This window comes from Trichosurus vulpecula, chromosome 2 (genome assembly GCF_011100635.1).
Source record: "Trichosurus vulpecula isolate mTriVul1 chromosome 2, mTriVul1.pri, whole genome shotgun sequence".
Lineage (NCBI taxonomy): Eukaryota > Metazoa > Chordata > Mammalia > Diprotodontia > Phalangeridae > Trichosurus > Trichosurus vulpecula.
This window is the reverse complement of record NC_050574.1, coordinates 83,868,226-83,940,314: the sequence shown is the minus strand read 5'-3', so window position 1 is coordinate 83,940,314 and position 72,089 is coordinate 83,868,226. Positions and strand designations below refer to the sequence as shown.

The 72,089-nt window shown below is 39.1% G+C and overlaps 4 protein-coding genes and 2 pseudogenes across 4 annotated transcripts; 4 read left to right on the top strand and 2 right to left on the bottom strand.

The window, feature by feature from the left end:
• Nucleotides 1-4,769: 4,769 nt before the first annotated feature.
• Nucleotides 4,770-5,702, bottom strand: LOC118836532 (olfactory receptor 52B2-like). The gene has a single exon (XM_036743790.1). The coding sequence runs from the start codon at nucleotides 5,700-5,702 to the stop codon at nucleotides 4,770-4,772; it is 933 nt and encodes a 310-aa protein (XP_036599685.1).
• Nucleotides 5,703-17,493: 11,791 nt separating this feature from the next.
• Nucleotides 17,494-18,447, bottom strand: LOC118836531 (olfactory receptor 52B2-like). The gene has a single exon (XM_036743789.1). It carries the CDS (start codon nucleotides 18,445-18,447, stop codon nucleotides 17,494-17,496), a length of 954 nt encoding a protein of 317 aa, XP_036599684.1.
• A 16,673-nt stretch (nucleotides 18,448-35,120) lies between these two features.
• Nucleotides 35,121-36,071, top strand: LOC118838533 (annotated as a pseudogene).
• Nucleotides 36,072-47,761: 11,690 nt separating this feature from the next.
• LOC118838412 (olfactory receptor 52H1-like) lies at nucleotides 47,762-48,709 on the top strand. Its single transcript, XM_036745709.1, has one exon. It carries the CDS (start codon nucleotides 47,762-47,764, stop codon nucleotides 48,707-48,709), a length of 948 nt encoding a protein of 315 aa, XP_036601604.1.
• Nucleotides 48,710-56,396: 7,687 nt separating this feature from the next.
• LOC118835302 lies at nucleotides 56,397-57,330 on the top strand (annotated as a pseudogene).
• A 7,534-nt stretch (nucleotides 57,331-64,864) lies between these two features.
• Nucleotides 64,865-65,821, top strand: LOC118838498 (olfactory receptor 52H1-like). The gene has a single exon (XM_036745808.1). The coding sequence runs from the start codon at nucleotides 64,874-64,876 to the stop codon at nucleotides 65,819-65,821; it is 948 nt and encodes a 315-aa protein (XP_036601703.1). The 5' UTR covers nucleotides 64,865-64,873.
• The last annotated feature ends 6,268 nt before the right edge of the window (nucleotides 65,822-72,089 follow it).

The following is a 72,089-nucleotide window of genomic DNA, read 5'->3' as shown; positions in this document are numbered from 1 at the left end:
TACAAATTTTCTCCCCATTTCTACCTGCCCCCCCACTCCAAGATGGCTTATATTCTGGTTGCCCTGTTCCCCAGTCAGCCCTCCCCTCTATCACCCCCCTCCCCTCTCATCCCCTTTCCCCTTCCTTTCTTGTAGGGCAAGATAAATTTCTACGCCCCATTGCCTGTGTATCTTATTTTTTAGTTGCATGCAATAACTTTTTTTTTTGAATATCTGATTTTAAAACTTTGAGTTCCAACTTCTCTCCCCTCTTCCCTTCCCACCCACCCTCCCTAAGAAGTCGAGCAATTCAACCTAGGCCACACATGTATCATTATGTATAACCCTTCCACAATACTCATGTTGTGAAAGGCTAACTACATTTTGCTCCTTTTCAACCCATCCCGCTTTATTGAATTTTCTCCCTTGACCCTGTCCCCTTTCCAAAGTTTTTGTTTTGATTACCTCCACCCCCATCTGCCCTCCCCTCCATCATCCCCCCCCACCTTTTATTTTTTTTTATTTTTTTTATCTTCCTCCCTCTTCTTTCCTGTGGGGTAAGATACCCAACTGCGTATGTATGGTATTCCCCCTCAGACCAAATCTGATGAGAGCAAGGTTCACTCATTCCCCCCTCACCTTCCCTCTCCCCTCCTCCCACAGAACTGCTTCCTCTTGCCTCCTTTATGCGAGATAATCCACCCCATTCTATCTCTCCCTATCTCCCTCTCTCAGTATGTTGCTCTCTAATCCCTTAACTTCATTTTATTTCTTTTAGATATCTTCCCTTCATCTTCAACTCACCCTGTGTCTGTTCTCTCTGTTTTACATATATATATATACATATATATATATCTGTATATCCATATATAAAAGCACACATATATATATACCTACATACACATGCATACATATACACATAGATACATACATACGTACACATTCACCTATATATATATACATAAACATATATATATGTATATATATATATGCATATTCCCTTCAACTACCCTAATACTGAGGTCTCATGAATCATACACATCATCTTTCCATGTAGGAATGTAAACAAAACAGTTCAACTTTAGTAAGTCCCTTGCAATTTCCGTTTCTTGATTACCTTTTCATGCTTCTCTTGATTCTTGTGTTTGAAAGTCAAATTTTCTATTCAGCTCTGGTCTTTTCACTGAGAAAGCTTGAAAGTTCTCTATTTTATTGAAAATCCATATTTTGCCTTGGAACATGATACTCAGTTTTGCTGGGTAGGTGATTCTAGGTTTTAATCCTAGCTCCATTGACCTCCGGAATATCGCATTCCAAGCCCTTCGATCTCTTAATGTAGAAGCTGCCAGATCTTGGGTTATTCTGATTGGGTTTCCACAATACTCAAATTGTTTCTTTCTGGCTGCTTGCAGTATTTTCTGCTTGATCTGGGAGCTCTGGAATTTGGTGACAATATTCCTAGGAGATTTCTTTTTGGGATCTATTTGAGGAGGCGATCGATGGACTCTTTCAATTTCTATTTTGCCCTTTGGCTCTAGAATATCAGGGCAGTTCTCCTTGATAATTTCTTGAAAGATGGTATCTAGGCTCTTTTTTTGATCATGGCTTTCAGGTAGTCCAATAATTTTTAAATTATCTCTCCTGGATCTATTTTCCAGGTCAGTGGTTTTTCCAAGGAGATATTTCACATTGTCTTCCATTTTTTCATTCCTTTGGTTCTGTTTTATAATATCCTGATTTCTCATAAAGTCACTAGCTTCCACTTGCTCCAATTTAATTTTTAAAGTAGTATTTTCTTCAGTGGTCCATTGGACCTCCTTTTCCATTTGGCTAATTCTGCCTTTCAAGGCATTCTTCTCCTCATTGGCTTTTTGGAGCTCTTTTGCCATTTGAGTTAGTCTGTTTTTTAAGGTGTTGTTTCCTTCAGTGTATTTTTCAGTCGTTGACTTGTTTTTCATGGTTTTCTCACATCCTTCTCATTTCTCTTCCCAATTTTTCCTCTACTTCTCTAACTTCCTTTTCCAAATCCTTTTTGAGTTCTTCTATGGCCTGGGGCCAGTTCATGTTTTTCTTGGAGGCTTTTGTTGTAGGCTCTATGACTTTGTTGTCTTCTTTAGGCTGTATGTTTTGATCTTCTTTGTCACCAAAGAAAGAATCCAAAGTCTGAGACTGAATCTGGGTGTGTTTTCGCTGCCTGGCCACATTCCCAACCAACTAACATGACCCTTGAGTTTTTCAGTGGGGTATGACTGCTTGTAGACTAACGAGTTCTGTGTTCCACGTTTGGGGGGGAGGTGCCAGCTCTGTCAGACCTGCAGTGCTCCTTCCCCAAGAACCCCCAACCTGAACTGGGCTTAGATCTTCGGCAGGCTGTGCACCCCTGCTCTGTTCCACCACTTAATTCCTCCCACCAGGTGGGCCTGGAGCCAGAAGTAACAACAGCTGTAGCTGCCCCACCTCCGCTGCCCCCGGGCTGGAAGCCCAACAGCGAACTCCTTCCACTCCCGCAGCTTTTCCCACTAACCTTCTCTGCAGTCTTTGGTATTTGTGGGTTGAGGGGGTCTGGTAACTGCCACAGCTCACATATTCAGGGCGCTAGGGGCCTTTTTCGCCCGACTCCAAGTTTGGTTGTTCCACGCCGCTCAGGCTGGGCTCTGCTCTACTCCATTCCCAGCTCCCAGCTCCCAGTTCCGTGTGGAATAGACCTCACCCAGAGACCATCCAGGCTGTCCTGGGCTGGAGCCCTGCTTCCCTCTGCTGTTCTGTGGGTTCTGCTGTTCTAGAATTGGCTCAGAGCCATTTTTTATAGGTTTTTGGAGGGACTCGGTAACGGAGCTCACTCTAGTCCCTGCTTACCAGCCACCATCTTGGCTCCACCCCCAGGCCCAGGAAATAAAAAGAGAATGAGTGGGATCAGTGATACTGTATCCCAAATGTTCCAAGAGAAGAAGCACTCAAGGGATTTAATAATGTCCATTAAAATAACATGTCCTTTCTCATTTCAATGAATGCCAGAAAGAGTCATGATTATGGACCTTAAAAATTACTTAAAAGCAATACAGACAGTTAATAAAGTGCTATACTTGAAAAATTCAAAGTTCATCTTTGATAGTTCCAACGTGTGTGACCATAGCAACCATTTAATTTCTCTGAACTTCAATGTTGTCAACTTGAAAATGGGAATAATGTGTAATATAACATATGCACACATATACATATATGTATATATAAACAAATATGCATGTGTTTGTATGTGTATATATGTATACGGAGAGAGAACATTTATATAACAATTTTAAGGTTTAAAAAATGCTTCACATGTATCATCTCATTTGAACGTCATAACAAATCTGTGAGGTATATAGTTTATTGTCTTCATTTTACAGATGAAGAAGCAGCCTGAAAGAGATTAAATAACTTTCCTAGGTAACACAATTAGAAATATTTTCATCAGAACTGAAATCTAGGTCTTCCTGACTCCACAGGCAGTGCTTTTTAAACTATACTTCTGTTTTCCCCAAAAGTAACTTCAATACAAACATGATTTCATGACTTAAATGATATGATGTATGTAAAGGATTGTTGCAAGCTGTATACTATATAATGATATGATATTATGATAATATATAATAAACAATGACATCATGTATACATTTTCTATATAATATAGTGATATGTAATACATGATACATTATTATAATAACATATTATATAGTAAAATAATAAGAATATCAGCTTTTAATTTTTCTCATCATTATCTGTTACAGGAACTCCTCAGGAGGGAGGGATAGAAAAAGGAGTCACTTCACAATGTTGACCTCAGACAAATGTCTCTTTCTTTTGTTCTTTCTGAATTCTTGAACTTTGGTCTTTGCTCCTGCATAGCAATTAGGCAATATTCCCTGCTTACCTCTGAAATACAGAGACACACAAGAGTAGTGGAAGATCTCCAGAGATCCCTGATGATCTCCTGGAAGACAGAGACATAACTAAGGACTATGAGTTGATAAAACTCCTCAGAAAACCCTGCCTCCTTCCCCCCTGCCAAGAACTGTCACATATGCTCTTATAGACCGAGATATTGCATATCAACATAATCATGTTATAAATGAAGCTGCCTCCATATCTATCATGGAGAAACTCACTTGGAAGTAGACTCTTCACTCTAAAGCTGCAGATGTTCATTGGACAAGTGTCCAATGAACTTATAATTTTCTTCAAACAACTTTAGTAACTCCTCATTCCACGTACAAGATCACTACTTGGACACTTGGTTAGATACTTCCAATACTTTCTAGACCTTCTATAAGTGAAACATTTTGGAGTGGACAATTGGATTTATAATAAGTAGCACTAATTTCACACAAGGATAATTCTAGAGGTGACTGAGTGTCACAGTAGATAGAATGTTGGACTTGGAGTGAGGAAGATCTGAGTTTAAATCCTGCCTCAAACAATTACTAGTTATGTGACTCTGGGCAAGACATTTAACTTATCTCGGTCTTGGACTGTTCATCTGTAAAATGGGAAGAACAATGGCATTGGATATATTTGAATCATTGAATATAATTGAGTTAGATGCTGTGAGGATCAAATATGTAAGGTAGTTTGTAAATCTTTGAGCTCTATATAAATGTTAGATGTTATTGCTAAGACCATTTATATAAATGAGAGGGAATGCCTTCAATCTACAATCATTACTTCAATTAGAATCAATTAATCAGTATTTTAGCCTACAGTGATTCACACAGAATATTTTAAGCTATACAATGTTCCTGGAAAGCTTTAGCTCAGCAACCCAGACCAAGCCTGGAGAGCCTAGATGTGACAATATCCCGGATTTGTTTGGTCTTGACACCATATATGATGGGGTTCAATGCAGGGGGCACAACCACATAGAGATTGGCCAGCAGGATTCCACATTCTAAGTGGCTGACCAGCACTGTCAAGTAAGCTGGCAGGTAGAACATAAGGATGACACATACATGTGAAGTACAAGTGCCCAGAGCCTTCAACTGGGCATCACGGGATGGGAGTCGGAAGACAGCTCGAAGAATAAATGCATAGGAGATGGAAATGAGTAAGACATCTAAGCCTGTGGACAAGAATGACATCACCAGAGTATAAATATTATTGGCAGTAATATCTCCACAGGACAGCCTAGAGACCTTAGTTTGTTCACAATAAGTATCAGCAACAATATTGTTTCCACAGAATGGCAGCCGATCAACTAGGAAGACAAAAGGAAAGGTGAAAGCCAGACCCCTGACCACAGAAAATCCTCCAATGTTCCTGATCACAGAGGGGGTCAAGATCATGGTGTATCTCAGTGGAAAGCATATGGCCACATAGCGGTCAAATGCCATGGCCAAAAGAACTGTTGACTCTATGATAAAAATGAAAATAACAAAGAATATTTGGGTGAGGCAGGCTTGGAAAGAAATGGACTCAGCCTGGAACCAGAAAAGAGCAAGCATCTTTGGCATAATGGTATTGGAGAGCAAGAAGTCTGTCATAGCCAACATGACCAGAAAGAGATACATGGGCTTGTGAAGACTGTGCTCTAACCAGACAAGAATGGTCATCAAGGAGTTACCCACAAGTGCCACCACATACATAGAACAGAAAGGAATGGAGATCCAGAACTGTAGTTTTTCAAAGCCTGGGATGCCCATCAAAATGAGGAGAGCTGGGTGGAAGGTGGTTTGATTGGATATATCCATGGATATGAGGCTATGGTTTACTCTCTCCTCTTCTTTCTTTTGCTTGATCAACCTAGAAAAAAAACCATTCTTATTGCCTTAGATACTGCTTGACGTCACTTACTAATCTGAGGATCATTATAGATTTAGAGCTAAGAGACCCCTTGAAGGCTATTTAATCCATCTCTTTATTTTTCAGATAAGGAGCCTGATACCCAGAGGTGTTCAATGACTTGTACCCAGGTCACACAGACGGCAGAGCTGGGAGAGGAACCCATGCCCTCTGACTACAAATTCATTCCCTTTCCCATTTCCTTATTCTGTTATGAAACAATCCAACTTGTGTTGTTAGTATTACTCTCTGTATGAAGTCATAATAGCAGTAATGATTCAAAAGTCTTTTTTCCTATTGTATTGAATATCTTATTGAATATTAAAATTGTAAGTGTTTAGACAAGGTTTTGTAAAACAAAAACAAAAACACGTCTCCTTAGGCTATAAGAAATTTTGACAGATTTTCAGAGTTAGGAGGAACTTCAGAAGCCATGTTCAACTTATGCCTGAACAAGAATCCCCCTCTGTTACAATGAACTGATAATCCATTCTTTAGTTGAATATTTCTAGTGTCTTTACTCCTAGGAGCTTAGTGAATTTAATTAAAAAAAACTCAAGTGGTACTTTGTTATTTTCCCTATTAAATATAGTCTAATTAGATGCAGTCCATTTGATCCCAGCTTTGTCACCCAACACAACAGCCCTCTCTCTTTCAGCACTGTGTCACCTCTGAAGTTAATAAGTGTGCCATCTATGTTTTCACAAATTTCTTTGATAAAAATGTTCAATAGCACAAATAAAGGATATTTAATCTCTGAGATGCTAACGTAGAGACCTCTCTCAAGTTGACAGTTATTAATTAATGACTCTTCAAGTCTGGTTAGTATCCATTAGTCCTTTTTTACTTTGTCTGTCTCCTTAAGGACTACCATCTGTAGGTTGTATATAAGAAGAAGGACTATTGTTGCTCTTGGATAATTTCAGTCTTATCTACACTTGGATGTGTGTTTTTCATTGTGCAATGTATTTATCATTGCTCTTTATTTCTTGTATATGAGCTATGAATGAACAGTCCAGCCAATCCCATGTTGAATCAGTTCATTTTACGTATATCATGTTCAATAGCAACTTGAAAATAAAGAATGTATACTATGATGCGTAATCTGGAGCATGTTGTTCATTTTACTTAGAAAATTCAAAGTGCTACAAACAAACTTTATGACCAACAAAACAAAACAACAAAACCCAAAGGTACACAATTATTGAGGCAATGATTTGTCGTAGAATCTGTGAAAGTTGCCGTAGATTACACGCATAACTTATTTACTCCTCCTCAAAATTGAACTAATTTATTGGTCATGATTACCCATTGCTGAAGCCATGCTGACATCCGGCAATGTTGCTGGTGAGACAGCTGCCTTACAAACACAGCTATGAGGAATTGGTAGAGAATAAATATCCAAGGCTGAAGCAGGCCTCCAGTCTGTGAATGCTAGCCATGTGCTAAGGTGGGGAGCACACATCAAATTTTTATGCATGATCACCTACCTCAAGCCTACGTAATATGGAGGCAATCTGAAGTGAAAATAATTCAATGAAAAATTGAAACCATCTTCTAAACTAAGTGCCCTATGCTTGGACTATTAAATAGCCTACTAGTTGGTTGGTCTGCCTTCCTCAAGTCTCTTCCCTGATCCAGTCTGTTCTCCACTCAGCTGTTCAGCTGATCTTTCCAAAGCACAGGTCTGACCTTATGTTTTTCTCATTCAATAAACTCTAATGATTGCTGATTACCTCCAGGATCACATAATAAGTCCCATGTTTGGATTTAAAGCCCTTCATAGCCTAGCCCCTTCCTACTTTCCCAGTCTTCTTATAGTTTATTCCCCTTCACAAACTCTACAATCCAGTAACATGATGCTACTTACCGTTGCTTGAATGAAGCACTTAACATCTGTGCATTTTCATTGGCTGTCCCCCATATCTGCAATATTGTCCCTCCTCATCTCCATTTTCTACCTTCCATGTTTTCCTTAAAATTTCAGCTCAGTTAATACTTCTGCAAACTGTCTTTCCAGTCCCCTTCAGTGCTAGTGATGTTCCTTGGTGATCATCTGTGATTTACCCTGTGTACATAGTTGTTCACATGTTGCCTGTGCCATTAGAATGTGAACTTCTTGAAGGCATGGGATGCTTTTGATTTTCTTTTATCCTCAGCACTTAGAACGGTGCCAGGCACATAGCAAGCACTTAATAAATGCTTGCTGACTTGACTTACCTCAGTACTTGGTGATTACAATGTAAAGGAAAAAAATGAGTGAAGACAGTGAAAACTTTTGGGGAATGGTTCAGGATCAAGAAATGAGAGGTCAGTGATTTATATACTATTCAGAAGACTTATACTTCAAAATTATATATATATATATACACATATACATATATATGTACATATATATGTGGTAGATAGTCTTTAAGATGGTTAGATATGGGGGGCGGAGCCAAGATGGCGGCTGGAAAGCAGGGACTAGTGGGAGCTCCCTGCCGAGTCCCTCCAAAAACCTATAAAAAATTGGCTCGGAACCAATTCTAGAACTGCAGAACCCACAAAACAGCAGAGGGAAGCAGGGTTCCAGCCGAGGACAGCCTGAATGGTCTCTGGGTGAGGTCTATCCCACATGGAGCTGGGAGCTGGGAGCTGGGAGCAGAGCAGAGCAGAACCCAGCATGAGCGGCACAGACCAACCAGACCAGGAGCTGGGTGGAGTGTGCCCTAGCGCCCTGAATCAATGAGCTGCAGCAGTTACCAGGCTTCTCAACCCACAAACACCAAAGACAGCAGAGAAGGTTAGTGGGAAAAGCTGCGGGAGTGGAAGGAGTTAGCGGTTCAGCCACAGCTGCTGGGGCAGCAGAGGTGGGGCAGCTACAGTTGCAGTTGCTTCCAGCCCCAGGCCCACCTATTGGGAGGAATGAAGTGGCAGATGAGAGCACGAGTGCACAGCCTGCTGAAGATGTAAGCCAAGTCCGGGTTGGGAGTTCTTGGGGAAGGAGGAGTGCTGATGTGGCAGAGCTGGCACCTCCCCCCCAAACGTGGAACATAGAACTCGTTAGTCTACAAGCAATCATATCCTGCTGAAAACCTCAAGGGTCAAGTTAGTTGGTTAGAAATATGGCCAGGCAGCGAAAACACACCCAGATTCAGTCTCAGACTTTGGACTCTTTCTTTGGTGACAAAGAACACCAAAACAAACAGACAGAAGAAGTTAACAAAGTCAAAGAGCCTACAACAAAAGCCTCCAAGAAAAACATGAACTGGTCCCAGGCCATGGAAGAGCTCAAAAAGGATTTGGAAAAGCAAGTTAGAGAAGTAGAGGAAAAATTGGGAAGAGAAATGAGAAGGATGCAAGAAAACCATGAAAAACAAGTCAATGACTTGCTAAAGGAGACCCCCCAAAATACTGAAAAATACACTGAAGAAAACAACACCTTAAAAAATGACTACCTCAAATGGCAAAAGAGCTCCAAAAAGCCAATGAGGAGAAGAATGCCTTGAAAAGCAGAATTAGCCAAATGGAAAAGGAGGTCCAATGGACCACTGAAGAAAATACTACCTTAAAAATTAAATTGGAGCAAGTGGAAGCTAGTGACTTGATGAGAAATCAAGATATTATTAAACAGAACCAAAGGAATGAAAAAATGGAAGACAATGTGAAATATCTCCTTGGAAAAACCACTGACCTGGAAAATAGATCCAGGAGAGATAATTTAAAAATTATTGGACTACCTGAAAGCCATGATCAAAAAAAGAGCCTAGATATCATCTTTCAAGAAATTATCAAGGAGAACTGCCCTGATATTCTAGAGCCACAGGACAAAATAGAAATTGAAAGAATCCATCGATCACCTCCTCAAATCGATTCCAAAAAGAAATCTCCTAGGAATATTGTCTCCAAATTCCAGAGCTCCCAGATCAAACAGAAAATACTGGAAGCAGCCAGAAAGAAACAATTTGAGTATTGTGAAAACACAATCAGAATAATCCAAGATCTGGCAGCTTCTACATTAAGAGATCAAAGGGCTTGGAATACAATATTCCGGAGGTCAATGGAGCTAAGATTAAAAACTAGAATCACCTACCCAGCAAAACTGAGTATCATGCTCCAAGGCAAAATATGGATTTTCAATGAAACAGAGGATGTTCAAGCTTTCACAGTGAAAAGACCAGAGCTGAATAGAAAATTTGACTTTCAAACACAAGAATCAAGAGAACCATGAAATGGTAATCAAGAAAAAAAACAAGAAAAAGAACAAGAAAAAGAAATTGCAAGGGACTTACTAAAGTTGAACTGTTTTGTTTACATTCCTACATGGAAAGATGATGTATATAATTCATGAGACCTCAATATTAGTGTAGCTGAAGGGAATATGCATATATATAAGTTTATGTGTATATATATATATATATATATATAAGTGAATGTGTATGTGTGTGTGTATATATATATATATATACACACACACAGAGAGAGAGAGAGAGAGGGCACAGAGTGAGGTGAAGATGAAGGGAAGATATCTAAAATCAAATTGAGGAATGAGAGATGAATAAATTGAGAGAGGGAGATAGGGAGAGATAGAATGGGGCGGATTATCTGGCATAAAGGTGGCAAGAGGAAGCAGTTCTGTGGGAGGAGGGGAGAGGGCAGGTGAGGGGGAAATGAGTGAATCTTGCTCTCATCATATTGGGCCTGAGGAGGGAATACCATACATACTCAATTGGGTATCTTACCCCACAGGAAAGAAGAGGGAAGAAGAAAAAAAACGGGGGGATGATGGAGGGGAGGGCAGATGGGGGTGGAGGTAATCAAAAACAAACACTTTCGAAAGGGAACAGGGTCAAGGGAGAAAATTCAAAAAAGGGGGATGGGTTAGGAAGGAGCCAAATATAGTTAGTCTTTCACAACATGAGTATTGTGGAAGGGTTATACATCATGATACACACGTGACCTATGTTGAATTGTTTGACTTCTTAGGGAGGGTGGGAGGGAAGGGAAGAGGGGAGAGAATTTGGAACTCAAAGTTTTAAAACAGATGTTCAAAAACAAAAAAAAAAGTTTTTGCATGCAACTAGAAAATAAGATACACAAGCAATGGGGCATATAAATTTATCTTGCCCTACAAGAAAGGAAGGGAAAAGGGAATGGGAGGGGAGTGGGGTGACAGAAGGGAGGGCTGACTGGGGAACGGGGCAACCAGAATATACGCCATCTTGGAGTGGGGGGGAGGGTAGAAACGGGGAGAAAATTTGTAATTCAATCTCCTGTGAAAATCAATGCTGAAAACTAAATATGTTAAATAAATAAATTTTAAAAAAATTTGTAAATAAAAAAGGATAGTTAGATATTCCTTTACCCCCACTGCCAGTGCCTTCCTCTGAAATGCCCTCCCATTTATATGGCATATATCTTGCATGTATTATTTTTGGTACACTGTCTACCCAATTAGAGTATGAGCTTCTTGAGAACAGGGACCATGTTTTTCCCCTTCTTTCTATTCCTCGTTTTTAGCAGAATTCCTGGCATTTAATAAGTGTTTAATAAGTGCTTGTTTTCTGACTAGCTAATGTACTAGAAGGGTAACTGGACTTTGAAAGGATCAAGGCTTAAATGACCTAGCTCAAGTCAGTTCTTCAGTCTCATCATTTTCCTCATCCGAAAAAATGTTATGCATTTCTTTCCTCACAAGGTTGTCGTGATGGTGCCTCCTTTTAAAATGCAAGGTGCTATAGAAATGTTCAAAAAAGGATATCTCAGAGCTATTTCCAAGTTGCTCTTATGTCCTCCTTTATTTCATTGGTTTTGAGCGTCCTTTTCCCTGGCTTTATAGAGGTTCTAGCCTGTGGCTTAGCACAATTATTGCATAACCATAGCCTCTACCTGACCTTGCCATTCTCTCTTCTTTCCCATTGACCTGTTATAAATTCTAATAGAAGCTCAGACAAATAAAGTAGAAAAATCATAGATTAACTACTACTATCTATCACTGAGAAGTACTCAGAGAGGTAGAGATGCACTTTAGGTCACACTAGCCTGCTGTTGTACTGCACTAAAACAGCCCTAACCATTCTTTCTACTCTCTAGCAACCAACCATATGCTGTTTCAGAAAGTCATTTAGAAAACAATTCAGTAAATGTTTGTTTTTTTATCTCTCACATAAATATCTGGAACCTGATGTGGGCCAGATATTGATGACAGAGAAGCAAAGTAGATGGATACTCAAAGACCTAAAGGAAGCACTTGTCTGTGTTAGGTACTTCTTCTAGGGAAGTTTTATGGAAGGACATAAGAAAGAACCAAATAGAATGTGTACTCTGCACAAGTGAAGGAAATATACATTTGGACAGACCACAGATTTATCTATAAAAGCACTTTTTGTTTTTCCACGTGGTTAGGACTTATTTTGCCAACTAAACTAAGTTTTGGAATACCTGCATCTGTGTCTTAAATTACTTCTATTCTTCATTCCTCAAAACTACAGTGCACATGGCCTGATGCTTAGTTGGTATTTGGGATATTGTTATTGATTAATTTAATATTAATTGAATGAGTCTAGTGCTTATGTTATTGTCTTCTTGTTTTCCTGTCTCTCAATATTACTTCTCCTCTAACCCAGGACCATCATTTTATCCTATCTCCCCGTTACTGGATCCACATGCTTCTTTCTCTCTCCTCAGTTACACAATATTCCCTTATCCCCAGTACGTTGGCTTCTTCTCCCCATTACTGCGTTCTCGATATTTTTTGTATCTCCTCAACCTCATCACTATCTCCTAATTTTTTATTTCTTCACCTCTATCACTCTCACTGTTACCATCATTGTCGCCAGAGCCCCCTTATCATCCCTACATTTCATTCACTCCCTCCCTATCCATAGCAGTATACCATATTTTTTTTCTTTTTATCTCTTCCTCTTTATCATTCCCTTCCCATTTATAAAATATGTCTTAATACTCATTTCCTTATTATCTTCTCATCCCATCAGTCTGTCCCCCAATTTTTCGTTACCTCTCCATCCCTTTAGTGTCTCTCTAGTACCATTAATGTCACCACAGACCCATCAGTATTTTCCTAAATTAGGTTCTTCCTCTTCTATAATATTATTTTTCTACCATTTTACTTATATTGTAATTTTTGATAGTGTCTCCTCATTCCCAGTGCCACCACCCTCTCCTCATCAACTCTGACGACTATGCTATTTTTATTTGCCAAAGACTCATCTCTCTCCATCACGAGCTTCAGTCTGTCTCTCCTCTCTTCAGACAATCATTTTACTTACCTTAATGGTAGCCAAGGGAATCTTCTTGATAGTTTTATAGGTGATAATGGGTCTCAGTGCCTCTGGTGTTTATATCTCATGCTTAATATTCCCAAAGGTGATGAAGTTTTGCTAGCCACCTGCTGCCTCAAGCTAAAAGTGAAATCAGAACTTTTAACACTTTCCTTCTTCATGAGGGATCATCCTCAATGTCTTCCATCAACTGAGTAGGTCCCTTGAGAACAGATGGGATTGGACCATAGGGGAGGTGGTCATCGGCTCTAATATGGGGGGCTGGTTCCATCACATCAATGTTAAAAAGGAATCATAGTGAAGTAAATCCAGATTTCCCCTTCAGAAGAGAATCAGGAATGACTCCCTTTAAAAATAAAAAAAAATGACATTCTGGCCACTGCTGAAAGTTTTCCACTGATGAAGTACTTACCGTTTCACATGACAGCCCATTTTACTATTTTACAGCTTGTTTGGGGGAGATCACTACTATCTGTATTCATTCACTTAACAGTTAGTTAACATATTGGCTGGTAGAATGAGGATCCAAATGATCCCAAGAGTAGAATGATGGACTCAATCTAATATGATGCAATGTGAAAGGACAAGTGTAAAGTCTTACATTAATGAATGAATGAATTAATTAAAAGGCATTTATTAAGTGATTTTTATGTGCTGATAATACAAAACTAAAAGAAATACGATCTCTGCCTTCAAGGAACTTACAATAGGCAGTGACAACATATATAAGGGAATGGTATCTAGGGAAGAGTGGTTTCAGAAATTCAATTATACAAGTACAGAATAAGAGATTTAGCTAGATAATTGTTAATTTGAAAAAGACCTTATGGGCTTTTTAATAGACTACAATTCAATATGAATAAACAGTATGTCATAGCATGTAAATAAGCCAATGAAATCCTAAGCTGCATTTGTAAAGAATAGGGTAGAGAAAGAAGAAGTAAAAGGCTGGCTTCCTTCTGCACTGGTCATACTCAATCAAGAGTGCTATGTTCAGTTTTGAGTGCCTCTTCTTAGAAAGTCTAGTGACAAGTCTTAAGACTTTCTGCAGGAAGGGTAACAAAATGCTGAGGAGACTGGGAAATACAGCATATGAGGATTATGAGGATTAAAGAAACGTCGAAGAGGTTGGGTGGGGGAGAAGGTGTTAATTGTCCTAGAACAGGCTAAATGGGTATGTCAATGACAGTTATCTTTATGTATTTGAAAAGTTGTTAACAAATGTTTATAGAATAGGATGAAATTGGATTTAATTGTACTAGATTAAACTGTATCTATGCTTTCATTCCAGCCACTGATAAAGATATGTTTCCCAACTGAGGTATACTCCAGCTACTTGACATTTGCTTGTCTTCCCCTTCATTTTTTTTTTCATATTTCACACCTAACAGAGTACCTGGGCAGTCCTGGAAAGAACACAAAAGTTACTTGTCTTATCTCACTCTATTTCTTTCTCTGTCTCTCAGTCTCTCCCTGTCTCTCTATCTCTTTCTGTCTATCTCTGTGTGTCATTGACTATCTGTGTCTCACTCTTAGTGGATCTCACCTTCTTCTTCCCTTTTTCTCTCTCTCTGATTTTCTGTCTCTCTGTCTCTTTGTCTCCGTCTCTGTCTGTCTGTCTCTCTCTCTGAATCTCTCTCTTACTTTGAGTCTGTCTATGTCTCTTTCTGTCTCTGCCCCATCTCTCCTTCCCTCCTTCCTTCTTTCTCACTTTCCCTTCTAAATTCAGTTCAAATGCTACCTCCCTTTTCCTGATTTCCCCCGACTCTTACTGCCTACCCCTTTTGAAATGGACTTTTATTTACTTTTATTGATGTTTTTACATGTTGATATATGCATGTTAGTTAATTCTCTAAATAAAATGTAAGTTCTTGATTGCAAGACCCGTTTCATTTTTGAATTTTTGTCTTCAGTACATGGTATAGTGCTTGGCATATAGTAGGCACTTAATAAATTTCTGTTATTTGAGTGTTGATGAGGGCTGAGCTGCTTAAGGGCTGAGTTGTTTAAAATTAGTATGTGGGGGGAATTAATGCCTACCCTTAGAATGAATTTTGAATTCGGGAAAGTCAGAAATGCCAAGAGGCCAGTTAGGCATCTACACATGCTGTTTGCTGTGAGGTGGCTCAAGCTTTCTACACTTGATGGTTTGCCAAGATAAAGCAGTAGCTTCTCCAAGCCAAATCTCACTGGGAAAATGCTGTGCATCAGTGTTGCATAGTAGTCAACTGCATACAAATGTTTCAGATACTAAAGATAGGAGCCTGTGATCACCAATGGCGGCCTCACTCCTTCCAGTTCCATAGCTATATATTAATCAAGGCTCAATTAACCAATTACTTCAGCATCTCTGACTCCAACTTCCAGTCTCTATCATACTCAGGATAAAAGGACTCATTCCAAGGTACCAGGATTGCCAGACAATGGAGACACTGAGAGATCTTATGAAAGAAACATCAAAGCATGTTGTCTTGTGTGAAACAAATTGTCAAAAAAATGTTCTGCTGAAGTTTTCTCCAAAATATAAATATATCTCTCTATATACATACATATATGTGCATATGTGTGTAAATATATATGTATATACTATATATAGATCAGGCCTTTGCATCCCTGCTGCCTCACCATTGGCACCACTAGTATTTGTGGTTTCATTTGTTCCACCTGTGATATTTCAGAAAATCATAAACATTAGGCACAGAAAATAAACAAGTGAGCCTGATGGGTAGATAAAGGACATTCTCAGAAGAACCAAGAGAAGAGTCATTGAAGGGCTTTAACTTCCTAGCTATATGACCCTGGGCAAGTCACTTAACTCCAGTCTTCCTCAGTTTCCTTATCTGTAAAATGAAAATAATAACAGCACCTTCATCACAAGGTTGTGAGGATCAAATGATAGCATATTTGTAAAACACTTTGTCAGTCTTAAATATGATATGAATGTTAGTTATATTATCATTAAATAGTGTTATTCATTCATAATGCAATGAAGACCAAGGAGAGTCATCCTTAGAGAATTTTTAAATTGTCAGATATTTCCTATGAGGGGTCGTAGATTCAGAGGTCTAGAGCTGGAAGGGACATCAGAGAGCATCTAGTTCAACCCCCTCATTTTACAGATGAGGAAACAGGCTCACAGAGATTAAGTGACTTCTTCAAGGTCACACAGGTAGGAAGGATCAAAGGAAAAATTTTAACCCAGAGCCTCAACTCCAGAGCCAGTATTCTTTCCACTGTGAAAAGTGTTCAGCTCTCCATCTCCTGAACTTCCCCCACTTTCTGTCCCTGAGTCACTTTTCCCTCCTTAATTCCTCATCATGTATGGCTGCTCCTGGATAGCAACTGGCTAAACCAGAGTTCTAATCTCCTCAGATATCTTAACTAGCTAGTAGGTAATCAATATCTCTTGTCCTTCATTTATTCAAGAGAAGGTTGTAGCTTAAATGAACAATGCAGGGAAAAGTAAAAAAAAATATGAAGATCTAGAAGCACATATTTATAGAAGAGAGATTTCTTCTCCTAAAGTAGCTGAATTCTAGTGATGGTGGAAAGGGAGTGGTATATCTTTGCTGTCTCTACCCATTTTGAGCTTGATGGGAAACTGAGCCACTTATCCAGCATTAGGTACATCCCTGAAAAATTGCTGGGGTTTCTAGTCCTAAGATTCTGCTTATCCATGTATACATTTATTTATTTACTTAATATGTTAATGCCTTTCAGGTACCCAGTTGGGCAAAACAGAGAATGCAAGGAAAATTGAGACATGCTCTGGTCTTAAGGAGTTCATACACCATCTAGAAGCTGACATAAGACCTATACATCAACATATTCAAGTGAGTTGCATATGTGCATGAGGGATGTACAAAGGATTGTGATATTTTTGAGAAGGGAAAGATGACTGTGAAGTGAAAGGATCCTGGGAAGGATCATGGAAGAGGTGACATTTGATCTGGTCTTTGAAGGGTAGGTGGAACAGCAAAGGTCTGAAAAAGAAGGAAGGGCAAAGGAAAAAGATAAAAGTGTGAACAAATAAAAAAGCAGATCATGGTACAAACTTATGGAAAAATAAGTGAGTTCTTTTCACTATATTTGTGCAAATTACTAGAGTAAGAATTTGATGTCAGATTAAAGAGGAATTTGGGGTCCAAATCATGGAAGATTTTGAAAGCTACAGACTTTATTTAGGCAAAACTTGGAGATTTCCGATCATCTTTACCTAGGGTTTCTTCTTTTCTAGCAACACTTCCATCTTTATAATGAATAGCACTAATTGTAAAGTACAGGTATAGGTATAGTCTTTAAGACCAACTGCAGACATGAAAGGAATAACCTTTGCTGCTACAATCATCATAAAAATTTGAGGTAACTTTTTAGCATCTCTAACCCAGAGCAACACACATAGAATATCTTAATTTGCTTAGTCTCCCTGAACTGCTTCCCCATGACACAACAAACCCAACTGGGAAAGCCTCGATGCGACAAAACCTCTGATCTGCTTGCTCCTGACACCATATATAATGGGGTTCAATGCAGGGGGCACAACCACATAAAGATTGGCAAGTAGGACCCCACAATCAAGATGGGTAACTAGCACTGTCAGGTAGGCTGGTAGGTAGAACATGAGGATAACACACACGTGTGAACTACAAGTGCCCAGAGCCTTCAACTGGGCATCACGGGATGGGAATCGGAAGACAGCTCGAAGAATAAACACATAGGAGATAGAAATGAGCAAGACATCTAAGCCTGTGGACAAGAATGACATCACCAGAGTATAAATATTATTGGCAGTTATATCTGCACAGGCCAGCATGGAAATCTTAGTTAGTTCACAATAATTATCAAAAATGATGTTGTTTCCACAGAATGGCAGTCTCTCAACTAAAAAGACAAAAGGTGAAGTGAAGGCCAGGCCCCTGGCCACAGAAAATCCTGCTATCTTCCCAATCACAGAGGGGGTGAGGATCATGGTATATCTCAATGGGAAGCAAATGGCCACATAACGATCGAATGCCATGGCCAAAAGAACTGTTGACTCCATGACAAAGATGAAAATGACAAAAAACATCTGGGTGATGCAGGCCTGGAAAGAAATGGACTCAGCCTGGAACCAGAAGAGAGCCAGCATCTTGGGCATGATGGTGTTGGAGAGCAAGACATCTGTCATAGCTAACATGGCCAGAAAGAGATACATGGGTTCATGGAGACTGTGCTCCATCCAGATAAGTATAAGCAGCAAGGAGTTGCCCCCAAGTGCCACCACATACATGGTGCAGAAGGGGATGGAGATCCAAAATTGTATTTTCTCGAGACCTGGGATGGCCTTCAAAATGATGACAGCTGGGTGAAAGGTGTAATTGGTGTTATCCATGACAGCAGACATGGGACAGATGTGCTTTGCTTATTCTCCTCACTCTTGGGCTTTGTCACCTAAAAAGATAAAGATCCCAGTTTTAGAAACATTGTTATGTAGCACTCATGAAAGCATGGTACTCTTACTGGTGAAAAATTGTCTATTTTTTCTGTAAAGCAATATTGATATTTTAAAACTATAAAAAATAACATGGGAAAACTTTCTTTTAGGCAAAATTAGCACAAACAGAGAATTTAGCCATACTTCGTTGCATCTCAGTTTCAGAGGCTGTATTGAGTACCCAATAATTTGTAAACCAAAGAAATCATTTTCTAAGTCTCCTTCCACTTTATCTTGGCTTGTAGCCTTTTAAAGTTAAATAATTTACTATCAGTGCAGTAGCTGACCTTGATACCACTTTCATCCTTGTTAAGGTGTCTGACAACATTGCTGAAAAGATCATGCTAAAAATCACAGCAGTAAGCACAGAGTTCTGCTTCACTCCACTGGTAAAAGGGAAAGCATGAGAGTATCATCCATTACCCAGACCCTGTGCAGGTACGCCATCATAAAACTGGCAAAGAGTACTTATAAACTTCTCTAAGCACCAAAATTTGGTCATAATTTTCCATAAGTTTTCATGAATGACAGTAGCAAAGCCTGTGGTCAGATAGATGAACATTATGTACAGAGCTCTGTTCAAGTACAGGCTAGATTACTAAATGTTGATTATAGTAGAGTGGGGATGCTTTTTCAGATTAGGGTTAGACTAGATGGCTGCTGAGCTCCCACACAACTCTGAAATTTTCTAATTCTGTGACCTGGAATTGAATGTCTATTGTTACACTCACTACCTATGTGACCTTGGACAATTCACTTAGCTCCTCTAGGCTTTGGTTTCATCATCTGTAAAATGAGCAGAGTGGACCACACTAGAAGGCTACATGGTATGGTAAAAAGAGACCCAGATTTGGAATCTACAAATCGAGGTTTTAATCCCAGCTCTTCCACTTATGACCTGTATAACTTTGGGCCTTAGTTTCTTGATCTGCAAAATAGATGATCTCTAATATAATGCATAATGTAACTTCTAAGATGTCATTCAGCTTTGCATCTGTGATCCTATGGTTTCTATCCTACTTCTGACCTCTTCTGGATATACTCAAATTTGTCAACATTCTTCTTTAAATGTGGCACCTAGTACTTGCCAAAATATGTCTGGGCATTATGTTGGATTGTTTTACTTCAAGACATCAAGGCAATATTCTGGGGTAAAAATTTGCGAGGTCTCTTTAGGTTATGGCAGATAACTGGAGTCTTCATTTCAAGTGTGTAGTTTGAATTACCTATCCCAAAATGCATGGCTTATCCTTTATCATGCTATGAACACATTTAATTGTTCTACCAACTTACATATTTTATTAAAATAAATTCATGTCAAAAGCATTTAATAAATGATATCCAAGTTGAAATGTTGGAAATTGTGTGCTTTTATCCCATTGGTTTAACTGTATCATTCAGAAGAATTTAACTTCACCTACAAATAGGTACATAGACAAAAAATAACATTACAATGGGCACCAATAGTGAGGCAGGGATATTTCAGAAGATATGTGAAACTCAGAGTAGATCACACTTATAGTTTCTCTTTAGTTATATAGCCCTTTTTTCCTTCTAAGAAATGCACTTGCCAATTAAGTATCTGACTTCATGTTGCTCTATGACGATATCACTGGCAAGATACCTCTATATAAGAAGGACTTTGAGAAATGGTCATTCCCAAGGCCAAAGCCATAAAGCCCCAAGCCTAATGGGTATTATGAGCTCAGGCCCAGGGAACAAGCAGCAATGGTCTCTTGTGTGATGGAGCCAGATCAAACCAGTTGGTGAGAGCTAAATCTTAAATTTTCAAGGTGAGGTATGCCTTTATATAGGCATATCTCATTTTATTGCACTTCACTTTATTTCTCATTGAAGATATTGTATTTCTTTTAAATTGAAAGTTTATGGCAATTTCCCATCAAGCAACTCTGTTGGCTCCATTTTTCCAACAGTATGTGCTCACATCATGTCTTTGTGTCACATTTTGGTAATTCCCACAATATTTCAAACTTTTGCATTATCATTATATCTGTTATAGTGATCCCTTGTCAGGGATCTTTGATATTACTACTGTAATTGTTTTGGGACACCACAAACTGTGTCCATGTAAGATGGCAAACTTGATAAATGTGTGTGTTCTGATTGCTCCCTTGACATACAATTCCTGTCTCCCTTCCCTTGGGCCTCAATATTCCCTAAAATACAGTATTGAAATTAAGCCAATTAATAACCTTACAACAGCCTCTAAGTGTTCAAGTGAAAGTAAGAGTCAATCTGTGGGATAAATTTTGTTGTTGTTTTATTTTAAGAAATTGCCACAACCACCCCAACCATTAGCAACCACTACACTGATCAGTCAACAGTCAACAACATCGAAGCAAGACCCTCCACTAGCAAAAATATTATGACTCTCTGAAAGCCCAGATGATGTTTAGCTATTTTAGCAATAAAGTATTTCTAATTAAGGTATGTACATTGGGGTTTTTAGGCATAATATTATTGCATACGCAACAGACCACAGTATAGTGTAAACATAACTTTCATATGCACTGAAAAAACAAAAAAAAATTCATGTTACTTTATTGTGATATTTGCTTAATCATGGTGGTTTGGAACTAAACCTGCAATATCTCTAAGATATGTCTCTACTTTGGAAACTGGTAAATGCTACAATTCAAGGCTTTATTTATTGCTTTGCAGATTGTCTAGACCTAAGAAAGTTATAGATGAAATGTAAGTAATGGTGATCACATTTAAAAGTCCATCCTTTTCTCCATCTACCATGTCACAACTCTGGATTCCTTACCCCAATTCCTTTCCCATTGGCCTGTTCTGACTCCACAGGAGTTAAAGTGTACAGGGAGTCAAACCAAAGCAGGGCATTGCTGTTTGCACCTGATTCAATACAAATAGCCTTCCTAGTTAGCTTGTTATTGAATGGAGCATCACCTTGACCCACACTGACAAGCCCTCAGACCAGTGGGCATAGATCTAGGCTACTGTATTCTGTCTCTACTCTGTCCCTGCTCTGACCTCCATAGCAACTGGCATTCTTCTTGATCATTAGTAGAATCAACCAAGCACTGGCTCAGAAAGTCATTTTGTTGTCTAATAATGATTATAATATAGTGCATAATATAATATAACATAATTCACTGTGATATTGTATAGTAATAATGGTTGTTTACCTCTTATATTGGTGTCCAGATTGGCTACTGGGTGATGTAATATTTAGCTGCAGCAATTCTCAAAGATGAGGTGCGATCTGAATCAAAGGAGAGAGTACCTATAGTGATGAAATTACAGGTCACTAAGGTACTGGAAATATAAGCAATATATATAAGCAATATACATATATGTATATATATATAAGCAATATATATTACACCTAGGCAGGTGTAATAATTGTAGTCAACATTTAAGTTTTCAAAACACTTTCCATATGTTGGAGTAAGAGGTAAAAAAAATGGATGATGTGAGTTACACAAACTTGCCAAAAATGATTCAGAAGAAGGAATTCAGAATATTGGCTAGATCTGGTATGCAAGATATATGGGAAGGTATGGATAAGAATGGCCTAACACAAGAAGGAGCTTATGAAACAATCTATAGGAGAGTGTCCACACTGATGATCTCAGAAAGCCATCCTAATTATGATATTTTATTTGTATTTTCACAGGGCTTGGGCTTATTTACTGGTTGGATTCTAAGTTAGCTTTCACACCAGGAATCATAGTTTAAGGCAGACAATGTAATTAAAAGAGCATAGAACTCGGATTCAAAAACCACAAGTTTAAATATTGCCTCTACCACTTATTAATGGTGTGTCAGTCTCTCTCGGATTCACCTTCATCACTTTTTATGGACCCTGTTACTCTCCCAGGCCCCATCACTATCTTCCCTCTCCCAGTTTTGTCTTCTCATACTTTTCAGTATCTCTTCCTTCAAGTCACTGTCTTCTCATCCTCATTGCTATCTCTCCATCTACCCTCTACCAGTTGTCTGTGCCTGTCAATAATTTACCCATGCCCATCAGGGGCTCCAGTCTCTCTCTTTTAGCTGAAGAAAGATGTATCACTCACCTCACTCCTACCTTGCTTGGATTTTGTCCTAGTTTCCCAAGGAGCTTAGTATCTCTAGCATTTATACCTCAGGCTTAGGAGTCTCAAGGGGACTGGAGTCTCAGCAGTTACTTCCACTCATAAGTCAGAAATTCAGTAAGGACCTTTGTCCCTGCTGTGGCTTATTAGGACACATTGCTGTTTGGTCTGGGTTTCCTCAGTGGCAATGAATATATTGGAAAAATATGGAATAAGGAATAGCACAGGGACAACAAGGGAATTCGGTGCTCCAGTTCTAGTGTTCAGCTAATTCTATGCCATTTAATAATGGAAATAGCTCACATTGATATAGTGTTTTAAGATTTTCAAGAGCAGTATTGTTGTTTTACCCTAAAATCATTAAGGTTTCTCATGGAAAAAGACAATTTCCTCTAGTTCCTCAGGGTGAGCAATATCCAGTATGATCATAGTCTTGTGCAATAATGTCAAGTTCTAGAAATACAACAGAAAAGGACAATCCTAGAATCTTGTTTTCAAACCAACAAAATATTACTAGAATTTTAAAATTCAACAATTCAATTAAAGAAACATTCGATATCCGGGGGCGGAGCCAAGATGGCGGCTGGAAAGCAGTGAGCTCCCCACCGAGTTCCTCCAAAAACCTATAAAAAAATGGCTCTGAACCAATTCTAGAACTGCAGAACCCACCAAACAGCAGAGAGAAGAGGGATCCAGCCCAGGACAGCCTGGATGGTCTCTGGATGAGGTCTATCCCACACAGAGCTGGGAGCTGGGAGCTGGGAGTGGAGTGGAGCAGAGCCCAGCCTGAGCATCGCGGACCAACCAGACCAGGAGCCGGGTGGAATGTGCCCTACCACCCTGAATCAGTCAGCTGCGGCAGTTACCAGACTTCTCAACCGACAAACACAAAAGACAGAGGAGAAGGTTAGTGGGAAAAGCTGCGGGAGTGGAAGGAGTTCAAGGTTCAGCTTCCAGCCCCAGGGGCAGCGGAGGTAGGGCAGCTACAGCTGTTGCTGCTTCTGGCTACAGGCCCACCTGGTGGGAGGAATTAAGTGGCAGATCAGAGCAGGGGTGCACAGCCTGCTGAAGATCTAAGCCCAGTTCGGGTTGGGGTTCTTGGGGAAGGAGCAGTGCTGGTGTGGCAGAGCTGGCACCTCCCCCCCAAAAGTGGAACATAGAACTCTGTAGTCTACAAGCAGTCATACCCCACTGAAAAACTCAAAGGTCAAGTTAGCTGGTTGGGAATGTGGCCAGGCAGTGAAAACACACCCAGATTCAGTCTCAGACTTTGGATTCTTTCTTTGGTGACAAAGAAGACCAAAACATACAGCTTAAAGAAGTCAACAAAGTGCAAGAGCCTACACCAGAAGCCTCCAAGAAAAACATGAACTGGTCCCAGGCCATGGAAGAGCTCAAAAAGGATTTGGAAAAGCAATTTAGAGAATAGAGGAAAAATTGGGAAGAGAAATGAGAAGGATGCGAGAAAACCATGAAAAACAAGTCAACGACTTGCTAAAGGAGACCCAAAAATACTGAAAAATACACTAAAGAAAACAACACCTTAAAAAATAGATTAACTCAAATGGCAAAAGAGCTCCAAAAAGCCAATAAGGAGAAGAATTCCTTGAAAGACAGAATTAGTCAAATGGAAAAGGAGGTCCAACAGACCACTGAAGAAAATACAACTTTAAAAATTAGATTGGAGCAAGTGGAAGCAAGTGACTTTATGAGAAATCAAGATATTATAAAACAGAACCAAAGGAATGAAAAAATGGAAGACAATGTGAAATATCTCCTTGGAAAAACCACTGACCTGGAAAATAGATCCAGGAGAGATAATTTAAAAATTATTCGACTACCTGAAAGCCATGATCAAAAAAAGAGCCTAGATATCATCTTTCAAGAAATTATCAAGGAGAATTGCCCTGATATTCTAGAGCCACAGGGCAAAATTGAAATTGAAAGAATCCACCGATCGCCTTCTCAAATAGATCCCAAAAAGAAATCTCCTAGGAATATTGTTGCCAAATTCCAGAGCTCCCAGATCAAGGAGAAAATACTGAAAGCAGCCAGAAAGAAACAATTTGAGTATCGTGGAAACACAATCAGAATAACCCAAGATCTGGCAGCTTCTACATTAAGAGATTGAAGAGCTTGGAATATGATATTCTGGAGTTCAATGGAGTTAGGATTAAAACCTAGAATCACCTACCCAGCAAAACTGAGTATCATACTCCAAGGCAAAATATGGATTTTCAATAAAATAGAGGACTTTCAAGCTTTCTCAGTGAAAAGACCAGAGCTGAATAGAAAATTTGACTTTTGAACACAAGAATCAAGAGAAGCATGAAAAGGTAAACAAGAAAGAGAAATCATAAGGGACTTACTAAAGTTGAACTGTTTTGTTTACATTCCTACATAGAAAGATGATGTGTATGATTCATGAGACCTCAATATCATAGTAGCTGAAAGGAATATGCATATATATATATATATAAATAATATATATATATGTATATATATATATGTTTATGTATATATATAAGTGAATGAATGAATGTGCATGTATGTATATATGTATGTGTATATATATATATATATATATATATATATATATATAAAGAGAGAGAGAGATTGGACACAGGGTGAGTTGAAGATGAAGGGAAGATATCTAAAAGAAATAAAATCAAATTAAGGGATGATAGAGGAATATATTGAGAGAGGGAGATAGGGAGAGATAGAATGGGATGGATTATCTCGCATAAAGGTGGCAAGAGGAAGCAGTTCTGTGGGAGGAGGGGAGAGGGCAGGTGAGGGGGGGAATGAGTGAACCTTGCTCTCATCAGAGTTGGCCTGAGGAGGGAATACCATGCATACTCAATTGGGTATCTTACCCCACAGGAAAGAAGAGGGAGGAAGATAAAAAACAATAAAAGGGGGTGGATGATGGAGGGGAGGGCAGATAGGTTTGGAGGTAATCAAAAAGAAACACTTTGGAAAAGGGACAGGGTCAAGGGAGAAAATTCAATAAAGCGGGATGGGTTGGGAAGGAGCAAAATATAGGTAGTCTTTCACAACATGAGTATTGTGGAAGGGTTATACATAATGATACACATGTGGCCTATGTTGAATTGTTTGACTTCATAGGGAGGGTGGGTGGGAAGGGAAGAGGGGAGAGAATTTGTAACTCAAAGTTTTAAAAACAGATGTTCAAAAACAAAACAAAATGTTTTTGCATGCAACTAGAAATAAGATACACAGGCAATGGGGCATAGAAATTTATCTTGCCCTACAAGAAAGGAAGGGAAAAGGAGATGGGAGGGGAGTGGGGTGACAGAAGGGAAGGCTGACTGGGGAATAGGGCAACCAGAATATATGTCATCTTGGAGTGGTGGGGAGGGTAGAAATGGGGAGAAAATTTGTAATTCAAACTCATGTGAAAATCAATGCTGAAAACTAAATATGTTAAATAAATAAATTTTAAAAAAATAATAAATAAATAAATAGATAAAAAAGCAGAAAAAAAGAAACATTCAAAAGGCTACTACATGCAAGGCAATGTGCTACACACTAGAGACAAAAAGATAAAAATAAATAGGTACGACCTCAGCAAACGTTCATCCTACTAGGAGAGTGCAATAGGTACATGAATGAGTAAATGTGGAACACGTACAAAGTGATTTCAAAAGGGAGATCACACTAAAATCTGGGGAGAAAGGCTGGGGGGGCGGGAAGGGAAAAATCGGGAAAGGCTGTAGAAGGTTATGTGTGCTTTAAAGGCTACTAGAAATGAAGTTGGGGATGACAAAAGCAGGCAAAGGATTTGAGATAAAACAAGAAGGTATAGTTTTAAAAGAGAAATCTTTATTCTAATAGTGATGTCTGTGATGATAGTGATAAAAATGATGGTGGCAATATTGATAGTAATGATAAAGGTGACAATTATGGTGATGATATGTTGGTCGTCAAGATGGTGATGATGATTTTGAAGATAGAAAGGCGGATTTATTATAAAGTTGGATAATGTGGTGTGTTTTTTCTAACAAAAGCCTAGATTGGGTTTTGATCTCTAAACTGGCCAGACCATTTCATATTCAACTCTCTTTACCATGATTGTGTCTATAAAGTAAAAAAATAAATCTCAAAACTCTAGTTTTCACAAGGATCGTGCCCAGGAGTGCTGTGAGGCTCAAATGAGATAATAGATATAAAGCACTTTGCAAACCTTATAGTGCTACATAAATGCCGATTGTTGTTGCTGTTGCTATTACTGTTATTATTATTAGCCTGTGGTCATCAGGCCTCCAGTCTCCAGCCTCTCCTTGGGCCTTTTACTGTATTCCTGCTGAGCTCAAGCAATGTTTATAAGGCAATACAGAGGTGTGCTGGTTAATGTTTAACCATCAGGCTCTCAAAAATTATATACACACACATTTAAGTTTAATCTGTATTATTAACACTTTCTGAAGTCTAGAAAATTGACAAAATAATAACTCAAGTTCTGAATTGTAGAGATTGCTTATAAAGTTAAATTTTCTAACACTGAAGCCTCCAGCATACCCCTGATTGTGTCCCTTTAAGATTATCCTATTGAAAGACTACCCTTATCCCAAAGTGGTGGATTTGCCACAAAACATTGATAAACCCACTTGGTTTAGAATGAAAAGTAAAATTTCTCTTTGTAGTTACCCCTCAGAGTCTGAAATGTTCATTGCAACCTGCTTAATGTAGTCATATCTTTCTCCTCCTCGGAGGGGTTGTAAGATTGGAAATATATTCAGCTACATGGCACTGGACCCAAATGAGCAATACTCAAATTCAAATCTGGCCTTACACTTACAGGCTGTGTAACCCTGGGCAAGTCACTTACTTCCTTTATGCTTCAGTTTCTTCATCTGTTAGACGAGAACGATAATGCCTACCTCCTACGGTTGTTATGAGAGTACAATGAGATAATATTACAAAAGATTTTGCAAACCTTGAAACATCATATAAATGCCTGAAAATAGTCCAAATAAGAAAAGCAGGAGTTATGTGTAATAATGCTGCTTGTAGAAGAAAAACTAAAGCGTGCTAATAAAAGTGACCACTTTTTTTCTTACGGTCTGGCTGTTAAGGTCATTCTGGTGAGGAAACACAATATAATGTTGACATTGGAAGTTTCATTGGGATAAAGTTGTGGCCCCTTAAGGACAAGAGAAGTTTAATTGAGAAGCATGAGTCCTGGAGCGATCGGTGAAAACATAACCTCCTACCTTTCATGCATAAACAGTTCCAGAGACCATCAGGGGACCCAAAAGGAAGAAATCAAATGAGAGTTAAATGGAAAACTCTCTAATACTGTCCTCCAAAGTTTGTTAAATTGAGTTGAATTGTCCTTGGGGGATTTTTAAGTAGGGAAGACAGTTCCAGACCCTAGATACCCTGATGTCTTCCTTAAGGCTTCTGGAAAGGATAAATAGTCCTTCAGCTACTCCCAACAGGTCTGGAGTCTCTGTTGCTACCTTGTACCTTTGCTTGTGATGTTAGAAAATCCATGGAGGGAGGTGAGTGAGTAACAGGGGCTAGAGGTTGGAGACAGCTCCAAAAATACAAGCAAAAAGGGTGTTTTTAGTTGTTATATTAAAAAGCTGTGGTTACTGATAGAGTCCACTCCTAAGTCCACTATGCTGGGCTGGCATGCAATAGAAATAGATTAAGTTTCTCTTTGGTCAAAGTCTCTGGGTGCATTCCTTTCCAGTCAGACAATCAGTAGGTAGTGAAATATCCAAGACTCCTTCTTATCATGATCAGTTTCTCCAAGGAACCTCTCTGACCCTGTGTTTTGCCAGAATTCTAGAGTCTCAGAGTTGAAAATTCAGGACCTGGAAAGTCATCAGTACATCTTCTACTGCAAAAGGAATCCCTCCTACATCATCCCCATTAAATATGAATCCAAAATCTAAAGGCGTCCATGGACTCCAAATGCAGCTTATGTTATCATATGTATTTACATACATATATACACACACATATATACATTTTGTGTATATATATATATAAATGTATATACAGAGAGAGACAGAGAAAGAGACAGACAGAGAGACAGACAGACAGAGAGACAGAGAGACACACACACACATACACACACACAGAAACAGAGACAGAGACAGAGAGAAAGAGGGAGAGAGCTATTATAGTTAGTGACTTTTTTTTCTTATTCCAAGGAGATATTTCCCATACTAGATGGCATAGTGGATAAAGTGCTAGATCTGGAGTAAAGAAGACTACTTCGAGTCAAGTTTGGCCTTAGTCACTTCCTACTTTTGTGTTCCTGCACAATTTACTTAATCTCTCTCAGTTTCCTCATCAACAAAATTGAGATAAAAATAGCACCCACTTCCCAGAATTGTTGTGAGGATCAAGTAAGATAATATTTGCAAAGCACTTACCATGGTGTTTGGCATACAGTAGGTAGTCTGTAAATGCTTGTTCCCATTCCCCTTTCTGTGATCTCCATCCACTGCCACTGGGGTCAATCAAAACAAATCTAATCTCTCTTTTATAGTATAGTTTTTCAAATGACATAGCAGCTCTCATGTCCCCTCAGAAGTAAGCTCTCTATGCTTCCCAAGATGGTAGCTTTTTTTTTTCATCTGAAGCACTAATTCAGAGCATAAAGAAATGGTGCTGGGAATGTTTAGCATGGCAAAGAGAATACTTAGGAGGAGCGAGGTTGAGAGTAGGGGTATAATGTTATTGAGTCTTTCAGTATCTGACTCTTTGTGTCCCCATTTTGGTGTTTTCTTGGCAAAGATACTGGAGTAGCTTGCCATTTTCTTCTCCAGCTAATTGTACACGCAAGGAAACAGAGGAAACAGGGTTAAGTTACTTGCCCAGGGTCACACAGCTAATAAGTCTCTAAGGTTGTATTTGAACTCAGGTCTTCCTGACTCCAGATTTGCTGCTCTATCCATTGCACTACCTAGCTGCCCAGGGGTATAATATCTGTCCTCAAGTATCTGAAGAGTTGTTCTATTGAATTCTATATTAGATTTATAGTGGATAGAGATATGGCCTAAGAGCCAGGAAGATTTGGTTTAAACTTGTAAATGTTTGACAACTGGGTCTCTGGGGAAAACCATGTACATACAACACAGTTTTAAGCACCATCTGCCTTATTAACATGTTCTTTCTTAAGTTAATAGATCAAGCCCTGATTTGTTGATTTCTCTGGTGTTAATCCTCACCTTGAAAGTTTAGCAGCCAAACCTTGCCTGGGTTCAAGTGCTGCCTCTGTCTGACACACGCTGCCTATGTGACCCTGAGCAAGTCACTTAAATTCTCAGTGTTTTAGTTGATTCCCGAAAACCAAAAATTGTTGAGAAGGTGTTAGCCTGAAAGAGTAGAGGGAGTTTCCTCAACCAGGAGTTCTCTGTACCAAAGAGATTCCAACTCCAGTCTCTATCCTCATTTCTGGCCCTAGAGAGCAAGGAGGCCAAAGAACAAAAACATGCTTCCTACAATTCAGAGATATCCAGAAGTGTTTTGGAATTCCATTAGGAGTGAGACTAGCAGGGGACCATTGAGGTCCCTTCCGCCCCTCAAACTCTATGGTTCTGTGAGGTCAAGGAGAGCCTCTCTCGTCAGAAGGATTCAGGCAAAGGACGGATGAGCGCTTACTGAGTATGTCAGAAAAAGTGGATTTTTATTCAGAAACCCATTGAACTAAATGACCCCTGTGGTCCCCTGAAACACTGAGATTCTTAGATTTCATAATAAACTAATCCACTCAAATGTACAGAAAACCTCTTGCCAAAGGGGTACAGGATTTAAAGTCAGAAAACCTGATATTGATTCTGTGCTTTGGCACTAATTGATTAATTGATCTTTGATAAGTCACTTCTCTTTGGGTCTCAGTTTCCTCATCTATAAAGTTAAGGTTTGGGACTAGACGATCTCTAGGGTCTTTCCATCTCTATAGTGACGTAGCAGAATGTGTTGATGGAGGAATGCTATAGGAAATACCCAGGGGCCGCTCTCTATCCCTCGTTTTCTAGGTGTCACCTATTTTCACAGGGGTCTTCTGGAAAATATATTATTTAATAATTTATTAAGCATCTATTATGTACTAGGCCCTGTGCTAAATACTGGAAATTTAAAAAAAGGCAAAAAACAGTTCCTACTTTTAAGGAGCTCTGATTAACTGAGAAAAAAGCTTCAAAGGACTATGAGGTGGTAGAATTCAGACACATGGTCATGAAGAAGTGTGAGAGAGGGAGAGACTTTCAATACCTCTCACATCATAATCCCTATAAATTCATTGACTGTCCCCAACTCCTTGAGCAGCCACCAATAATAAAGCTCATGTATTCCTTGAATTGGGAAGAAAAATGAAAGGTTCTTTTTATGTAGCTAGTATGGTATAAGGTTAAATTTAAGGGATAATTTCCTATCAGTGAGTACTGTCTGAGAGAACTTTCTGGAACTTAATTTTGGTTTTGTCTTTTTGAGAGAAGTTTTTAGAAAACAGGATTAAACATTTGGCTCAATTCTGACAATTCTCTAGTAACCCCAAGACTCCTAATGCCAGGGAGACCTGAGCTCCATCCTTTTGAAGATCCTGTTAGCTATCAGAGTTAAACTTTACTTATTATTTATGTTATTTATGAGTCTGGCTGTTATTTATACCTGATTGAGATAATTAACAACAGAATAGGTGTTCCAGAAGGCATAATTGAAAGGTAGGATGGGAAGTCAACAAAACTTGCTAGTGGGGTGGATAGGTATGAAAAAAGAAAGACTGGTGATCAAGGAGGGGAGTTTGGACCTAAGTAAGGAAGGAGGAAAGGAATGAGGAAGGAAGGAGGGAAGGAAGGAAAGAAGGAAGGAGAGGAGGAGGGGAAGAGGGGAGCAGGGAAGGAGAGAAGGAAAGAAGGAAGGAGGAAAGGAAGGAAGGAAGGAAGGAGGGAGGGAGGGAAGGAACAAAAAATAGGTTAACCTTAAACCTCAATATTTTATCTTTGATTGCTACTTTGCGTGACTTTTCCTCTGATGATGATTTTTTACAGTGTATTAGATAGTCTTAAGAAGTTGCTATGCCTTTAAAACTTTATCTCCCCTTACCACCAGTCTGATCATATTTCTTACCAAATTTGATTAGATGGCCTCCAGACTGACATATGGCATGTCACCAGGCCCTTGGTCAAAGCCTCTTTGATCTTGTAGAATCTTATGCACTTTGGGCTCAGCCTTTTAGAACCTTTGAGATGATGAGACATCAGAGAGTATTTGTGGAGGAGAAGCCTAAAGGGCAGTATGAATGTGAATATACCATTGCTCCTGGCTCTGTCCTATGGGGTCAAGCAGAACAAATCTAATCTCTTTTCAATACAGCCTTTCAAATACTTCCAGAAAGGGGCAGCTAGGTGGGTAGAGCACCGGCTCTGGAGTCAAGAGGACCTGAGTTCACATACAGCCTCAGACACTTGGTACTTTGTAGCTGTGTGACTCTGGGCAAGTCATTTAACCCTAATTGCCTTGCCTTCCCCCCTCCAAAAAAATACTTCCAGAAAGCAATTATATCCTCCTCATAACCCTCTCTTCTCTAAGCTGAATATCCTCTGGAATGAATACATGATGAAACAATTCACCATTTGTTATTTTTTCAGTTCCTGTGACTCAGTTTTCCTGTACTCTTAAACACTGAATTATGCCTCCTAAGAGACATAATATGATTTGTGCAGATATTATTGCTGGACATGTTTTCCTGATTTAATGTTTTGTTCATTTCTCTTTCATGCTATAAATGAAATAATTTGACCAGCTGAATGTCAATTAAAAATCAGGAATGATAGCTAATTGTTATTTATAAATATTCATTTATACATTTTCCTGAATAATCACCTCTCTAAATTTTGTTGTTTCAAAAATCGCAGCTCACTTTTATATTGTAATTTCCAGTTTGCTCTCAATAGTCAATAAACATTTACTAAATGTACTATGTACCAGGCACCGAGCAAGAGTTGAGGATAAAAAACTAACAAAAAATGTCCTCAAGGAGCTCACAATATAAAAGGGGAAGCAACAACAACAAAAACATTTTAATAAATGCTTCTAAATTATAAATGAAAAACATACTTTATTTATTTCCTTGTTTGCTCTCATTCAATCATCACAACAACGCTATAAAGTAGGTACTATTAATATCTTCATTCCATAGATGATGACATGGAGGTTGAGAGCTAATAAGTGACTTGCATAGAGTCATCTGGCTAACAAGCATCTGAGGAAAGGTTCATTGTCTTCCTCATTCCAAGGCCATCGCTCTACGTAGAGAATCACAAAATGTCTTTCTAAATTAAGATCCAAGGTTTTAGAGCTGGGAAAGACCATCTGACTCACCACTGCCATCTTGGAGATGAGTAAACTAGGCCCTGAAAAAACAAGTCACTTGTTCAATGTCAGACATGTATTAAGTTAGATTTGAACCCAGGTTCTCTGATGTCAAATCTGAGTAACATCCATTAAACCACACTCTTTGTTTTGCTTGATCCCAGAGGGTAGAACTAATAGCAATGGGTAGACATCAACTGTAGGAATGGGGTGGGAAGAAGAGAAAAGATGGTGATTTTTTGTTTTTGCTCAATAAAAAGAAAAAAAAATATTGCACACTTAGAAGTACCCAAAAAGTCAGTGGTCATCCTAAAGAGTTCATGAGTTTCCCTCATCTCTTTCTGCCTTCCTTACTGCAGCTGTCCAGGCAGAGGTGGGAAGACTACCTGGGGGAAGAGTGTAGAGGGGATTCCTGATCAGGTGGGTGTTGGCCTAGATGCCTTCTAAAATCACTTTCAAATTTGACATTCTGTGAATCTGTGATGGGATAGTTTAGCCCAACAATGTATCCTCCCACATGGGATCACTCCATCCAACAGGGCAGATTGCAAATTATCCATGCTTTCTTATTGCATTTTTTTTTGTTTATTTATCTAAAGCAACATTGCAAGAGGTACCTAGTGCCCTGCTCCTTTTAATGTTTCTTAGATCCTGGTGCAACAATAGGGTTAAACAAAGGTTATCTCCCATTTGTGCTATATTACTGACCTTTAGCCTCTTCCGCAGAATCATAGAATCTCAGAATTTACTCCAAGACATGCTTAGAATTTCCTCTAGATCATAGCTGATATGTGGTCAATCAATCTTTTCTTAAACACTTCATGTTTCCACTAAATCTTCGACAGGTTAAATGTTTCCACTTCCTTCAACAGATCACCATAAGGCATTAAGTCATGGTCCTTTACCATCTTGGTTTCCTTCCTTTGGGTACTCTTTGGCTTATCAATGTTTTTCATTAAATGTGGTTCCCAGTATTGAATATAATACTCTCAACAGAGGAGAGCCCAGTTCTGGACCCTTTGCCTGTTTTAACATAACCTAAGATTACATTAACTTTCTTTGCTGCAATTTAAAACTATTTATAGTGATCTTCAGGTCCACTCAAACCCTCAGGTATCTTTTCAAATGAATTACTATCTAGTTACACCTTCCCCATTTTGTTATGGCAAAATACATAAGTATCTAATAAAACAATTTGATATGAAGAAAGTGTAGGATAATTGTGATAAACTTAAAGAGACTCAAGACTATATCCCACAGTTTACAGACTTTACAAGTTATATAGAACAACAGATGAAATTATCAAGATGCACAAAGAATTTAGCTATATTGTATATTCATTAAGTATGAGGATATAGGAAGGAAGCAAGCATGTATTGATCATCTACTATGTGCCAGGAAATTTGCTACATTCTTTACAAATGTTATATTGGTTGATCCTCACAAGAGAATATTGGAAAGTAAGTCTTTTTCTTATCCTTATTTTACAAATGAGGAAACTAAGGCAGACAGTAATTAAATGACTTGTCCAGGATAACACAGCTAGTAAGTGCCTGAGATCAGATTTGAATTTAGATTTTCTAGGCTATAGGCTCAGTATTCTATCCACTATACCACCCGACTGAGTCTTACATTTGCTTTGTAATGTGCTTTTGCACAAATAACAGGTACTCAATAATTTGCATTGTTTTATGTTTGTTTTGTTTGCTTTATATTACACTTCAGTGAAAAGGGCCTTGGATTTGGGATGAGAAGACTTGGCTCTGTTCTATTACCTGTGTGTCCTTGGCCAAATTACTTAACTTTTATGCACCTCAACTTCTTCACATGAAGATGGAAGGAAGGGATTTGACCAGCTTATATCTAAAAACTTCCAATTCTAAGTCCTATGATCCAATTCCTTCTCAATAATGTATTTAGAAGAAAAGCCCATTAATAATGATGGGTCATGGCTACCGGATTCTGATAAACTGTTGTTTTAAAAAGCACAGGGCTAGGCCCATAGAAGGGGCTTGAGAAATGTTGATTAATGGCTTGATTGAATGATTCTCCTTTCTAGCCTTGTGACTACTCATCCTCTTGGCTTCAAGGAAGGCAGTAAGGTGAGTGGATGAGACTGTCAGTTTTCATGATATGTCTGCTCCCAACCTTTCCGCCACCAACTATGACATGTTTGTGCTGATTGGTATCCCTGGCCTAAAGGAGATACATCTGTGGATCTCCATTCCCTTCTGCCTGATGTACCTGGTTGCTGCCTCAGGAAATCTCATCCTGATCTTCATCGTGGCTGCTGAGCGTAGTCTTCATGAGCCCATGTACCTTTTCCTGTGCATGCTGGCATTCTGAGACCTGATCCTATCCACTTCTACTGTGCCCAAGGCCCTGGCTATCTTCTGGATGGATGACACAGCCATCTCCTTTGGAGGCTGTGTCACTCAGCTCTTCTTCATGCACTTTGCCTTTGTGGTGGAGTCAGGGATCCTGCTGGCCATGGCCTTTGACCGCTATGTGGCCATCTGCTACCCACTACAGTATAATACCATCCTCAATCACAGCATCATTCGCAAAATTGGAGGCATTGTAGTGTTCAGGAGCTTCGCTACTGTTTTCCCCATTGTCTTCCTGTTGAAGCTCCTGGCCTTCTGCCGTACCAATATCATTGCCCACACATTCTGCGAACACATGGGCCTGGCCAAGCTGGCCTGTGCAGATATCACCATCAATATCTGGTATGGAATCTCTGTGCCCTTGCTCAGCATCATGCTCGACATGGTAGCCATTGTTATCTCCTATATTCTCATCCTCCGGGCAGTCTTCAGGCTACCTTCCTGGGATGCCCGGCTCAAGACACTGAGCACTTGTGGGTCCCACGTCTGTGTCATCCTCATGTTCTACTTGCCAGGGATTTTCACTGTCATTGCTCAGCGCTTTGGCCGGAAAATCCCTAGACATATTCATATTCTACTGGCTAATCTCTATGTGCTTGTGCCTCCCATGATGAACCCAGTTATTTATGGGGTCAAAACCAAACAGATCAGGGAGCTAGTGGCCCTTTTGTTTTCACCAAAGGGGAAATGTTGTTGAAGGAGGCTGAAATCACAATGGGAGGAGATTTGGTCCTATCTGGAATAATGGTAGGGGGATAAAGAAGATTACTTTTCTTTTTAGTTTGGGACAAATTTCTGATTGGGATATAGAGTGAAACCAAAGTTCAGGCTCTCTTTTCCTCATAATATTATTGTCCTATACAGTTGTATGTAATTGACTTCTTTTGGTAAATATTCAGAGAATTCACTATTTGAATGACTCTTGTCATGTTTCCATTGGTGAAACAATGAATGCTTTGGAAAAATGCGTAACAATCTAGCCAAAAAAGAACTACTCTGTCTTGCTTTTGTTCATATTGCTCCCTATGTCATGGGTCTCTTGGAAAGTCCTCTCCTTGTTAGTTGCATTGCTACCTATCCTTTAAAGCCTAACTCAAATACAGCCTCTTCCAGGAAAGCTAACATTTATCTTGCCTCTTGGTAAAAACCTTGGCTTTCCCACTGCTTTGAAGTCATCTAGCATTTTGAGGGACAGAATTAATGAAGTTCTTCTGTATTATTTTGTGTTATGGTTCTTCATATGTCTGTTTCATATCACTTATTAGAGAATAACCTCCATGAGGGGAAGTATGCTATATTAGCTAAAATTGGACTCTTTGCCAATGCTTAGTACAGTGCTTTCTGACCCATTGTAAACACTTAATAAAGGTTGAATTTGTGAATACTGTACAATGTTGGATAAGATGTTGGACTCTCTGAGACAATTTCCCTTTCAGTAAAAATATCTGTTTTGCCTACTTCATGAGCTTTTTGCGAAAATTAGATGAGGAGGGAATGAATCAAAAAACTATATTAAATTTAAAACTGCACAAAACTCTCTATATGGTATGGTTTATCATCATTGTTGTTGTTAGGGTTATTATGATAATGAGGACCACTAATTTTACATTGTAATTATGCTTACTTTCTCTTCCTGAAGGACTGTTAATATTCCCACAGCAATGGCCAGGAGGGAGAACATTTTCCTTTTCTATTATCCCATAAGAATGTCTCTAATTCAACCTGTACCAAGGTGAGGAAACTACCTGACCAGGAATCTACATTATCCCTGAAAGTGGTCATGCAGCCTGTATGGAAGACTCTTAAAAATATACCAAGTTCTTCTTTTAAAAAAAATCAGTATATATTTTGTCTTTGTAATCATCTTCATTTCCAAATATGTGTATGCCCTCTTTTCATACCAGTGAGACATTTTATGTAAGATGTAAAAAATATTTTTAATAAATATTTTTAAAGAGGAAAAAGGCAGTTCACCACAACTAATACACCAAACATGACTGACAATATATGTAGCATTACACACTCATGGTTCCCAACCTCTGAAGAGATATGAAAAGGGTACATTTTTCTCATCTCTTTTTTTGGAACTAAATTTAGTTGTTATAATTATAGAATGGAATGCACTAACTTTTCAAGTAGGCTCTTTCTCTTTTGAATAGGTTGAATTATTGGAAAGTTTTCCTTACGGCAATCTATAACCTTCTTGGCAATGTTCACCCACTGACCTTCTTCTGCAATCTAGCATAAAGAAGAAAGAATTTAATCTCTTTTATATGACAGCTCTTCAAATACTTGTAGACTGCTACCGTATTTCCACTAAATCTTTCTTTTTTAAAGGTAAAACATCCTTTTATTTTATAAACCTTATTCTCATAGTATGGTGTTAAAATAGTCAATCTGCATTCAATCCCATCCCTGTGCAAATTACTTTTCCCCTGAAAAAGATTGTTCATGTACTTCCTAAGATGTGACTATTCCTCCCAATAACCAATGCCTCCACATGAAATTACCTTGTAAGTAAACCCAGAAGTAAACATAAGCATACACAAAACTCTAGCTTTGACCATGACAGAGTAAAGGGGACCTACCTCCTCCTTCCTTTGTCATTTCATATCTCTTTAATACTTTCTAAAATTACATTAATGACTTTTTGGTTGCTCTATCACTTATTGACTTAAAAAGGAATTTGCAAACAATTAACTACTCCCTTTCGAACCCTCCCCTTGAGGGCTTAGAATATGATATTCCATAAAGGAAAGGAGCTTGGATTAAAACCAAGGATCAACTACCCAGAAAAATTGAGCATAATCTTTTAGGGGAGGAGATGGACATTCAAGGTCCATCATTACTGTCCATTTCTTCTTGTCGGGAATGGTTGTAGATAGAAAGGATTTCTGATCAGAGATAAAATATATTAGATAGCCATTGAAGTCTCTTCCAGTGCTGGGCTGATGTCATTATATGGTATTATGGATCAATGAGTCACTGATATGAGCCCCCTAGGCTGGCACAGACTGAAACCTTTGTGTATTTCCTGCTGGAATCTTTTTTGCAAAGCCAACATAGAGCCAGACTAGACTGTGATGCTGATTCTTTCTGTTACCCTTCATCTCCCCTATGCATTTGAACCAGCTAACTTCCCAGGAATCTATATTATTTTATATGAAAAAGTTGCTAAAATTTTGTTTCTAAACCTGGTCAGACTGAATTAGCCACTCATGGCCCCCCAAAGGTGATGCTCAAGAACTGTACCTGCTTTGCTGCTGTGACCCTGTGACTATTACAATTGCTGCCACTTTATGGCAGTGTATGAGATTTGTATATTGGGGGAATAAATTGAAACCAAAAGAGAAGAGTAATCAGAAAAGGTCTTGATGACAGAGGGAAAGTTTCTTAAAAAGAATGGTACCTCAAGTACTCAGAATTAACAATAAATTAATTAATGACGTGAATTCCTTCAGTGTAGAGACTATGTATTGAATTTCTTTTGTATCCCTTAGAATTTTTCAAATTTTTTTGGGGGGGTACCTCAGAATGGGTGGATTATGTCCAGAAAGAGCACTACGTTGGGAGTTAAGGTGCCAGGCACTGTGCTAAGTCTTGGGGATATAAAAAATTTAGTCATAAAAACTGGGTTCAAATCCCACATTCTGCTGTATACTATTTGTGTGACCTTGGGGAAGTCACTCAATCTCCTTCTTCCTTATAAAATGATGTAGCTGAACTTGATAAGGTCTCAAATCCCTTTGAGCTCTCTGATTCTCTGATGCTCTTCTCATAAAAAGCAGAGTGCAGAAAAACATGAATTAGTAATGGTGGACTTTGAACTGCTGGATTCAGTTCCTTAAGCTTTACCAGAGTAACCAGGATTTTTACAGATCTTCTAGGAAGTGGATGAGATGGACAACCAGGAAAGTCAGGAAAGCTAAGAAATGCATGTGGGTTTATGTTTCTCAGAGCCCTCAGATGTCAGTGTCTTTTTGTTCTTGAAGAAACTTCCTGCTCTAAGTTCCATGGGCTTTGGGAAGAAAAAAAAAAGATTCCCATGGAGAGGTGCCCTGGTTGATCCACTGTAGACAGGTGAACCAGAATGATAAGAAATGAGAATGATCCTGAAATATTATGGGGCCCTGTACAGAGGACCTCTAGAACACTGTACGTATAAAAGAAAAGATGGAGATTTGAAATGGCACAAATCAAAGTACTTCCAGAATGATCTTCCTCCTCTGGGTCCCTCTGAGCACTTTCTAAGAAAATCTTTTCTCATTCTAAAACTTACCATTTTCTTTCTTTTTATCTCCTTTTTACTATCTATGGGATAACATATGTGGAGCCTTTAGAGGGGGTGAAAAGGGAATCAATCCAAATTGCAAATCTTTCTGAAAGCACTTTATAATTTGGGTTTCTGTGCTACCTGATTATGCCCAAAATCACATGCCTATTAAGAATAAATTATTCAGTCCTATAAATGGGAGAGGGGGAAAGGTTACAAATAAAGAGGGAAGAGCAAAAGCATAGGATAGGGGCTCACAGAACAGAGATGAGAAGGATTTTCTGTTTGAGGTATATTTAAGCATATTCCAGATCATCACTCTAGAGCTCTGTGAAACCTAGAAGCCAGTTACACACTAGCTGGGTATAGAGCATGGCACAGTAGACCCTAAGAAATCTCCGTCTTTAACTTTAGAACAAGAACTAAGTCAGTAAATTTGGATAAAATAAGTTTTCTGTGAGTGTGTCTCCTCTTTCTGTTGAGCACAGGGTTTAGCACAGGGTGATAAGCAGAATTTGAAGACCCTGAAAAAATTGGTTCAGCACAGTTGGACTGAAGTCAGAGCAATAACCTGCAATCCTGGGTTACCTATGTGATTGCAAGGGCAAGTCCCTATTCATTCCACTGTATTTCCCAAATTGGCTGGGCTACTAGAAGTCCTAGACTGAAATTTTCCATGTTTGAGTTGTTCCTCTAAGTTAGGCAACTTAGGAAGGATACTTTTTCAAGGATTCTCCTAGAAAAGCCTGTACTAATTAGGATTCTTCTCTATTCTGTATCCATTATCAAATCTCAAGAGATTATAATACCATAGAAAGAGTTTACCATTGAAGGAGCAGATAGTCTGGTCCTGACATGATGAGATATAGAATAAGTGCATTTCACTGGGAGAAACTCTGGGTGTTGGAATAGGTCGTGAGCAAAATGAAGAAGTTAGGCTGAGCAAAGTAGTATAAGAATAATTTGTTTATATTTAGTGTTCTGTTTCTCTTTCAGGGAACACTCCCCTTCTGTGAGGTTTGTACTGAGACAAGTGTCCACTGATGACTTTGTTTCACAGTCCATATTTCTCTGAGCGCTCTCAGAGATTCTGGATTTTTCTCCCTCCTCCTTCCACTCAAAATCACCCTTATTAGATACCTGTGTGTGTGTGTGTGTGTGTGTGTGTGTGTGTGTGTGTGTGTTTGTAGTCATTTACCATTCAAAGACATTTGGCATGTTCAAGACGTCATGCTATTTGCAGGGCCAATGAAGCTGTCTGCCTGTAATAGTAATTAAGGTGGGACACTTTGCTTTTCTTCTCTTAAGTGCCTTTAATGATTCTGGCCTTTGTCTGAATGGGGCAGACAAAGTGGGATCTTTTTGTCTTGGAGTATTTCTCAGCACTGAGACAATTGGGAGTCATGGATTTGTATATGATGTGATTCTGCGGATGGAGAACTTTCCCAGACCCAGCCCGGGTGAGGTCAGAGTCCTCAGGGCTCCAAACTGGATATAATTGAGGAGAGCTTGGCATTTGATTTTGGGGGCAAACTCGTGGAAGGAGTGTTGAGACTCTGGGCAAGCTGCAAACTGCTCCCCCCAGCTTTGCAACCCAGATGTTGGCACTTATGTATTATGATTTGAATCAGACAAGGTCTGTCTGTTGTTGTTTGTAATTTCTGTTTGTATTTGGCTTGAAGTTCAGGGGACTGGTCTTTTCCCCCTGAACTGTGAATGATATTTGTATGTTTGATTAAACTGAGATTGTTAACTCCTTAAAGTTACTTTCCTTGGTAAAGCAGATCAAAGAACCTGTGTTGGTAGCTTTCTGGGTGCTGGTTGTTGGTGGATCTTATACCCCACAGTAGCTGCTAGCAAGATTGTTGAGACACTTCCCTCAAGTAGATTATGATCTATATAAGGATAAAATGTCTCTACAAATAACTAGAATACAAATTAGAGTGAGAAACTGTACCTGTGCTTTCATGGGTATAGGGAACTCCCAGGAACTCCCTCCACCAATACTAGGCCAATGATTTCTCTGTAACTTACAGTCTTAGAGAGTTGTCTAGAGCAGAAATGTCAAACACTCAACTGACTGGCATTGTAGCAGGCAACACTCCAGTTTGCAGCTGAGTCAGATTAGAATGTAATTGGGGAGTATTTTAGAAAATAAACAACAATGCAATAGGACATAGATAATTTTACTATGAAGTTTTCTAAGTTAATATGCAGCCCATATGCACGGTTTTTTCTATTTGAGTTTGATACTATCTGAGGTCTAGGGTATCAAGAGGTTAAATGACTATCTTAGGGTCACATGGCTAGTAAGTGTCAGAAGATAGAACTTGAACCCAGGTCTTTCTTTTCAAGGCTGACTTGCTAACCAATGGGCAATACTGCTTCATAATAAAAGTTAGAAGGGGATAAATACAAAACAGAATGGTCTAGGAAATTAAGAAAGCTAGAGTTTCCTCTACCTGGAGGCATCACAGGAAGCTTCATTGAGAAAATGCCACCTGAGCTAGACATTGAAGGAAAGTTAGGATTTCAGTAAGCCCTACCATAAGGAGCCAAAGTGATAGAAAAGGATTGTGTCTATTCCAGCCATGGAGAGCAGGCCAGGCAAATGCTTAGATGTGAAAGAAGGCACATGAAGATGAGACAGTAATTTGCAGATAAAATCTGCATTTTAATTGGAATATAGAGTGTGTGAAGTGAGAAAGTGTGAAATAAGCCTGAAAAGCTGAACACAGACTCTGGAGGGTCGTGAATGACAAATTAATGAGGCAATTATGTGCTGTAGAAGAGAAGCCACTAACACTTTTGACCTGAGATGATAATCCTTATATACGGAGCCTCAGATTCAAGGTCTGAGACTATTCTCGTGGTCCAGTCCACTGAAGGCAGAGACACTCAGGAACCCAGAAATCCTTGGACTCTATAGCCTCTAGAGCCATTCTCTGCACAGAATATGATATCTGTTCTCAGAAAATCAAAGGGTTAATCTGGTTGATTTCTATCATATCCTGGAGGATGGCGCAGAAGTAAGTACTCAGGGATTTGCAGGCTTGGAGCTTTCCCTCCTGGGATTGCAAGGAGAATAATAAAAAGTCCTATCTCCTTTCTTACAAGGGCATTCATTCAGCCTTCAGTTGATTCCCCATCAAAGACATATTTTTCCTTCCTACCAATAGGATAACTGGAGTCTGAGCTTGGTGAGCTAAACCAAGGTGGGAGCATAGTGATGGTGGTGGCTGCTGAGGACTGGGGTGGGGGTGGGAGGTTGTTCTATGTGTCCAGAAATATCATTAAACTGCCTTGTCTCAGACTGGTGTAGGATACGACCCCACCTGGAGGTAAGGAAGTCCATAAGACCACCTTGGATGAATAGGGACTACTTCTAATTGCAAAAGAATCAGAGATCAGTTATGGAAATGTTATGCGTGTATTGCATGTGTGTATAGACACATGCATACACACACATACATAAACACACACATAAATACATGTATGTGTATGTGTCTGTGTGTATATAGGAGAGAATCAGTCCTGAGGAAAATACTGGAATAGAGTCTTGGTCTAAGGACTGGCACTGGAACCTTTTGCTTTATCATTTCTAACATATGTGCATTTGTGCTTTTTAATATGTCCCTTCATTTTTCTTACTGCGTAATTAAATATTTTCCCCAGAGAGTCCAATTATTAAACATTTTCTGCACACCCTTGGATTGCTCTGTGTAACATGCTTGAGCTCAGCAGTCGTGTATAGTAGAAGGCAAAGGGAATGAAGGTTAATAATGCCTGTAATCATCATCACAATAACTGGCAGTGACAGAGCACTTGAAGGTTTACAATGTGTTTGTATCCGTTATCTCAGTTCAGCCTCACATCACCCCAGGACAAGAGACAGATTCCTGGAGAGGTAATCATTTAGGCCAGTCTTTAAAGGATGAGCCTCAATTTAACAGATGAAGGGGGGCAGGGATAGAGAATGTTCTACTCAGAGTTAAAATCAAAAGCAAAGTGACATAGCTATAAGAACAGCATTCTTAAACAGTGGGATCTGTAGTCAGAATATCTGGGTACAAATCCTCTCTCCAATGCTTATTACCTAACTGATCTTGGCCAAACCTATTAACTCCTGGGGTGTCAGTTTCTCCATCTGTAAAGTGAGGAGAGTTGGAGTAACTTGCTTCCGAGGTCTCTTCCAGCTCTAGGTTTATGATCCTTTGAATATGTGGGGGAAAGAAAGTAAGTAGTCCCCCACAACTAGAGTACATGGTGGCAGAATGGGGCCCTCATAGTGCTATATGGGACTGTGAAATAAGATCAAAAGTCAGCTCCAGGCTGTAGAGGGTTAGCACACTGGTAGGATGAAGTCAGTTTGAAATTTAAAGAAAGATGATCTCTGAATAAATAAATATAATTAACTTAGGTATTTTTTTCTTCTTTTTTGACCATTCAGGGAGAGATTTTACATATATATATATATATATATATATATATATATATATATGTATAAATATATATATTTTACATATATATATATATATGTAAAGAAACAACATGGTGTTGTTTTCTTCAGCATATTTTTCAGTATTTTTTTGGGTCTCCTTTAGCAAGTCATTGACTTGTTTTTTCTGTTTTTTTTGCATCCTTCTCATTTCTCTTCCCAATTTTTCCTCTACTTCTCTAACTTGCTTTTCCAAATCCTTTTTGAGCTCTTCCATGGCCTGAGACCAGTTCATGTTTTTCTTGGAGGCTTTTGTTGTAGGCTCTTTGACTTTGTTAACTTCTTCTGGCTGTATGCTTTGGTCTTCTTTATCACCAAAGATTCCAAAGTCTGAGACTGAATCTGGTTGTGTTTTCACTGCCTGGCCATGTTCCCAGCCAACTTACTTGTCCCTTGAGTTTTTCAGCGGGGTATGACTGCTTGTAGAGTAAAGAGTTCTATGTTCCAAGCTTGGGGGGATGCACCAGCTCTGCCACACCAGCACTCCTCCTTCCCCAAGAACCCCCAACCTGAACTGGACTTAGATCTTCAGCAGGCTCTTCAGTCCTGCTCTGATCCGCCACTTAATTCCTCTGACCAGGTGCGCCTGGGGCCAGAAGCAACTGCAGCTGTAGTTCTGTAGCTGCCCCCCCTCCGCTGCCCCCAGGGTGGTGGCTGAACTGCAAACTCAATCCCCCTGTTCCCCGCAGCTTTTCCCACTAACCTTCTCTGTTGTCTTTGGTGTCTGTGGGTTGAGAAGTCTGGTACCTGCTGCAGCTCACTGATTCAGGGCGCTAGGGCACACTCAACCTGGCTCCTGGTCTGGTTGGTACATGCCGCCCATGCTGGGCTCTGCTCTGCTCTGCTCAGCTCGGCTCCCAGCTCCGTGCGGGATAGACCTCACCCAGAGACCATCCAGGCTGTCCTGGGCTAGAGCCCTGCTTCCCTCAGTCATTTTGTGGGTTCTGCAGTTCTTCTCTGTTGTCTTTGGTATTTGTGGGTTGAGAAGTCTGGCTACTGCCACAGCTCACTGATTCAGGGCACTAGGGCCCGCTCCACTTGGCTCCTGGTCTGGTTTGTCCTCGCGGCCCACACTGGGCTCTGCTCTGCTCCCACCTCCATATGTGAATGACCTCACCCAGCAACCATCCAGGCTGTCCTGGGCTGGAGCCCTGCTTCCCTCTGCTATTTTGTGGGTTCTGCAGTTCTAGAATTGGTTCAGAGCCATTTTTATAGGTTTTTGGAGGGACTTGATGGGGAGCTCACACTAGTCCCTGCTTTCCAGGTGCCATCTTGGCTCCACCCCCCCTTGGATGATTTTTTTGTAGAAACAAATCCCCTCAAACCAATCCATATAAACTACTTGTGTAACCTAGAGGAGCCATTCGGTTTCCCTGGCCCTCAGTTTCCTAATCAGAAAAATGAATTAGTTGGACTGGATGTGACCCACAACACTCCCAAATGTGTAGCTGAAAATATTTAGCAAAATAAATAAAAATACAATAAAGCATTGATAATATTAATGTGCAGTTTTCAAAGTGAATGAGTACTAGCAGGTATTTTTTCCTGTGATTTATAGTCTCCTCCACTTTTTATTTAAGTTTGAAATCACTGACAAAATTTTATAGGAATCGGGGACAACATTTGAATTGGGCTTCAAATACATTAACTTTATAAGTCCAGAGTTGGGCATAGGGGTTAGGCAGATGGGGAGATGGTGTGGTTTAGGTCCAGATAACAAGTCGTGTAGAAATTAACAAATGCAAATGAATTTGTCCTTTTAATGGGCATCAGCTCAAGATCATTCAATATGTGACTTAGAAATTAAAAAGCTGTATGTTTTCTTAGGCTACCTACATAGGTACAAGACTGTCTGGAGCAACAGCATGATCACTTTGCTGTATTCTGCTCTAGGTTTTGGGATTCAGTTCAGGTTGTCATATTTTCAGATCTCCATGAAATGACAACCTGGAAGGTATGGGAAATAGAGACCAGACTAGATCAAAACTGCTGATGAAAGCTGTACATTCCAGCTGAAATGTAATTTAGGGGTGATCTGGTCACTGTCTTCAAAGCTCCACAAACAGAATAAGGATACATTTTATACAACTTGGCCCCACAGAAATGAACTCGCACCAATGGGAGAAAGTTACAAGGAGGCATATTTCGGTCCAACATAAGAAAAACTCCTGAAGAGAATTGTTGAGTTGTACAATGTGCTGCCATTTGGAAGTAACAAGATGTCTCACACACTGTACTATGAAGAAGGCCAGGCTTGGCAAACTCTGTGACCTTGAACAAGCCAACCTCTCTGGGAACCAGTTTTCTCATCTGTAAAATGAGGTGGTTGGATTACATGACTTCTAAGGTCCCTTCTAGCTCAAAATTAACAGTCCTATAATCTTAAGTGTACGCTACGTGCCCACTTTTTAGGGTTGAACTAGATTGAATTCCTATTCAGAGAAAGAGTTGCCTGGATTCCTCAATCAATTCCCCAGTCAAACATGAGATCCCCTCCAAAGTGGTGATGACATCACTGTTAGATGATCGAGTATCATTTCTCCTTGAATATAAATCAGAGCAACATGGTAGAGTAGACAAAGAGCCGACTTCAAAACTAGGAAGACTTGGGTTCAAGCCCACTTCTGGAATATACTGTATGTCCCTGAGTAAGTCAATTTACCATTAAATGACCCCAGTCAACTCTCTAATACCACAGATATCAGAGAAGATGTTAACCTTTATTGATGGAGGAAGTCCTTAAACAGCAGCTCCCAATACCAATTATATATCTATTCTAAATAAATCGTATCTTTCTAGCACAATAGGCTGTTTCTATAATATTCAGTACTCTACACATCGGGATGCATTTGAAGAATTTACAAGGCTCACCCTAGGTAGTATTGCTAAGGATGTAAGTATCTGACCATCAGCCATTTTAGGCAAAGAGTGCTAGGTAGGTCACAAGTCCCAGGTTCTCAAATTTATTATTTTTGCCACGACAGGCTAATTACTTAATCTCTCTGAATCCAAGGCACTCATGAATAAAGTGAGATTATAACATTTTTGTATTACCTATCTCACAGAGTTGCTGGAAGGAAAGCAATTTTGTAAACTATGAAGTATATGAATAGCACATTATATACACATATATACCTACATGTATATAAACTTTTAGGTGAATAGCATTTTTTATTTGTATTTCATATACACATATGCATATTTGTGTTAATAGCACTTTATATACATTATATAAAACATGTATACATATATGTAAATCTGTGAGTATAAATTTTTATATATTACATATACAAATATGTATGTATATGTCTATATATTTGTATGTGTATAGGAATGACTCCTTTTACTCAATTTAGCACACTCTTCCTCTGCTGGGACACAAAATGCCCTCTGTCTATCCTGCTCCTCCTGGAAAGTGCCCAGGTTAGCACTGGGATGTTAGTTTTTCAGTGTACCGCACCCTGCAGAATCCTTTGCATTATGGAAGAGCCCTCCAAGCACACAGAAAATTTGACACTGACACATTCCACAGTGCCACCATAACCCCCGGCATTTAATTCTGATTTTTGGCTTCTCTTCAGGACCCAAGAATTACCTCTTCAAGAGTCATTAGGAAATGGCCACATTCAACTTAAGCAGCTACAACCCCAGCTCCTTTACCCTAGTGGGGATCCCAGGGCTTGAGAAGTTCCACATCTGGATTGCAATTCCTTTCTGTGTTATCTACCTTGTGGCCATTGTAGGTAACTGTGTCCTGCTGTACATCATTGCTGTGGAGCGCAGTCTCCATGAGCCCATGTTCCTTTTCCTCTCCATGCTGGCCCAAACTGACCTAATTCTTTCATCTACCACTCTGCCCAAATTGCTCAGTAACCTCTGGTTTGGTGACAAGAAAATCACCTTCTCAGGCTGCCTCACCCAGATGTTCTTCCTCCATTTCAGCTTTGTTGTGGATTCTGCAATACTACTGGCTATGGCATATGACCGTTATGTGGCCATATGTTCCCCACTGAGATATACTACCATCTTGACCTACCAGGTCATCATCAAGATTATGCTGGGAATCATCATCAGGAGCTTCTGTGTCATCTTGCCAGATGTGTTCTTGCTAAAGAGACTGCCTTTCTGCCGGACACGCATCATCCCCCATACATATTGTGAACACATAGGTGTGGCACGGCTCTCCTGTGCTGACATCTCCATCAACATCTGGTATGGTTTTGCTGTGCCCCTCATGACTGTGCTCTCTGACATTGTCCTTATTGCTGTCTCTTACACTCTCATACTGAGTGCTGTCTTCCACCTTCCTTCTCATGGTGCCCGCCAGAAGGCTCTTGGAACCTGTGGGTCTCACATCTGTGTCATCCTCATGTTCTATACTCCAGCCTTCTTCTCCATTCTTGCCCATCGCTTTGGACACAATGTCCCACGGCATGTCCTCATCCTTTTTGCCAACTTTTATGTTGCCATTCCGCCAGCTCTGAACCCCATTATCTACGGAGTGAAGACCAAGCAAATTCGTGATAAGATTCTCCTGCTATTTTCTCCAAAGGGTACACAGTGACATCTGACTATTGCAAGGGGAACTGGGTAGCAGTGAGGGGAATCCTTAAAAGAAAACTCATTTTGTGATATTTTCCATAAAAAGAAGAAAAAACCCATATTGATTCCTATCTCCATAAAATTTAGGAGTCTAACCCTAGTACAAGAAATGAGCAGAATAGAGATAAGAAAACAATAACAAGGAAATTAGGAAAGCTGATTTATTCTCAAGGAGAAGGTCAAGACTGCTTGTGACCAGGAGAGAGAGACCCTATTTGTGCTTGAGCAGTGTGCATTGTGAACTTGTGGCTTGCTGAAATCAAAATTGATTAAGATAGTCTTTCTTTTTTCCTTACAATTTAGAAATAAATCTTTTCCACATGATTTTGGGATAAATTATTAGCCAGAACAGAAAAATGAGAGATGGCCCAGGCACAATGTTACATATTTGAAGCCAAATTAATTTGAATGAAATGTGAGACAGTAGTCAGTTGCTCTTTCGTTTCAGAGAATAAGAGGCTAGCTTCTGCAATAGGACTCTAGACACTTTCCAGATGGAGGTCTGTTCATCCAAACTTTCAAGAGTCTCTTCCTTGAGTTCCCCTGCTAATTCTGTCACTGTAAATGACAAACAAATCAGGTCCACAAATAAAGCAATAGGTCAAAAATAAAAGAAGCATTTTGTATTTCCACTTATGTATGAAAATTTCGTTTCCCTTCATGGGCTATAGCATATTGGGGTCATAACTCCATCGTGGGTTAGAGCTGGAAGGGACCAAGCCTTCATACATTCCAAGGCAGTCATTTTACAGGTGAGAACACTGAAGTCCAGAGAAGTTAAATGTCTTGACAGGGTTACATATCTGCAAAGTATCTGATTCAAACCTGGGTCTTCTGGCCACAAGTCCACCGAATAGAGAATGGGATTTTGATTTAGGAGAAGGTGATTTCAAATCCTGATTTAGACACTTACTGGTTGTATGAGCTGGGGCAAATCACTTAACCTTCTCTGCCTCTTTCCTTCTTTCCTTCTCTTCTCTTTCCTCGTCTTTCAAGTAGGTATAATAGCAGCCACCTCATGGAATTTTTGTGAGGATCTGATGAGTTAACATATTTAAAGAGCTTTGGAAACCTTAAAGTAACATATATTTATATTACATACATATAGAAGTTATTATTATTATTCTCTATCCATATAATCATATTACCTCTCAATCAAGCTAAGAAATTAGCCACTGTGTCTGTCCAGAAACAACATGAGGGACACTATAAAAACTAGCCCTGAGGAGTTCCAAAAGGTCATGATTATGAATGTATGACACCCCAATTCACCAGGGCATGACTGAAAAGTATTTTCATTAGGTATTGATAGTCAACAAATATCTCTTAGGTGCCTACTATATACTAAGTGCTGTGCTAAGTTCTAGGGATTCAAAGAAAGGCAAAAGATAATCCCTTTGGTCAAGCATCTCACAGTAAATGGGGGTGGTGGTGAGGACAACATGAAAATAACTGTTAACAAACATAAATTGAGATAGTGAATAGAAAAAAAGCACTAACATTAAGTGAGAGCAGGAAAAACTTTGCAATATATGGAGTTTTAATTGATAGTTGAAAGAAACCAATTCTTGTTAGACCCTCTATCCAGTTTTGGCAAGGAAAAAAATGGTTTTAAAGAGACCATTAATGTGGATACACAGGGAACTCACCAGGTAACTTGTATGAAACAAAGACCACCTACTGACGATATGAGTAAGGACATATAATAGAAAATGAGCACAAAAGCATGTATGGTTCTGAAAAAAAATAGTATATAGTAAAATTCAGAATGAGTTTGAACTAATAAGAAAAGTTAAAAACAACAAAAAGGGGCTTTTAATCTTTTAATATGTTTCTTTTTTTAAATGAAGATCTACCGTTTTTCTTTCTCACTCTATTTTCCTACTAAGAAAGCACAAACTGAAAAAAAAACAAAGAAAAAACCAATGCCTAGCCAAGCAAGATAAATTCCCCTACTGGCCATGTCCAAATGAATTCTTTCTGAATCTGTGTATTCTGAATCCATCATCTATCAGTTTTGGGATAGACACCATGAGTCTTTGGTTCACAGATTCACCAATAGTGCAAGTTTTGCCACTGTCTCTCCGGCATTTGTCATTCTATTTTTGCCAACTTTGCCAATCTGAGGAGTGTGAGGTAGAATCTTAGATTTCTTTTAATTCATATCTCCCTAATTATTAGTGATTTAAAACTTTTTTAAACATGAATATTGATAGCTTGAATTTCTTCCTCTGAAATTTACTTGTTCATATACTTTGACTATCAAGTTGGGAGTGACACTTATTCTTTTAAACTTGAATAAATTCACTATATTAGAAATGAAACCTTTCAAAGGTCTCCTTTGAATGGCCAAATCCAAAATGTAGTCATTGGTTAAATAGCAACTAGAAAGGGAATCTCCATGGATCTGAGCTTGACCCTGTCTTGCTTCAACATTTTTTATTAGTAACTTGGAAAAAGGTTTGACACGTTCATCAAGTTTGACAATGATATAAAATTAGGAACACTACCTAAACTACTAAATGCATCGAGAATAAAAAAAATATCTCCTGAGACTACTCCCTTGTGCTGAATTTAACATGATCATGCTTTATTGGAATAAATGCACATTTTTATCTTTCGCTTCAAAATAACCAACTTCTCAAGTTCAAAGTCAGAGAAGCTTGGTTGGACAACTGTGTAAAGGAGAAGGGGTTTTAATGGACTGCAAGATCAATATGAGCAAACTGTTTGACTCAGAGTATGTAAAAAAATGTGAAGTGTAAGAAAGTTACTGTTGTCTTGGACTACGTTAAGAAAGTCAATGTGCACGTGCCCCCAGTCTCAGGTAGTTTGAGGTTTACAATAATTTGACTTCATCCTTAAGTCTGTTCCTGGGCACTGGGGACCCAAAAGCCTTGCTGGCTCTAGGAGCTCTGCTCCAAAAGGGGTTCCATAGGGAGAGATAAATTGACATATCTTTCTTTCTTTCTGGTTACAAGTCTATCTTCTTCTGCCTTACATTCATTTCTCCTAATTATCTGTCCATCCCCACCCTCCAGTGTGCATACAATCTATTTTTTCCCTGTTTTACCTGACTCCATTATTAGGTGCCTCCCCATCTGTGCTTAGCACAAAAAACAGGGGAGTATTGTTCTCTGGGTTATAAGGAGGATAAAGACAGGCTGAATTTGAGGACAACACATGGCAAAGGGCAGGACTCTCTAGGTCCACAGAGGAGCACCATGACACAGAATAAATAATCATTGGAATCACCAAGTATTTGACTTCCCCAAATAGTTTGATGTTTCAGACAGAGGTTAGAACTCCCACAGTATCAACTTCTCAAACTTTTTTGGAATATCTCATGTAGTACTATGAAGATGAACCAGAAGACAAAGTTCTAAAAAGACATTCCTAAGCCCCTAGCTGAGTTTCTGGTTTGTATGTATCTATGAATTTATCTGTGAGTTGCTAGGAGTTTTCTATTACCTGTTACCTGAATATATATGTATGTCTATATGTATCACATTGCTTGTTTGCTATTAATAAACACTATTAGAGGAGAGGCAGATGTGACTGTAGCCCAGAACCAAACTGACATAACATGCACATAAATATGTGCATATATGCGTACATAGATTCATACACATATACAGCCGTGCCTTAAAGATCACCTTTCCAAGTATAGTATAAAGAGTATATGAATGTTTGAATTTAATTATCTCAGAAAAGATAAAGGGATCTTAGCAAATCGCTAGTTCAGTGTAACCAGTGGAGAGGTAAAGAACACAACTAGTGCAGCTTTAGGGAGTATGACAAGAGATAAAAATGTCCAGAAGGAGGGAGGTGATAGTTTCCCCATCCCCAGAGAAGGTGAGGCTCACATGTGGAGTACTGTGGTACCACATCATATCAAAGACACTCTTTTAGAGAATCTGGAGGAATGAGAATGAATAAGAATCTGGATATGAATGACAACCCAATGTCTGCGGGAATGGGGGCAACATTTGGCAATATAGACTATGGAAACTTTCTCTGAGATAGGAGGGAAGGGGCAAAAGTTAGAGATACAGGTGCCTTGAGTCAGAGAAGGGTTATGATGAGAGCTTGTACCAATTAGATTTCTTGAATAAGGGCAACCAAGGATTTTAGCACTAAATGCAAGAGGTCTGAATGAGCCATTGTGGGAAAAATACTATGGGATCACAAGAAATTGAGAACCTGGGGAACCCAAGGGAGATTCCATTTGAAGCCAGACTGGAGCTTATTGCAAAGCAGCTTTTCTCAACTCTATGACTTCAGCTATGCTTCACAATCTGAGAACATCGATGGAATAATTATACTTACCTATTTAAAGATACAGGAAATCAGGGAACATAGGCACATTTTAAAGAAAGAAAGGTAGGAGGGGAAGTGTCCAAGTGCCTGAGTTGGAATCCAGGCTGGGTAGGGTTTCAAGTGTAGCCAAGTGAAACTGCATAAAATTTTATTCAATATTCCTTGTTATCTGTGGGATTCAGAACTTGAAAGTTTTTTTCCCTTTGTCTTCATTCATATGTAAATCCCATCAACCATCAAATCAATACAATTCAATACAACCTAACAGGCATTTATTAAGTGTCAACTATGTCTCAAGCACTAGACAGGCAAAGACAAAAATTAAACAGTCAATCCAATTGTTTTGAAAAACAGGAATTGGAGTTGATGCCAAGATGAAGGAGTAAAGATGGGGATTTACCTCAGCTCTCCTTCAAACCCCACCCCATTTAACCCCTTTTAAATAATGGAGTTTTAACCCCATTTAACCCCATTAAGCCGCATTTAAATAACGACTAAACAAATTCTAGTGTGGCAGAACCAACAAAAGACTGAGTAAAACAATATTCCAGCCCAAGACAACTTAGGACAGCAGAAAAGGTTTGTTGCACCAGGGTAGTGAGGCCCAGAAAATGGTTATTCTAGTGATTGACTGACAAGGACAGTTGGTGAAGGTCTGTGGAATCAAGGAAAAAATAAACTATCAGTTGACTTCCCCTGTGGTTTTTTTTTTAAATTTTGGATTGTTAAAATCATGAAAAATTGAAACATAGACTCTGGGAAGTAGAAGGAATATTTAAGGTAATCAAATTTAACCATCCACGCAATATAGCAATTCTCTCTATATTTCTGTAAGATAGCCATCAAGATAGTACTTAAACACTTCCAATAACGGGAAATACTCACATCGCATCTGTGTTTATGCATGTTATTGTAAACACATGTGATTGCCATGTGAAAGGATGGTAGTATTATATAGATGCAAGTTTAATATACAAGCATGCATATCAGTACACTATTACTTAAATGTGTATGTGTTTCTGAGTATACACGTTACATCATCCCCAACCCCAGCAGAATACAAGCTGCTTGAGGGGATGTTTCATTTGTTTCATTGTATTGTCTGTATAGTACCTTGTATATAGTAAATGCTTAATAAAATGGTGGTGGTGGTTGAGTGTGTCTGTGTTGGTCTCTCTCAACCATATGCCTCATCCTCAAGTAAAACTCAATAATAGGAAGTTCTGCATTTGCCTCCAGACATGATGGGATCATCATCACAGGAGGTCTCCTGGTGAAGGCTGATAAACACCCTGGGAAATATTGTGGAGGACATTTTGTGCAGGTACAATTTGGCCTTAATGGTCTCTGACCATGTAGGAGGTTATAGGATTGTTTTCTATCCTGAATCTTTCTTTCTGCAGCCTCAGCTTATGCCCTTTCTCAAGGGCTGGGGGAGAGGGAAGTATAAGGGAAAGAAAGAAAGGATAAAGATTTATTAAAGAAATGCTAGAGGCAGAATAGTTAAAGAGCTGACCTGGAAGTCTGTGGCAATGTCTCACTTCTGACACACACTCTGTGTGAACCTGGACAAGTCATTTTGCCTCTAAGAGTCTCCGGGCTTCTGTAAGACTGTAAGTTGTACAGAAGGGGTCTATGTGTATTCATGTAGGAAGTTCCTTACAGGAAATACTCTACACTGGTAAAATATCAAATTCAATATCATTTTCGATGTAAAATTAATTAATTTCATTTTGTTTTACCTTACCACTTCAAAGACGCTCTGATATATCTAGACAAGCAAACAACACCCTCTGGTTCTTGGCAATACAGAAAGAAGATAGTAGATAATTGGTCAGCTGCTGACCTTTGTTGCCACTACCCAAGCCATATGGACTTCTTTGAAGAGATATGACCATTTCTTATGACTCCTTAGAATAAGACACTGAGAGGTCCACCCTTTCAGTCCAGGTCCTGATGCAACAGACAGCAGACAATTGTCCTTAGAAGGGTTCAGATAACCAACACCACTCCCACTTCCCGCTCCACCTCCACCCCCTCCTTATAACTTGTAACTTATAATTCTTCTTCTTCTTCTTCTTCTTCTTCTTTTTCTTCTTCTTCTTCTTCTTCTTCTTCTTCTTCTTCTTCTTCTTCTTCTTCTTCTTCTTCTTCTTCTTTTCTCTCTCTGTCTCTCTCTCTCTTTCTCTCTGTCTCTCATCTCTCTCTCTCTCTCTCTCTCTCTCTCTCTCTCTCTCTCTCCTCTCCTCTCCTCTCCTCTCCTCTCCTCCTTCACACACTCTCTACCTCTTTTCCTTGCTTTCCCTCCCCTCTTTGATTTTCTTATCCCTATATTTGTCCCCATTCCTATCCCACACTCCCTTTCTAATTCCCTCAATCAGGAGTCCAGTTTAGGTAAAATGTGGTTTACCTAAAAGTACGTAATTTAAAATAAAGCTGGAAATGTTGTTGGGAGTAAAACTCATTTTTGTATAGTGAAATCACACCAAGTTAGAACTGGTAAGGTGCCTCGATTCTGGTGACTTTTATACAGCAAATTGGTTGCATAGGCAGGACTGAAACTCAATTCCCTTGGTTTTTAGTCCAAAAATGTTTTCAGTGTACTCACGACTTGATAATCTATTAGAGTTTTTCAAAAAACACCAAATAGGTATTTGGGAAAAAGAGAAATCAGTCACTGTCATTAATTTATAGCCTTATATTATGAAGATTGCTACAGGTAACCATAATCATCTAGTGTTCATTCTATAGCTTTTTTCTGCCCCTTCTGACCTATGGATTATTGGTCGCTTTGGTATTTTTATACCAAATCCTAAAGTCAAGGTATTTTCAGAAACCAGGTATCTATAAAAAAAATGAGACCCACTATAGATTTCATTACGGGGAGCTTCTGATTTAAGCATCATCATTACTGTTAGTCAGCTGCTTTCAAAAATATTTACTTTGAAAGGTGTTCCTAGGAACAGTAATCACTAGCTTTATATCAGCTATGTCACAAAAACACATACATTGCTTCCCCTCTGTCTATGCACTCAGCAAAGCTAATCATGAGTCTGTTGCTGTGCCCTAAGCCAATACTATTTGCAAATCCTTTCTTCATGTACAAAACACCTAAAAAGCAGTCCTTGGTTTATGGCTAAAGATGCCATTCTTATAGGCTGTAGCTGTCTGTAGTTATAACCACAACTTGTCATTGTGTGAAGATTCCATAGCATTTACCAAACCCTGTAACTAGTTTCCTAGTTTTCTTCTCTCATGCAGGCAAAACATCTATAAAATAAGAAGGCCCTCACCTCCAAAGCATGAAAGTCACAAGGCCTCTTCTGAATATCACTGATACCCACCTTGCTGGCTGCCTTCTCACTGGAATCCCAGGCCTGGAGCACCTGCACATCTGGCTTTCTATCCCCTTCTGCATCATGTGTGTGGCTGCCTGGGCAGGGAATGGCATGCTGACCAGTGCAGTCTTCTCCCAGAGGAGCCTTCATGTACCCATGTACCTGTTCCTCTCCATGCTGGCCAGCGCTGATGTCCTGCTCTCTACTTCCACCATGCCCAAGGCTCTGACCATCTTCTGGTTGGGGACCCAAGCCATCTCCTTTGATGCATGTCTCACTCAGATGTTCTGTATCCACTTTCTGTTTGTGGCTGACTCAGCCATCCTGCTGGCCATGGCATTTGACTGCTATGTGGCCATCTGCTCACCCTTATACTATAACACTATCCTTACTCCCACCATCATCAGAAAGAGAGCTGGAGCCATTCCTACATGCAGCTTCTGCATCATATTCCCATCCATCTTCCTCCTCAGAAGGTTACCCTATTGCCAGACTGATATAATTTCACATACATTCTGTGAGCACATGGGCATTGCCTGGCTGTCCTGTGCTGATATCTCAGTCAATGTCTGGTTTGGTTTGGCAGATACCTTGCACTCCACAGGTCTAGATATCATTCTTATCACCATCTCCTATGTACTCATCCTATGCACTCTCTTTCATCTTCCCTCACATGAAGCGCCATGCAAACCACTGGGAATGTGTGGCTCTCATATTTGTGTGATACTGCTCCTCTACATCCCTACTCTATTTTCTGTCTTTGCCTACCGATTTGGTAGCAAAAGTATTCCCCATTATGTCCATATCCTCCTAGCCAACCTCTGTGTTGTTTATCCCATCCATGCTCGACCCTGTAGTTTATGGTGTAAGAACCAAACAGATTTGGGAAGGGACTGTTCAGATGTTTTCGCAGTTGGGGAAATGATCAAGATGGAAGCCAACAAACCTAGAGTTATCTTGAGGTGTCAAACTTGTGACTTGTGGCTCTAAGCTGCCTACTAAGAAGCTCTGGCCTAGATTAAAATATAATTATGAAATATGTAACAGAATACATAAAAATACAACATAAGTAATATTCATTTGTTGTCTCATTTTTCAAATATGCAGTTTCACCCAGAGAATCAAAGTGATATTTATTTTAAAAATATTAATTTCGTAAGAAACTTCATAATTTAGCCAAGGATACAGTAGGAAACTTTCTCTTTTCACTCATTGTTAAACGTGTAGAGATTTGAGATCACAAGTAGAAGATCTAATGTGGTTTTAGCAGGCAGAAAACAGCTTCAGGGAGCATCAACACCAAGAGAATTCTCAAAGCTTTTAATAGGACCTCCAACCATAGTGTCCAGCTGAATAATTATGGGCCTCCATCCAAGGTCTTTGAAATTAACAATGATTTCCATATCAATGTAATTTTTCTCCTGCAGTCTCATGACTCCTGCTAGAGAGATAGGCAGATTTTATTTTGTTAAATATTTTGAATTTTGATAAAGGTTTGAAATCATCAATGTGTGCTTTTGGTACTTGAGCAATTTCAACCAGCCTGAGTTTGTCTTCATATTGTGTGAGGGCACCACCTTTTACATCTGTCCTTGTCTTCTTTGTGACTTCCATGACAAATTTGTAACAGTTTCAAATGGGTGGATTCATACGATGGTTAAGAATTTACAGATCCACTATGATAGTTAAATTATCTATGTTGAATATGAAAATGTACTCCTTTCCCTCTCTTATACGGGTATCAAGCAAGCCAGAATTGTGGAAAGTGCTCTAAATATCACAACGATCTGGAGGATACCAAGCTTCGGTATTTGCCCCTGAGTGAGACACATCTTTTGCTCCCTGCTTCGACTAAAAGTGAAGATTTTCACATGACAATAACTGTACTTATGAAGTACATTTTTTGTATCTTCATCAGTGTTACAAGAGTTCATCAAAACAAGAGGAACATTGGTATTGTATATTTTGTTCAAGTGCTCAATTTGTTGAACTCTTAAATCCAAAAAAGGGATTTTAATTCCACATACCAGTGAGAATTTTGGGGCCATCATAGCCCCTCTGAGTTCCCAAACCACCATTCAGTTTTACCAACACCGACTTATCCAGGACAGAAGATATATCATCAAGAACCCATCTGATCTTTATCTTCTCCTAATGATGAATTGAATCCTTTGGAACCCTCTGGATTTGTTCCAAATACATAGAAGATTCCTTTTCTTATAAATGAAGCTTCTTACAATCTTCTGACTTCCTTCTGAAATTGTCCAAGGACGTTTTAGTATACTAAGATTCATTCTGTGGTGCAATTGAAAGTATTTTCTCTAGTTCCTTCTTCACTGATAATTCCAGCTTTTGTCAGATAACTTCTTGGAACTGGGAAGTGCAGCCTTGAGACATTGCTTTGCTAAGATCACCCACACTCAAGTCTCCACCAAACTTCCCAATAACTGCTGAGAGGAAGTCCATTCTGCCAGCACTCAGTGCTCTCAGTGGAAGGTACTTAGTAGTTTCTAAGTAAGTATGTGGGTTCAGGGATCCATTTCCATTTGAGTTTGGCACCACTGATCTTAAATCCTAATTCAGGAAAACTACCTTCCCCATCACGGTTCTCTCACCATGCCCAAATTCAAGCCTGCTTCATCCCTAATCTTTTCTCAATCTGTTCCAGTACCTAACCCTATGAATATCTCCTTCACAAAGTAAGACACCCTACATTTATCCCCAACTCTAACCCTATCCTAAAGTCCAGTTCTGTCTCCTTTCAACCCAGCCCTGGCTTGTCATATATTCCATACTAAGCCACATCCATACCTGTAGCCTTATTCCAATCATACCATTTTCCTTACACAGTCCTTATCTTTATCCCTTTCCTATTCCAACCCTATACCAATATTCATCATTTCTATCCAAAACCTATCACGATGTTAATCCCTATTCTCATCCACGTCATCATTTCCAACTCTAATCCATTCCCAAACCCATGCTGATCCCTATTCATATCTACATTTTCATTATAAATTTTATCCTTAAAGCCATCTACATCTCCACTTTTACCTAATCACCTCACCATACCTCTCTAATGAGCACAGGATTGAACACAAGATGATAAATGGAATTTGAAAACCCTCAAAATTTGGTCCAGCACTGTTGGGCAGAAGTAAGAGCATTTATATGCAATCATGTGGTACATTTAGGGAGGGGAAATGGTGTTCTATAGTTTGATTATGAGGGCAAGTCCCTATTCATCCCACTGTATTTCCCAAATTGGCTGGGCCACCAGAAGTCCTACACTGAAATTTTCCCCCTTTCTCTTGCTCCTCTAAGTTAGTCAACTCAGGAAGGATACTTGTTCAAAGATTTTTCTATAAAAGTATGTACTGGCTAGGATTCTTTTCTATTCTTTATATATTCTCAAATATCAAGAGATTATAATATTACCACATAAAGTATTCACCATTAAAGAAGCAGATAGTCAGGTCCTGACATGATAAGATATAGGAAAAGAGAATTTCACTGGATTTTCACCCCGGATTTTCAAATGGGGTGTGGGCAAAATGATGAAGTTAGGCTGAGGAAAGCAGTACAAGAATAATGTGCTTTTATTTAGTATTCTGTTTTTCTTTCTGGGAACACTCCCCTTCTGTAAGGTTTGTACTGAGACAGCAAGTGTCCACTGAACACTTGTTTAAGAGTCCAGATATCCCTGAGTCCTCTCAAAAGTCACAGATCTTTCTCTTTTCTCCTCCAAATCAATACCACGGTTATTAAATGTTTATTGGTGTGTGTGTATGTGTGTGTATGTGTACATGCAGGCACTCACAAAAATTGAAATACTCACTTACCATTCAACAGACATTTGCCATGTTCAAGACACCATGTTAGATGTAGGGCCCATGAAGCTGTCTGCCCTCAAGTAGATTATAATCTAGTATAAGGATAAAATATCTCTACAAATAACTAGGATATAGATTAGAGTGTACCTTGGTTTCATTGGTATAGGGAACTCCCGAGTGAGAAAACAAACTCTCTGCACCAATACTAGGACAATGATTTCTCTGCAACTTATAGTCTTACAGAGTTATCTAGAGAACAAATGTCAAACCCTTCACCTTTTGGCATTGGAGGGGGCAACATTCCAATGTGCAGCTGAACCACATTAAAATGTAATTGGGAAGTATTTAGCCAAATAAATAAAAAAAAGCAATAGGACATAAAGTTAATAGGTAGTTTTCTAAGTCAATATGCAGCCCATTCGTATGGTTGGGTAGCCCTTTTCTGTTTCAGCTTGACACTGAGGTCTACAGGTTAAATGACTTGCTTAGGGTCACATGGCTAATAAGTGTCAGAGGGTAGAACTTGAACCCAGGTCTTTCTTTTCAAGGCCAGCTCCCTATCCAATATGCAATACTGCTTCTCATTATAAAACTTAGAAAGGAATGAATAAAGAACAGAATGGTTTAGGAAATTAAGAAAGCTAAGGTTTCCTCTAGCTGGAGGCATCACAGGAAGCTTCACTGAGAAAGTGCCCCTGACCTAGACATAGAAGGAAAGGTAGGAATTCCATAGGCCCTATCATAAGGAATCAAAGTGATAGAGAAGGACTGTGTCTATTGCAGGCATGGAGAACAGCCCAGGCAAATTCCTGGAGGTTAAAGAGGGCACATGGAGATCAGAAAATAATTTCATATTAAATCTGCACTTTAATTGGAATATGGAGTGTGTGAAGTGAGAGAGTGTGAAATAAGCTCAAAAAGCTGAACACAAATTCTGGAGGATCATGAATGCCAAATTAATGAGGTTATATTATATATTATAGAAGAGAAGCCACTAATACTTTTTACCTGAGATGATACCTCTAATTCAAGGAGACACAGATTTGTAGTCTGAGACCACTCTCAGGGTCCAGTCCACTGAAGGCAGAGTCCTTCAGTACCCAGGAACCTTTGTCCTCCAAAGCTTCTAGAGCCATTGTCTGCAAAGAATACAGTATATGTTTTCGGAAAATTAAAGGGTTAATCTGGCTGATTTGTATCATATCCTGGAGGATGGCACCGAAGTTAGTACTCAGGGATTTGTAGGCTCGGAGCTTTCCCTCCTGGGATTCCAAGAAGAAGAATAAAAGTCCTCTCTTCTTTCTTGCAAAGACATTCATTCAGCCTTCCGCTGAGTTCTCTGTCAAAGACAGATTTTCCTTCTTACAAGTAGGATAATTGAAGCCAGACCTCGGTGAGCTAAACCAAGGTTGTGAACATAATGATGGTGGTGGTGGCTGGGGGACTGGGTTGGGGTGGGTGGTTGTTCTGTATGTCCAAGAATATCATCAAATTATCTTGTCTCAAATTTTTGGAGGAAACAACCCCACCTGGAGGCAGTGAAGTACATAAGACCACCTTAGATGAATACGGACTTTTTTTAGTTGTGAAAGAATCAGAGAGCACACATAGAGAATGTGATGTATGTATATGTATGTGCACATATACATATGTGTGTACGTATGAGTATATGTATGTGTGTATACATAGTTGTATGTGTGTATGTATATGTACATAAACACACAGATAAATACACAGACACACACACATATATATATATATGTGTGTGTGTGTGTGTGTGTGTGTGTGTGTTTGTGTCTTTGTGCATGTTTCTGTTTGTATATAAGAGGAACTCAGTTCTGAGAAAAGTACTGGAATGGGGCCTGGATCTAGGGAATGGCATCAGAAGCCTTTGTTTGATCATTTCTCATACATGAGTATTTGTGACTTTTAGTATGTCCCTTCACTGTTCTGATTGCATAATTCAACAGTAAGTGAAAGATATGAGCTCCCAGAGAGAAATAAAATGAGGCTTTAATTCTTTTGAATGGGGCATGTCATTCTCAGAACTGAAACATGTTGCGTTTTCTTCCAATTTTCTTCCTAGACCTCTCATAGGTTCCTTGTATTTACTTTCTACAGCAGACCATTGCCAGAGTTTTTAGGGTATATTACACAGTGATTTCAAAGTCTCTGAAAATTACTCCAAAAAGTGAGTTGGAAGTCATTAATGTCATCTGAAAATCTGGAGTTTTCACTGCACTCTCTCCAAAACACTTAGAAAAAATGTAAATAAACCTAGGTTCAGCACTTGACACTAGGGACCATTAACTTTCTATCCAGAGAAGCATTCATTTATGTCTTTGGTTCAGACATTTATGTCATCATAAAACTCAAGCAAACTTTCTGGAGAAGGGTGAATGTATACTTACCCATTTAATTAAGTCTCACTAATTCTTCAAACCAGATAGGGAAAATCAGAGCAGAATGATGGTGGAGCCAATTCTAACTCCCTTTCAAGAATCAACTCTTAAATTTTCAGTGTGAACACTGACACTTCAGAAGTCAGTACAAAGCAGAGTTTAACATATTGCTTCATTGATTATACTTAGGAAAATCCTTATAATGCAGATTCAACTGAAAAGTGGGAGTGTGGGCAGACTTTTCCCCAGAGAGTCCAGTGATTAAGCATTTGCTGCACACCCTTGGATTGCTCTGTGTCACATTGCTTGGACTCAGGAGTAGTGTATAGTAGAAGGCTAAAGGAATGAAGGCTAATAATGCCTGTAATCATCATCACAATAACTGGCAGTGATCGAGCACTTTAAGGTTTACAATGTGTTTGTAACCATTATGTCAGTTCAGCCTCACACCATCCCAGGACAAGAGACAGAGCATGAACACCTTGCTGTACCCTGCTCTAGTTTTTGGCTTCAGTTCAGGTTATCATATTTTCAGATCTCTAAGAAATGATAACCTGGATGGCATGGGAAATAGAAAGCAGGCTAGATGAAAACTGCTTCAAGGAATGAAAGCTGTATATTCCAGCTGAAATGAAATTTAGGGGTGATCTGGTCACTGTCTTCAAAGCTCCACAAGTAGAATTAGGATGCATTTTTTTCAACTCGGCCCCACAAAAATGAACTGGCACCAATGGGAGAAAATTACAAGGAGGCAGATTTGGGTCCAACGTAATAGAAACACTCGAAGAAAATTGTTCAGACATACAATGGGCTGCCATCTGGAAATAACGAGATGCCTCACAAAGTGTATTATGAAGGAGTCCAGGCTTGGCAACAGAGGGCTCTGCCACAACCTGTGTGACCTTGAACAACCCAACCTCTCTGGCAACCAGTTTTCCATCTGTAAAATGAGGTGGTTGGGTTCGTTGACTTCTAAGGTCCCTTCTAGCTCAAAATCAGCAGTCCTATAATTCTAAGTAGACAGTGAGTGGCTACTTTTTAGGGATGAATTAAATGGAGCTCCTGTTCAGATAAGGAATTGTCTTGATTCCTTGGTCAAACACAAGATCCCCTGCAGAGTGGTGATGACGTCACTATTAGATTGATCAAGTCTCATTTCTCCTTGAATATAAATCAGAGGCAACATAGTAGAGTGGATAGAGAGCTGACTTCAAATACAGGAAGACTTGGATTCAAGTTCATCTCTGGAATATTCTGTGGGTCCCTGAGTAAGTCACTTAACCATTAAATGTACCTAGTAGACTCTCTAATGCCACAGATATTGGAGAAGATGCTAACTTTCATTGATGGAGGAAGTCACTAACCAGAGGGTTCCAATACCAATGATATTTCTATTCTCAAAAAAATTATACCATTCTTATACAATAGGCTGTTTGTTATAAGATTCTGTACTCTACCCCTGAAGATTCATTTGAAGAATGTACACCTTATTCTAAAGTCAAGGCTCACCCTAGGTAGTATTGCTAAGGATATAAGTGTCTGATCACCTGCCATTTTACACAAAGAGTGCTGGCCAGGTCACAAGACCTGGGTTCTTTATATTTCTTAATTTTGTCACTATAATCCAACTACTTATTTGCTTGGAATCCAAGGCCCTCATCTATGAAACGTGATTATAACATATTGTATTACTTACCCCACAGAGTTGCTCTAAGAAGAGAAGTTTGTAAACTACGAAGTGTATGAATAACATATGTATAGAAACTTTTAGGTTAAGAGCACTTTTCATATGCGTTTTATATAGATATATATATCACATGAATAGCATGTTATATACATTATATAAAACTTGTGTACATATGTGTTAGTCTGTGAATATCATTATATATATTATATGCACAAATATGTATGTATACATATATATATATATATATCTGTATGTGTGTAGGAATGACTACTTTTACTTGATTTAGCACACTCTTCCTCTGCTGGAACACAAAATGTCCCCCGTTGATGCTATTCCTCCTGGGAAGTGCCCAGGATGACCCTGAGCTGTTAGTTCTTCAGTGTACCATACCCTGAAGAATTCTTTGCACTATGAAAGAGCCCTCCAAGCACACAGAACATTTGACACTGGTGCATCCTACAGTTCCGCCATCACCTCTGACAGTTAATTCTGGCTTTTGGCTTCTTTTCAGGACTCAAGAATCACCTGTTCAAGAGTCATCAGGAGATGACCACATTCAACCTAAGCAGCTACAACCCCAGCTTCTTTACCCTAGTGGGGATCCCAGGGCTTGAGAAGTACCACATCTGGATCGCAATTCCTTTCTGTGGAATCTATCTTGTGGCCATTGCAGGTAACTGTGTCCTGCTGCACATCATTGCTGTGGAGCACAGTCTCCATGAGCCCATGTTCCTTTTCCTCTCCATGCTGGCCCAAACTGACCTGATTCTGTCATCTACCACAGTGCCCAAATTGCTCAGTAACCTCTGGTTTGGTGACAAGAAAATCACCTTCTCAGGCTGCCTCACCCAAATGTTCTTCCTCCATTTCAGCTTTGTTGTGGATTCGGCAATACTACTGGCTATGGCATATGACCGTTATGTGGCCATATGTTCCCCACTGAGATACACCACCATCTTGACCCACCAGGTCATCATCAAGATTATGCTGGGAATCATCATCAGGAGCTTCTGTATCATCTTTCCAGTTGTTTTCTTGCTAAAGAGACTACCCTTTTGCCAAACTCGTGTCATCCCCCATACATATTGTGAACACATAGGTGTGGCTCGACTCTCCTGTGCTGACATCTCCATCAACATCTGGTATGGTTTTGCTGTGCCCATTATGACTGTGCTCTCTGACATTGTCCTCATTGCTGTCTCTTACACCATTATACTGAGTGCTGTCTTCCACCTTCCTTCTCATGGTGCCCGCCAGAAGGCTCTTGGAACCTGTGGGTCTCACATCTGTGTCATCCTCATGTTCTATACTCCAGCCTTCTTTTCCATTCTTGCCCATCGCTTTGGACACAATGTCCCACAGCATGTCCTTATCCTTTTTGCCAACTTTTATGTTGCCATTCCACCAGCTCTGAACCCCATTGTCTATGGAGTGAAGACCATGCAAATTCGTGATAAGATTCTCCTCCTATTTTCTCCAAAGGGGACACAGTGACATCTAACTATTGCACAGGAACTGGGAAGAGGTGAGGGCAATGCTTAAAAAAATTCATTTTGTTACATTTTCCAAAAAAGAGGAAGAAAGAAACAGAAGTTGATTCCTATCTCCATAAAATTCGAGTCTAACCCTAGTACAAGAAATGAGCAAGGAAATCAGAAAAGGTAATTTATTCTCAAGGAGAAGGTCAAGACTGCTTGTGACCAGGAGAGAGAGACCATATTTGTGCTTGAGCTGTGTGTATTATGAACTTGTGATTTGCTGAAATCAAAAGAAGTGATTAGAATACCCTTTTCCTTTACCTTACCATTTAGATATAAGTGTTTTCCAAACAGATGATTTTGGAATGAATCAGCAGCCAGAACAGAAAAATGAAAGACAACCCATGCACAATATTGCATATCTCAAGCAAAATTAACCCAAGTGAAATGTGAGGCTATAGTCAGCTCATCTTCAGTTTCAAAGAATAAGAGCCCAGCTTCTAAAATAGGACTCTAGATACTTTCCAGTTGGTGGTTTGTTCATCCGGACTTTCAAGAGTCCCTTCTGTAAGCCCCTCTGCTAATTCTGTAACAGCCAATGCCAAAAAATAAGATTCAGGTCCACAAATATAATAGTAATTCAAAAATAAAAAGCATTTGATAGTCCATTTATGTATGAATTTCCCTTCATGGACTATGGCATTTTTTGGTCATAACTGCATCATGGTTTAGAGCTGGAAGGGACCAAACATTCATAGATTCCAACCCATTCATTTTACATATGAAGTCACTCAAGTCCAGAGAAGTTAAATGTCTTGTCAGGGCTACTTATCTACTAGGCGTCTGATTCAAACCTGGGTCTTCTGGCCACAAGTCTTCCTCTAGTGAGGCAACTAGGTGGTACAGTGAATAGAGAACAGGATTTGTACTTAGGGGAACCTGAGTTCAGATACTGATTCAGATACTTACTGCTTGTGTGACCTGGGGCAAATCATTGATCCTTTCTCTGCCTCAGTTCCCTCATCTTTCAAGTAGGCATAATAGCCGTCACCTCATGGAATAATTGTGACTATCTGATGTGTTAATATATTTAAAGAGCTTTAGAAACCTTAAAGTGATATATATGCATACATATACATACATATAGAAGCTATTATTATTGTTCTCTATCCGTAATATCATATCATCTCCCAATCAAGCTAGTAAATTAGTCACTGTGCTGGCCCAGAAGCAACAGGAGGGACATAATAAAAACTATCCCTAAACAGTTTGAAAAAGTCACGATTTAGAGTGTATGGCACCCCAATTCACCAGGCATGACAGAAAAGTATTTTCATTCTGTTTTGATAGTCAACAAATATTTATTTGATGCCTACTGTGTACTAGATGTCATGCCAGGTTCTAGGGATTCAAAGAAAGGCGAAAGATAGTCCTTGCACAGCAAATGGGGTTGGTGGTGAGGACAACATGAAAATGACTCTTAACAAACATAAATTAAGATAATCAACAGGCAGAAAACATAGAATTAAGCAAGAACAAGAAAAACTCACTATACGATATTGGATTTTAATTGATACTAGAAAGAGACAAATTAATGTAAGACACTCTAACCAATTCTGATAAGAAAAATCAATAGGTTTAAAGACCCTGTAATGAGGGTACACAGAGAATGTGCCAGCTGACTCCTATGAAAGAAAGACCACCTACTGATGATATGAGTAAGGACATATACAAAATGAGTATAAAAGCATGTATGTTTCTACAAACACAGCATGTAGTAAAATTCAAAATGAGTTTGAACTAGTAAGAAAAGCTAAGGACAGCTAAAATGGGGCTTTTATGTTTTAATATGTTTCTTTTTTTAATGAAGATCTACCCTTTTTCTTTCTCATTTGATTTTCCTACGAAGAAAGCAAAAGCAAAACAAACAAACAAAAAAACCCCTAGCCAAACAAAATAAATTCCTATATTGGCAACGTCCAAATGAATTCTTTTGCAATCTGTGTATTCTGAGTCCATCATCTATCAGTAGATGGACAGTCTGTTTCACTGTGAGTCCTTGGCTCACAGATTCACTAATAGTGCATTAAAGTACCTATTTTTCCAAGATGTATCAAGACTCAAAAATAACTGGACAGACTACTCCCTTGTGCTGAATTTCACATGATTGTATTTAATTAGAATAAATGTACAATTTTATCTTTTATTTCAAAAGAACCAATTTCCCAATTTGGAAGTCAGAGAAGTGTGGTTGGACAATTTTGTACATGAAGAGGGGTTTTAATGGACTGCAAGATCAATACGAGTAAACTATTTGACTCAGAGTATGTAATAACAATGCAGAGTCCAAGAAAGTTATTGTTGTCTTGAACTACGTTAAGAAAGTCAACGTGCAGGTGTCGCTAGCCTCAGGTAGTTTGAGGTTTATAATAATTTGACTTCATCCTTAAGGCTGGTCCTGGGCACCGGGGACCCAAAAGCCTTGCTGACTCTGAGTGCTCTGCTCCCAAAGGGATTCTATAGGGAGAGATAAATGGATATGTGTTTCTTTCTTTCTGGTTATGAGTCTATCTCCTTCTGCCTTGCATTCATTTCTCCTGATTATTTGTCTATCTCCATCCTCTGTGTGCATCCAATGCATGTTTTCTCTCTGATACCTGGCTCCATCACTTGCTGCCTCTCGATCTGTGCCTAGCACCACAAAGAGAGGTGAGTGTCATTCTCCGGGTTGGAAAGAGGGTGAAGACGAGCTGAATTTAGAGAAGGAACATAGTAAAGGGTAGTGCTACCTAGATCCACAGAGGAACACCAAGTTGCAGAATAAATAATGATTGGAATCACCAAGTATCTGACTTCCCCAAATAGTTCTATGTTTCAGACAGAGGTTAAAATTCCCATAGTATCAACTTCTTGAGTTTTTTTTTTAATATTTTATGGAATATAATGAAGATTAACCAGAAACAGAGTTCTAGAAAGACATTCCTAATCCATGAGCTGAGTATCTGGTTTGTATGTATCTATCAATGTATCTGTGAGTTGTTATGAATTCGCTATTACCAGTAACCTTAATATATATATGTACATATATATATGTATACATACATATATATGTCTATGTAGGTGTGCATGTGTCATATTGCTTGTATGCTATTAATAAACACTATTAGAGGAGAAGCATTTGTGATTGAGTCGCAGAACCAGAGTAACATAACATGCACATAAACATATGTACATTTGTGTACATAAATTCATACACATATATAACCATGCCTTAAGGATCAACTTTACAAGTATAGTATTAAGAGGATAAGACAATTTGAATTTAACTGTCACAAAAAAGATATGGGGATCTTAGTAAATTGCTAGTTCCATGTAAAGAAGTAAAGAACACAACAGATGCAGCTTTAGGGAATACAATATGAGGTAAAAATGTCCAAAGTGAGAAAGATGATAGTTTCCCCATACCCAGACAGGGTGAGGCTCCCATGTGGAGTACTGTGGCCTATTCAAGGTACCACATCATATCAAAGACACTCCTTTAAAGGTAATTCTGAAAATTTTCATATCAAGAGGATCTGGAAACATAATAAAGGGATTCAAAGTCATTTTTTGCATGAAAACTAGTTAATTAAATGGTGAATGTTTGTTTAGTTTTGGGAAGAGAAGAATTGGCGTGTACCTGTATAGAGGGGGATGATAAATAATTTCAAGCATGGGTAAGGCTAGTGGGTGGAAGAGGATTTATACTCAGTCTGCTTAGCCCTAGAGATCAGAAGTAGGAACAAGGAATGGAAAACCCAAAGCAGCAAAATTAGTTTTGATGACAGGAAAAACAAAACAAAAAAAAACCAACTGAACAATTTGTCGATTAATACAAAGGTTTACTTCAATAGAGATTCAAGCAGACTGAACTATGAATTGTCAGTGGTCTTGTAGAGAGAATTATAATAACAATAACAAACACTGATATAGTGTTTACTATGTGTCAGACATTGTGCTAAGCACTTTACAATTGTTCTGTCCTTTGATCCTCAAAATGATCCTGAGAAGTAAGTGCTATTATTATCCCCATTTTACAGATGAGAAAACTGAGGCAAAGAGAGTTTAATGACTTGTCAGCTAATACTTGTGTCTGGGAGAATATGAACTCAGGTCTTCCAGATTCCAGGCTCACCTCTCAATTCACTGCACTACCTAGGTACCTCTAAATAGGATTCCTTCTAAGGTTCACATCAGACTATATCAAAGGCTTTCAAAGATGGAAGGTATCTTGTCCAACCTGTGCTTGAACAGGAATTCTGGTCAAGTCTGCTGGCCTACACTTTATGGAAATTTCCCCTTCCTTTTCTATCTCTCTCTCTCTCTTTTTCTATTTGGGACATTATTTTGATATCTTTCCTTCTGTGACACCTCTTCTACTCTCCACAATATTTCAGGGGTCCAGTTATCACAACTGCCAGCTTAATCAATATTCTGGGAATTACTTTATTTGGGTTGAATGCCTTGAACTCATTGAGGACAGCTGGGTGCACTCCCCCTCTCCTCTCTAATCTAGGTTTGTGACTCCCTGTTAAACATTTCTCTTCTGTCTTTTCCAGGACATATATAATTTTTCCTGGTATAGAAAACAAGGAAAATAAGTTATGAATACTTCTGTCTTCTCCTTTTTGTCCATTATCATAGTCTGTTCACTCCGAGAAATATTTCTCTGCCACCTTTAATCTATCTCCTGCCTCCCAATAAGGCCTGTTTCTACTGTCCTCAGCATTCATCGGCTGCCTTGCCTCATGAGCTTTAGCTTTCATGACTCTATTTCTGTCTCACTGTGTCAACTCTTTCCTATTTTCCCTTAATTAACTCCCCTTGTTTCTCTCTTCTATGAGCTGCTTTTAAAATTGTAGATAAACTCATGCTAGCTTCCTGTTCATCACTAGCAGCTGCATTAGAAACTTCTTTTATATTCCTCCTCATTAAAATACTTGGCATATGAACTTCCTACCCCCATAAGCTAATTTTCCCTCTATTGAATTTTAGGCCATGAAATTAATAGGAGTATATTATTGACAGCTGCAGAAGCACTTTAATATCTTGTCCAATACCCTCATTTTATAGATATCCAGAGATCTGAATTGGTTTGCCCAAAAGTCACAGGGTAACAAAGTAGAGGTTTGAACCAAGATTTTCTGAGTCCAAATATCCTCTACTCTCTTCAAAACTGCTCTCTCTCCCTTTCACTCACTTCCTTTCTCTAATTCTTTTAAATCTGCTCTCAGAGCTCCTATAGTCCCTGTGAGACCATGCTTTCTTCCCCTTATCTATCACAAACCCCAAGAGGATAGAATCGTCACTTGCTTCCAAGGTTCCTAATCATTTCTTTTTCAGCACTCAGTTCCTCGGTATTTTTCAAATAGCAGTCCTCCTTCTGAATAATGCCCTCTGAGATGCTTTGTAATGCTAAGATACCATGATGAAAATGATTCTCTGATCTAATCACCATTGCCATCTGGCAACGGACAACTTTGTAGTCAGAAGCCCTTGAATATGAAGCTGGGAATCTATATTTTATTCTTCAGGAAGGTATGTAGGTGACCTTGGGTGCTTTAAATATATTGCAGTGTAGTACAAGTCCTGGAAATTCCTATCAAGTGGAAAGGTCTACAAGAATGATCCCCCCCAAAATGAACAATGCTTTTTTGATAGTCTGAGGACCAGCCTGTCCAAGAATTTACAGCTCAACACCAGAGGGAGGTTGAACTCTGCATCAGTGGAAGGACTACACATACTAACAAGATTATGGCTCTTTTGATGTATAAAAGTATAACATGGATGGTAAAAGCATGGTAAAAACCAATTGATGGTAAAAGTGGGTAGTAACAAATCTATGGAAGAAAGAATAGTAAAATATTTGTTCAGCATTTATTATGTGCAAAGTAAGCAACAATACATATACAAACATATGCATATGTATATACATGAATGTATGGATAATCCTGTCTCTCTATATGTACATATATGCATTTTTAGGATGTACATGTCTCTGAGTATATATTTAAGAATATATAGGTACCTATCAGTCAGTTGATAAACACTTACTAAGTATCTACCACATGTCAGACACTATGTTGAGCAGTGGGGATACAAAGAAAGGAAAAAGACAGTCTCCATTCTCAAGGAATTAACAGTATAATGGGGCAGGCAACATGCAAATTATATGTTCATTTAAGGTGTATTAGGATAAATTGGAGGTAGTCTTAGAGAGAAGGGGCATCGGGAAAACTCTTCTT

What these genes read in the sequence shown, in the direction of transcription:
- LOC118836531 (XM_036743789.1), bottom strand. Translation starts at nt 18,447, where the DNA reads ATGGATAACACCAATTACACCTTTCACCCAGCTGTCATCATTTTGAAG.
- LOC118838412 (XM_036745709.1), top strand. Translation starts at nt 47,762, where the DNA reads ATGGCCACATTCAACTTAAGCAGCTACAACCCCAGCTCCTTTACCCTA.
- LOC118838498 (XM_036745808.1), top strand. Translation starts at nt 64,874, where the DNA reads ATGACCACATTCAACCTAAGCAGCTACAACCCCAGCTTCTTTACCCTA.
- LOC118836532 (XM_036743790.1), bottom strand. Translation starts at nt 5,702, where the DNA reads ATGGATATATCCAATCAAACCACCTTCCACCCAGCTCTCCTCATTTTG.